Source organism: Furipterus horrens, unplaced genomic scaffold, assembly GCF_987537825.1.
Source record: "Furipterus horrens unplaced genomic scaffold, mFurHor1.1.pri manual_scaffold_18, whole genome shotgun sequence".
Lineage (NCBI taxonomy): Eukaryota > Metazoa > Chordata > Mammalia > Chiroptera > Furipteridae > Furipterus > Furipterus horrens.
The window spans coordinates 1013293-1083915 of NW_028327188.1; the positions used below are offsets into that span (position 1 = coordinate 1013293).

Sequence of the window (70623 nt, forward strand, 5' to 3'; positions counted from 1 at the left end):
CATTCTGTTTTCTTGAGGCTTGGATCCAGCCACTCCCACCATCTGGCTTTGCACTGCTTTGCCGATTTCCTAGGCAGCAATGAAGCAACCCTAGACCACTGATTTTTCCCATATTTCATAACAGCTGCTTTCAGAATTTCATCCTCGGTATTCCTCCACATGCCCCCCTTAGTCACAATTCGAGGCATTTTGGCGGCGCGGTGTCTCGGCAAGTGGCCGAGAGGAGCTTCAGAAAAATAGCAACGGCGCTCGCTCCGCCTGCAGGACCGAGAGCCGCCACTTCCTCCGGGCACGACGTTCTGCTATAGCAGCTTTGTTCTAAGCTCACCTTCTCTCGGTAGCTAAGCCTGGGCACCTGGGAGTGGTGTGTGTCACCTTGTGGCTTCTCGGGTTTGATTGACATCAAGCTTGAGGCTTACCCTGCCCACGCTCACCCCACCCACGCTTTTAAGATCCCAGCTGCTCCCCGGAGAGTCTCATTTGCACTGAAGTGAGAGCACAAGTTAAGGAGGCTTCATGACTTCATTACCTTGGAGTCAAGTTCTCTTCATCCTACTCAAGCATCCTTGGGCCCCTCTCAAGCGATTCTTTTCAGTACTCCTCCATCCTTCCCTTCCCTACCCACCTCCTGCCTCCAGACCCTCGGTGCGTACGGTGTAGGCGCACAGGTGCGGTATCCTGGCGCAGCCTCCGCTTGTACTCCATCCAGGGCTTCAGCAGGTTGCTGGGTTTTCAGCCAGCTCATTGCTGCTACCTGCTGGGTGTTCCTGGTGAGCACCCGCATCTTCCCTGTCCATCTCCCGGTGATGGGCACCTGACTCTCCTCCTGCAACTGTGCCCCCTAAAAGAGAGCTTCGAGCTGCTTGTGCTGCCCCTCGGAATGTGAGATGTAAGAAGAGAGGGGGTGGTCGGTGTAGACAAGCCAGCCCTCAGCTCAAACCCTGAAGGACACGTAGGGCCGAGAGGGCCCCAGAATGGCTTGCCAGGGCTTGGGCTGATAGAGAAGGCCGCCTCCCACACCAGGGCTCCAGGCGGCCGGGGTATGCCGTGCCCGGTGGCAATGGGGGCACGGGCCCCTCTGCAGGTTCCCTCATAATCTGCCTCCTCAAAAGGAAGGAGGTCTCAGCCCTGGCTGCTGTGGCTCAGTGGATTGAGCATCAGCCTGGAGACCTAACTGTCGCTGGTTTGATTCCCAGCCAGAGCACGTTACTAGGTTGCACATCAGGTCCCCGGTTGGGGGCGCGTGAGACGCAACCACACAGTGATGTTTCTCTCCCTTTCTCCTTTCCCCTCTCTCTAAAAATAAATACATACATACATACATACATACATACATACATACAAACAATTGTAAAAAAAAAACAGTGCTATCTTCAAAAAAAAAGAAAAAAAGAAAAGAGGCAGCAGCTTTTATGGCGGAGGTGCCACACACACCCTAGGCTCAGTTGGAAGTTGCTCTGTCCAGCAGAGGCTTCGCGACCATGGCGGAAGAAACTTTTTACCCAGGACACTTTGTTATGTCTAGGAGAAAGAAGGTGACTGCCTCTCTAGTGCAGACCAGCCCCTAAACCTTCATCCCTTGTGCCTTTTCTTGAGGAGGATGCATACGAGAGATACAAGGCTAAAACTCATAAATCGTCAATAGCCATTAGGCATTTGACAGGAACAGATTACGCATACCAGTACAGGGGCCACAGTGACCAGTCTGTGTCAGGGTCCATAAAACATCTTGGCGCCACACTGGAACTAAGGGCGAGGTTTCATACACTCCTTGCTAGAGACTATTTATGTTCCATTAATGATAAAGAAAGCAAAGCAAGCTCTAAAACATGAGTACAATACGCATTCTTTAATCCAATTCCCATGACAACCCTCTGAGTGGCTGTCAGTCATGTTCCACACACAGCCTTATGTTGAGACTTAGAGACAAGCACGGCCGGGACGCCGGTGGCTCGTCATGCTCAGACAGCGGCTACAGTTCCTTAAACCACGAGGAGAGGTTGCCCACAAGCTTTGTTTTTTTTTTTTTTTTTTTTCAATTTTATCTTTCGTTTTTATTCAAGAGTATACTCACAGGCAGCACTTTCAAATTACGCTTTAAAAATAAAGGCCAAAACCAAAAAGAATCTGCAAATATGACAGTGCTTAAAGAATGATTGTCATCATAATTTACACTCTAAAATGTCCTGTGGAGTTAAATACTTTATACATAGATTGTGTAAGAGCGATGTCATTTAAAATAAACAACAAAAGAACCCACAGGTCACGGGTGAATTTGTCGTTGAGGATAAACATCAGTTTCAGCCTTCCAGAGTATGAAAACCAGCAACTAATTCATCCTGTGACAGAATACAAACTGTGCTTCACATTTTGGACTTTAAAGTTTCTTTCTGCAGCAGCAAATCAGCATATCTTTGCTGAAGTCCCTTTTCTCTTTCCTGTTGTCGCTGAACATCTTCTTTAAGACACCCCAGCCTCCAGAGAATAGCAGAATCCTCATGTTTCCTGAGTTCTTCAAACGTGTGTACCTCTAAGTAAGCCTGCTCAATTTGATCCCATAAGTCATTCACCTGTTTCATGAGCCCCATAGCATGGGACTGGTAACCCCCGAGCAAAATTTCTATCTTCTTTTCCATCTTTGCAGCTCTCTTGGCTTCTGTCATCATGTGACCTCTGTTAATCTCGAGCCTCTTTTCCAGTGACTCGATTCTGTCCTTTTTGCCTGCTAGGTTGGCCCGTGTGTAGCGGCTCTGTCCAGGGAGATACAAAACTTGACTATAGCATTCTTCCCACACCTGGTTATAAGCTTCGCTTGAGAGTTCTCCATGACTCATACCTTGTTTTACCACTTCCATCTCCCGTACCAGAACATCCTGGGCCTTTTTCATCTCTTCTTTAGAGAACTTTTCGTAAGGGCTGTGTTCCAGATAGGAAACGTGCTCTGAATTATTGGTAGCAAACCCTACCGTTTTTCCTTTTTTATTTCCAGATGGTTCATAAGGGTGATGTAGAAGGTCATAATGAAGCAATGCGATCGTTTCTTTTTTGATTAGTTCTTCGCTTTTCTGTAAATCTGTTAAAGGCGGTTCTACATTTAAGGCTCTTAGAATAGTTTCGTTTACTTCTGATGGTCTTGGAAGATCTTTCTGGCCAGCTTTGTGCGTTCGTTTCATTTGCTTCACACGCTTTGCGTCTCGCATGGCCTGCTTTCGTGCAGCCACATCAGCAGCATCTTCAATGTATGTGCCATCTATTTCTCGGTCTTCCAACTCTTTCTCAGCATTTTCTGGTAGAACAATTTCAAAGTCATTCTTGGAGGCAGGAAGGCCCATCAACCCTATACGGAGGTGTTCACGAGACTCTCTTTCCATCTGCCTCACATAAGAGGGATCACGGTAGTCTGCCATTCCATCCTCAGGATCAGTGTTCAACTTGTCTCGAAGAGGAGTTCTGCCTGGGGTGGAGTTAACTGGTTTGGGAGTTGCCCCACTCCAGGGAGTCAGCCCTTCAGATCCATGAGAAGGAGTCCCGAGTGGGATAGAAAGAACTGTGTTTGGAGTCTGTACAGCCTGCCACTGTGGAGTCACACCCGAGAAGTCACTCTCATGCAAGGGTGTGTTAAGTCCACCTTTTAATGGCGTATCCACAGTGGTCAGGGCCACGAGGTTCTGGCCTTCCTGGAGCATTCCGTCCTGGGAAGCTGGTGTTCGTGGCGTTCTAAGAGCGATGCTGTTGTTGGTGACATTGTACTCAGACAGAAGAGTACTGGAAGCAGAATTGGTTATGCCCGACTCCTCAGCAGTCTGACGTGCAATTTCACTCGCTTTGCCTACCTTCACAACTTCCTGCAGTTCTGCATCTGAAATCTGAGGGGCAGGAAGTACTAGTTTACTTCTCTTTTTAGTAAATTTAGAAACACCACTAGTTTGAAGAATAGCTGATGGTAAACCCGATCTTTCTTTCCTTTTCAAACGCTGCTTGTCTTTTTTCCGATCTCGTCCTTCTTTCTCAGACCTTAGCTCGCCATCAAGATCCTGTCGTCTTAACTTCCTGGAATCTGCATCAAGAGCCTGGTAGTTCTCCTCAGACGTATCATAGAAACCAAGAGCAGGCTTTTTTTCAAATGGGATTTCAGCATTATAATCAACCCCTCTCTTCTTTCTTCTTTTCTTCTGAATTTCGATGCCAGCTGCCCAAAGTTCTCTTCTCTTTTGGAGGGCAGCAAGACGCCTTGCCTCCTCCAACTGTTTCTCTCTCGCTTTCCTCTTGGCCTTCTTTCCCTGAGTATTAGCCAGCCGGGCTCTAGCTTCAGAAAGCATCTCAAGTTCATCCTCATCCATATCCATTGGATCAGGACGTGCTGGCTTTGTTTCTGGATTGGAAGCTATTTCTCCAGGTTTAAGTTTCCGTGGATCGTCTGTTTCCTCTTCGTTGTCTCTTTGGGATGCTTTATCCAGAAGACATTCATAGTGTTCTAAGCACTGGGCAGCTGTCCTTCCAATGATTGGAGCAATGGTCCGCCACTGCGTTGACATTAACTTGGCCAAATGCAAGAGTTTTTCCTCTTCTTCTCTGGACCATTCTGTTTTCTTGAGGCTTGGATCCAGCCACTCCCACCATCTGGCTTTGCACTGCTTTGCCGATTTCCTAGGCAGCAATGAAGCAACCCTAGACCACTGATTTTTCCCATATTTCATAACAGCTGCTTTCAGAATTTCATCCTCGGTATTCCTCCACATGCCCCCCTTAGTCACAATTCGAGGCATTTTGGCGGCGCGGTGTCTCGGCAAGTGGCCGAGAGGAGCTTCAGAAAAATAGCAACGGCGCTCGCTCCGCCTGCAGGACCGAGAGCCGCCACTTCCTCCGGGCACGACGTTCTGCTATAGCAGCTTTGTTCTAAGCTCACCTTCTCTCGGTAGCTAAGCCTGGGCACCTGGGAGTGGTGTGTGTCACCTTGTGGCTTCTCGGGTTTGATTGACATCAAGCTTGAGGCTTACCCTGCCCACGCTCACCCCACCCACGCTTTTAAGATCCCAGCTGCTCCCCGGAGAGTCTCATTTGCACTGAAGTGAGAGCACAAGTTAAGGAGGCTTCATGACTTCATTACCTTGGAGTCAAGTTCTCTTCATCCTACTCAAGCATCCTTGGGCCCCTCTCAAGCGATTCTTTTCAGTACTCCTCCATCCTTCCCTTCCCTACCCACCTCCTGCCTCCAGACCCTCGGTGCGTACGGTGTAGGCGCACAGGTGCGGTATCCTGGCGCAGCCTCCGCTTGTACTCCATCCAGGGCTTCAGCAGGTTGCTGGGTTTTCAGCCAGCTCATTGCTGCTACCTGCTGGGTGTTCCTGGTGAGCACCCGCATCTTCCCTGTCCATCTCCCGGTGATGGGCACCTGACTCTCCTCCTGCAACTGTGCCCCCTAAAAGAGAGCTTCGAGCTGCTTGTGCTGCCCCTCGGAATGTGAGATGTAAGAAGAGAGGGGGTGGTCGGTGTAGACAAGCCAGCCCTCAGCTCAAACCCTGAAGGACACGTAGGGCCGAGAGGGCCCCAGAATGGCTTGCCAGGGCTTGGGCTGATAGAGAAGGCCGCCTCCCACACCAGGGCTCCAGGCGGCCGGGGTATGCCGTGCCCGGTGGCAATGGGGGCACGGGCCCCTCTGCAGGTTCCCTCATAATCTGCCTCCTCAAAAGGAAGGAGGTCTCAGCCCTGGCTGCTGTGGCTCAGTGGATTGAGCATCAGCCTGGAGACCTAACTGTCGCTGGTTTGATTCCCAGCCAGAGCACGTTACTAGGTTGCACATCAGGTCCCCGGTTGGGGGCGCGTGAGACGCAACCACACAGTGATGTTTCTCTCCCTTTCTCCTTTCCCCTCTCTCTAAAAATAAATACATACATACATACATACATACAAACAATTGTAAAAAAAAAACAGTGCTATCTTCAAAAAAAAAGAAAAAAAGAAAAGAGGCAGCAGCTTTTATGGCGGAGGTGCCACACACACCCTAGGCTCAGTTGGAAGTTGCTCTGTCCAGCAGAGGCTTCGCGACCATGGCGGAAGAAACTTTTTACCCAGGACACTTTGTTATGTCTAGGAGAAAGAAGGTGACTGCCTCTCTAGTGCAGACCAGCCCCTAAACCTTCATCCCTTGTGCCTTTTCTTGAGGAGGATGCATACGAGAGATACAAGGCTAAAACTCATAAATCGTCAATAGCCATTAGGCATTTGACAGGAACAGATTACGCATACCAGTACAGGGGCCACAGTGACCAGTCTGTGTCAGGGTCCATAAAACATCTTGGCGCCACACTGGAACTAAGGGCGAGGTTTCATACACTCCTTGCTAGAGACTATTTATGTTCCATTAATGATAAAGAAAGCAAAGCAAGCTCTAAAACATGAGTACAATACGCATTCTTTAATCCAATTGCCATGACAACCCTCTGAGTGGCTGTCAGTCATGTTCCACACACAGCCTTATGTTGAGACTTAGAGACAAGCACGGCCGGGACGCCGGTGGCTCGTCATGCTCAGACAGCGGCTACAGTTCCTTAAACCACGAGGAGAGGTTGCCCACAAGCTTTGTTTTTTTTTTTTTTTTTTCAATTTTATCTTTCGTTTTTATTCAAGAGTATACTCACAGGCAGCACTTTCAAATTACGCTTTAAAAATAAAGGCCAAAACCAAAAAGAATCTGCAAATATGACAGTGCTTAAAGAATGATTGTCATCATAATTTACACTCTAAAATGTCCTGTGGAGTTAAATACTTTATACATAGATTGTGTAAGAGCGATGTCATTTAAAATAAACAACAAAAGAACCCACAGGTCACGGGTGAATTTGTCGTTGAGGATAAACATCAGTTTCAGCCTTCCAGAGTATGAAAACCAGCAACTAATTCATCCTGTGACAGAATACAAACTGTGCTTCACATTTTGGACTTTAAAGTTTCTTTCTGCAGCAGCAAATCAGCATATCTTTGCTGAAGTCCCTTTTCTCTTTCCTGTTGTCGCTGAACATCTTCTTTAAGACACCCCAGCCTCCAGAGAATAGCAGAATCCTCATGTTTCCTGAGTTCTTCAAACGTGTGTACCTCTAAGTAAGCCTGCTCAATTTGATCCCATAAGTCATTCACCTGTTTCATGAGCCCCATAGCATGGGACTGGTAACCCCCGAGCAAAATTTCTATCTTCTTTTCCATCTTTGCAGCTCTCTTGGCTTCTGTCATCATGTGACCTCTGTTAATCTCGAGCCTCTTTTCCAGTGACTCGATTCTGTCCTTTTTGCCTGCTAGGTTGGCCCGTGTGTAGCGGCTCTGTCCAGGGAGATACAAAACTTGACTATAGCATTCTTCCCACACCTGGTTATAAGCTTCGCTTGAGAGTTCTCCATGACTCATACCTTGTTTTACCACTTCCATCTCCCGTACCAGAACATCCTGGGCCTTTTTCATCTCTTCTTTAGAGAACTTTTCGTAAGGGCTGTGTTCCAGATAGGAAACGTGCTCTGAATTATTGGTAGCAAACCCTACCGTTTTTCCTTTTTTATTTCCAGATGGTTCATAAGGGTGATGTAGAAGGTCATAATGAAGCAATGCGATCGTTTCTTTTTTGATTAGTTCTTCGCTTTTCTGTAAATCTGTTAAAGGCGGTTCTACATTTAAGGCTCTTAGAATAGTTTCGTTTACTTCTGATGGTCTTGGAAGATCTTTCTGGCCAGCTTTGTGCGTTCGTTTCATTTGCTTCACACGCTTTGCGTCTCGCATGGCCTGCTTTCGTGCAGCCACATCAGCAGCATCTTCAATGTATGTGCCATCTATTTCTCGGTCTTCCAACTCTTTCTCAGCATTTTCTGGTAGAACAATTTCAAAGTCATTCTTGGAGGCAGGAAGGCCCATCAACCCTATACGGAGGTGTTCACGAGACTCTCTTTCCATCTGCCTCACATAAGAGGGATCACGGTAGTCTGCCATTCCATCCTCAGGATCAGTGTTCAACTTGTCTCGAAGAGGAGTTCTGCCTGGGGTGGAGTTAACTGGTTTGGGAGTTGCCCCACTCCAGGGAGTCAGCCCTTCAGATCCATGAGAAGGAGTCCCGAGTGGGATAGAAAGAACTGTGTTTGGAGTCTGTACAGCCTGCCACTGTGGAGTCACACCCGAGAAGTCACTCTCATGCAAGGGTGTGTTAAGTCCACCTTTTAATGGCGTATCCACAGTGGTCAGGGCCACGAGGTTCTGGCCTTCCTGGAGCATTCCGTCCTGGGAAGCTGGTGTTCGTGGCGTTCTAAGAGCGATGCTGTTGTTGGTGACATTGTACTCAGACAGAAGAGTACTGGAAGCAGAATTGGTTATGCCCGACTCCTCAGCAGTCTGACGTGCAATTTCACTCGCTTTGCCTACCTTCACAACTTCCTGCAGTTCTGCATCTGAAATCTGAGGGGCAGGAAGTACTAGTTTACTTCTCTTTTTAGTAAATTTAGAAACACCACTAGTTTGAAGAATAGCTGATGGTAAACCCGATCTTTCTTTCCTTTTCAAACGCTGCTTGTCTTTTTTCCGATCTCGTCCTTCTTTCTCAGACCTTAGCTCGCCATCAAGATCCTGTCGTCTTAACTTCCTGGAATCTGCATCAAGAGCCTGGTAGTTCTCCTCAGACGTATCATAGAAACCAAGAGCAGGCTTTTTTTCAAATGGGATTTCAGCATTATAATCAACCCCTCTCTTCTTTCTTCTTTTCTTCTGAATTTCGATGCCAGCTGCCCAAAGTTCTCTTCTCTTTTGGAGGGCAGCAAGACGCCTTGCCTCCTCCAACTGTTTCTCTCTCGCTTTCCTCTTGGCCTTCTTTCCCTGAGTATTAGCCAGCCGGGCTCTAGCTTCAGAAAGCATCTCAAGTTCATCCTCATCCATATCCATTGGATCAGGACGTGCTGGCTTTGTTTCTGGATTGGAAGCTATTTCTCCAGGTTTAAGTTTCCGTGGATCGTCTGTTTCCTCTTCGTTGTCTCTTTGGGATGCTTTATCCAGAAGACATTCATAGTGTTCTAAGCACTGGGCAGCTGTCCTTCCAATGATTGGAGCAATGGTCCGCCACTGCGTTGACATTAACTTGGCCAAATGCAAGAGTTTTTCCTCTTCTTCTCTGGACCATTCTGTTTTCTTGAGGCTTGGATCCAGCCACTCCCACCATCTGGCTTTGCACTGCTTTGCCGATTTCCTAGGCAGCAATGAAGCAACCCTAGACCACTGATTTTTCCCATATTTCATAACAGCTGCTTTCAGAATTTCATCCTCGGTATTCCTCCACATGCCCCCCTTAGTCACAATTCGAGGCATTTTGGCGGCGCGGTGTCTCGGCAAGTGGCCGAGAGGAGCTTCAGAAAAATAGCAACGGCGCTCGCTCCGCCTGCAGGACCGAGAGCCGCCACTTCCTCCGGGCACGACGTTCTGCTATAGCAGCTTTGTTCTAAGCTCACCTTCTCTCGGTAGCTAAGCCTGGGCACCTGGGAGTGGTGTGTGTCACCTTGTGGCTTCTCGGGTTTGATTGACATCAAGCTTGAGGCTTACCCTGCCCACGCTCACCCCACCCACGCTTTTAAGATCCCAGCTGCTCCCCGGAGAGTCTCATTTGCACTGAAGTGAGAGCACAAGTTAAGGAGGCTTCATGACTTCATTACCTTGGAGTCAAGTTCTCTTCATCCTACTCAAGCATCCTTGGGCCCCTCTCAAGCGATTCTTTTCAGTACTCCTCCATCCTTCCCTTCCCTACCCACCTCCTGCCTCCAGACCCTCGGTGCGTACGGTGTAGGCGCACAGGTGCGGTATCCTGGCGCAGCCTCCGCTTGTACTCCATCCAGGGCTTCAGCAGGTTGCTGGGTTTTCAGCCAGCTCATTGCTGCTACCTGCTGGGTGTTCCTGGTGAGCACCCGCATCTTCCCTGTCCATCTCCCGGTGATGGGCACCTGACTCTCCTCCTGCAACTGTGCCCCCTAAAAGAGAGCTTCGAGCTGCTTGTGCTGCCCCTCGGAATGTGAGATGTAAGAAGAGAGGGGGTGGTCGGTGTAGACAAGCCAGCCCTCAGCTCAAACCCTGAAGGACACGTAGGGCCGAGAGGGCCCCAGAATGGCTTGCCAGGGCTTGGGCTGATAGAGAAGGCCGCCTCCCACACCAGGGCTCCAGGCGGCCGGGGTATGCCGTGCCCGGTGGCAATGGGGGCACGGGCCCCTCTGCAGGTTCCCTCATAATCTGCCTCCTCAAAAGGAAGGAGGTCTCAGCCCTGGCTGCTGTGGCTCAGTGGATTGAGCATCAGCCTGGAGACCTAACTGTCGCTGGTTTGATTCCCAGCCAGAGCACGTTACTAGGTTGCACATCAGGTCCCCGGTTGGGGGCGCGTGAGACGCAACCACACAGTGATGTTTCTCTCCCTTTCTCCTTTCCCCTCTCTCTAAAAATAAATACATACATACATACATACATACATACATACATACAAACAATTGTAAAAAAAAAACAGTGCTATCTTCAAAAAAAAAGAAAAAAAGAAAAGAGGCAGCAGCTTTTATGGCGGAGGTGCCACACACACCCTAGGCTCAGTTGGAAGTTGCTCTGTCCAGCAGAGGCTTCGCGACCATGGCGGAAGAAACTTTTTACCCAGGACACTTTGTTATGTCTAGGAGAAAGAAGGTGACTGCCTCTCTAGTGCAGACCAGCCCCTAAACCTTCATCCCTTGTGCCTTTTCTTGAGGAGGATGCATACGAGAGATACAAGGCTAAAACTCATAAATCGTCAATAGCCATTAGGCATTTGACAGGAACAGATTACGCATACCAGTACAGGGGCCACAGTGACCAGTCTGTGTCAGGGTCCATAAAACATCTTGGCGCCACACTGGAACTAAGGGCGAGGTTTCATACACTCCTTGCTAGAGACTATTTATGTTCCATTAATGATAAAGAAAGCAAAGCAAGCTCTAAAACATGAGTACAATACGCATTCTTTAATCCAATTGCCATGACAACCCTCTGAGTGGCTGTCAGTCATGTTCCACACACAGCCTTATGTTGAGACTTAGAGACAAGCACGGCCGGGACGCCGGTGGCTCGTCATGCTCAGACAGCGGCTACAGTTCCTTAAACCACGAGGAGAGGTTGCCCACAAGCTTTGTTTTTTTTTTTTTTTTTTCAATTTTATCTTTCGTTTTTATTCAAGAGTATACTCACAGGCAGCACTTTCAAATTACGCTTTAAAAATAAAGGCCAAAACCAAAAAGAATCTGCAAATATGACAGTGCTTAAAGAATGATTGTCATCATAATTTACACTCTAAAATGTCCTGTGGAGTTAAATACTTTATACATAGATTGTGTAAGAGCGATGTCATTTAAAATAAACAACAAAAGAACCCACAGGTCACGGGTGAATTTGTCGTTGAGGATAAACATCAGTTTCAGCCTTCCAGAGTATGAAAACCAGCAACTAATTCATCCTGTGACAGAATACAAACTGTGCTTCACATTTTGGACTTTAAAGTTTCTTTCTGCAGCAGCAAATCAGCATATCTTTGCTGAAGTCCCTTTTCTCTTTCCTGTTGTCGCTGAACATCTTCTTTAAGACACCCCAGCCTCCAGAGAATAGCAGAATCCTCATGTTTCCTGAGTTCTTCAAACGTGTGTACCTCTAAGTAAGCCTGCTCAATTTGATCCCATAAGTCATTCACCTGTTTCATGAGCCCCATAGCATGGGACTGGTAACCCCCGAGCAAAATTTCTATCTTCTTTTCCATCTTTGCAGCTCTCTTGGCTTCTGTCATCATGTGACCTCTGTTAATCTCGAGCCTCTTTTCCAGTGACTCGATTCTGTCCTTTTTGCCTGCTAGGTTGGCCCGTGTGTAGCGGCTCTGTCCAGGGAGATACAAAACTTGACTATAGCATTCTTCCCACACCTGGTTATAAGCTTCGCTTGAGAGTTCTCCATGACTCATACCTTGTTTTACCACTTCCATCTCCCGTACCAGAACATCCTGGGCCTTTTTCATCTCTTCTTTAGAGAACTTTTCGTAAGGGCTGTGTTCCAGATAGGAAACGTGCTCTGAATTATTGGTAGCAAACCCTACCGTTTTTCCTTTTTTATTTCCAGATGGTTCATAAGGGTGATGTAGAAGGTCATAATGAAGCAATGCGATCGTTTCTTTTTTGATTAGTTCTTCGCTTTTCTGTAAATCTGTTAAAGGCGGTTCTACATTTAAGGCTCTTAGAATAGTTTCGTTTACTTCTGATGGTCTTGGAAGATCTTTCTGGCCAGCTTTGTGCGTTCGTTTCATTTGCTTCACACGCTTTGCGTCTCGCATGGCCTGCTTTCGTGCAGCCACATCAGCAGCATCTTCAATGTATGTGCCATCTATTTCTCGGTCTTCCAACTCTTTCTCAGCATTTTCTGGTAGAACAATTTCAAAGTCATTCTTGGAGGCAGGAAGGCCCATCAACCCTATACGGAGGTGTTCACGAGACTCTCTTTCCATCTGCCTCACATAAGAGGGATCACGGTAGTCTGCCATTCCATCCTCAGGATCAGTGTTCAACTTGTCTCGAAGAGGAGTTCTGCCTGGGGTGGAGTTAACTGGTTTGGGAGTTGCCCCACTCCAGGGAGTCAGCCCTTCAGATCCATGAGAAGGAGTCCCGAGTGGGATAGAAAGAACTGTGTTTGGAGTCTGTACAGCCTGCCACTGTGGAGTCACACCCGAGAAGTCACTCTCATGCAAGGGTGTGTTAAGTCCACCTTTTAATGGCGTATCCACAGTGGTCAGGGCCACGAGGTTCTGGCCTTCCTGGAGCATTCCGTCCTGGGAAGCTGGTGTTCGTGGCGTTCTAAGAGCGATGCTGTTGTTGGTGACATTGTACTCAGACAGAAGAGTACTGGAAGCAGAATTGGTTATGCCCGACTCCTCAGCAGTCTGACGTGCAATTTCACTCGCTTTGCCTACCTTCACAACTTCCTGCAGTTCTGCATCTGAAATCTGAGGGGCAGGAAGTACTAGTTTACTTCTCTTTTTAGTAAATTTAGAAACACCACTAGTTTGAAGAATAGCTGATGGTAAACCCGATCTTTCTTTCCTTTTCAAACGCTGCTTGTCTTTTTTCCGATCTCGTCCTTCTTTCTCAGACCTTAGCTCGCCATCAAGATCCTGTCGTCTTAACTTCCTGGAATCTGCATCAAGAGCCTGGTAGTTCTCCTCAGACGTATCATAGAAACCAAGAGCAGGCTTTTTTTCAAATGGGATTTCAGCATTATAATCAACCCCTCTCTTCTTTCTTCTTTTCTTCTGAATTTCGATGCCAGCTGCCCAAAGTTCTCTTCTCTTTTGGAGGGCAGCAAGACGCCTTGCCTCCTCCAACTGTTTCTCTCTCGCTTTCCTCTTGGCCTTCTTTCCCTGAGTATTAGCCAGCCGGGCTCTAGCTTCAGAAAGCATCTCAAGTTCATCCTCATCCATATCCATTGGATCAGGACGTGCTGGCTTTGTTTCTGGATTGGAAGCTATTTCTCCAGGTTTAAGTTTCCGTGGATCGTCTGTTTCCTCTTCGTTGTCTCTTTGGGATGCTTTATCCAGAAGACATTCATAGTGTTCTAAGCACTGGGCAGCTGTCCTTCCAATGATTGGAGCAATGGTCCGCCACTGCGTTGACATTAACTTGGCCAAATGCAAGAGTTTTTCCTCTTCTTCTCTGGACCATTCTGTTTTCTTGAGGCTTGGATCCAGCCACTCCCACCATCTGGCTTTGCACTGCTTTGCCGATTTCCTAGGCAGCAATGAAGCAACCCTAGACCACTGATTTTTCCCATATTTCATAACAGCTGCTTTCAGAATTTCATCCTCGGTATTCCTCCACATGCCCCCCTTAGTCACAATTCGAGGCATTTTGGCGGCGCGGTGTCTCGGCAAGTGGCCGAGAGGAGCTTCAGAAAAATAGCAACGGCGCTCGCTCCGCCTGCAGGACCGAGAGCCGCCACTTCCTCCGGGCACGACGTTCTGCTATAGCAGCTTTGTTCTAAGCTCACCTTCTCTCGGTAGCTAAGCCTGGGCACCTGGGAGTGGTGTGTGTCACCTTGTGGCTTCTCGGGTTTGATTGACATCAAGCTTGAGGCTTACCCTGCCCACGCTCACCCCACCCACGCTTTTAAGATCCCAGCTGCTCCCCGGAGAGTCTCATTTGCACTGAAGTGAGAGCACAAGTTAAGGAGGCTTCATGACTTCATTACCTTGGAGTCAAGTTCTCTTCATCCTACTCAAGCATCCTTGGGCCCCTCTCAAGCGATTCTTTTCAGTACTCCTCCATCCTTCCCTTCCCTACCCACCTCCTGCCTCCAGACCCTCGGTGCGTACGGTGTAGGCGCACAGGTGCGGTATCCTGGCGCAGCCTCCGCTTGTACTCCATCCAGGGCTTCAGCAGGTTGCTGGGTTTTCAGCCAGCTCATTGCTGCTACCTGCTGGGTGTTCCTGGTGAGCACCCGCATCTTCCCTGTCCATCTCCCGGTGATGGGCACCTGACTCTCCTCCTGCAACTGTGCCCCCTAAAAGAGAGCTTCGAGCTGCTTGTGCTGCCCCTCGGAATGTGAGATGTAAGAAGAGAGGGGGTGGTCGGTGTAGACAAGCCAGCCCTCAGCTCAAACCCTGAAGGACACGTAGGGCCGAGAGGGCCCCAGAATGGCTTGCCAGGGCTTGGGCTGATAGAGAAGGCCGCCTCCCACACCAGGGCTCCAGGCGGCCGGGGTATGCCGTGCCCGGTGGCAATGGGGGCACGGGCCCCTCTGCAGGTTCCCTCATAATCTGCCTCCTCAAAAGGAAGGAGGTCTCAGCCCTGGCTGCTGTGGCTCAGTGGATTGAGCATCAGCCTGGAGACCTAACTGTCGCTGGTTTGATTCCCAGCCAGAGCACGTTACTAGGTTGCACATCAGGTCCCCGGTTGGGGGCGCGTGAGAGGCAACCACACAGTGATGTTTCTCTCCCTTTCTCCTTTCCCCTCTCTCTAAAAATAAATACATACATACATACATACATACAAACAATTGTAAAAAAAAACAGTGCTATCTTCAAAAAAAAAGAAAAAAAGAAAAGAGGCAGCAGCTTTTATGGCGGAGGTGCCACACACACCCTAGGCTCAGTTGGAAGTTGCTCTGTCCAGCAGAGGCTTCGCGACCATGGCGGAAGAAACTTTTTACCCAGGACACTTTGTTATGTCTAGGAGAAAGAAGGTGACTGCCTCTCTAGTGCAGACCAGCCCCTAAACCTTCATCCCTTGTGCCTTTTCTTGAGGAGGATGCATACGAGAGATACAAGGCTAAAACTCATAAATCGTCAATAGCCATTAGGCATTTGACAGGAACAGATTACGCATACCAGTACAGGGGCCACAGTGACCAGTCTGTGTCAGGGTCCATAAAACATCTTGGCGCCACACTGGAACTAAGGGCGAGGTTTCATACACTCCTTGCTAGAGACTATTTATGTTCCATTAATGATAAAGAAAGCAAAGCAAGCTCTAAAACATGAGTACAATACGCATTCTTTAATCCAATTCCCATGACAACCCTCTGAGTGGCTGTCAGTCATGTTCCACACACAGCCTTATGTTGAGACTTAGAGACAAGCACGGCCGGGACGCCGGTGGCTCGTCATGCTCAGACAGCGGCTACAGTTCCTTAAACCACGAGGAGAGGTTGCCCACAAGCTTTGTTTTTTTTTTTTTTTTTTCAATTTTATCTTTCGTTTTTATTCAAGAGTATACTCACAGGCAGCACTTTCAAATTACGCTTTAAAAATAAAGGCCAAAACCAAAAAGAATCTGCAAATATGACAGTGCTTAAAGAATGATTGTCATCATAATTTACACTCTAAAATGTCCTGTGGAGTTAAATACTTTATACATAGATTGTGTAAGAGCGATGTCATTTAAAATAAACAACAAAAGAACCCACAGGTCACGGGTGAATTTGTCGTTGAGGATAAACATCAGTTTCAGCCTTCCAGAGTATGAAAACCAGCAACTAATTCATCCTGTGACAGAATACAAACTGTGCTTCACATTTTGGACTTTAAAGTTTCTTTCTGCAGCAGCAAATCAGCATATCTTTGCTGAAGTCCCTTTTCTCTTTCCTGTTGTCGCTGAACATCTTCTTTAAGACACCCCAGCCTCCAGAGAATAGCAGAATCCTCATGTTTCCTGAGTTCTTCAAACGTGTGTACCTCTAAGTAAGCCTGCTCAATTTGATCCCATAAGTCATTCACCTGTTTCATGAGCCCCATAGCATGGGACTGGTAACCCCCGAGCAAAATTTCTATCTTCTTTTCCATCTTTGCAGCTCTCTTGGCTTCTGTCATCATGTGACCTCTGTTAATCTCGAGCCTCTTTTCCAGTGACTCGATTCTGTCCTTTTTGCCTGCTAGGTTGGCCCGTGTGTAGCGGCTCTGTCCAGGGAGATACAAAACTTGACTATAGCATTCTTCCCACACCTGGTTATAAGCTTCGCTTGAGAGTTCTCCATGACTCATACCTTGTTTTACCACTTCCATCTCCCGTACCAGAACATCCTGGGCCTTTTTCATCTCTTCTTTAGAGAACTTTTCGTAAGGGCTGTGTTCCAGATAGGAAACGTGCTCTGAATTATTGGTAGCAAACCCTACCGTTTTTCCTTTTTTATTTCCAGATGGTTCATAAGGGTGATGTAGAAGGTCATAATGAAGCAATGCGATCGTTTCTTTTTTGATTAGTTCTTCGCTTTTCTGTAAATCTGTTAAAGGCGGTTCTACATTTAAGGCTCTTAGAATAGTTTCGTTTACTTCTGATGGTCTTGGAAGATCTTTCTGGCCAGCTTTGTGCGTTCGTTTCATTTGCTTCACACGCTTTGCGTCTCGCATGGCCTGCTTTCGTGCAGCCACATCAGCAGCATCTTCAATGTATGTGCCATCTATTTCTCGGTCTTCCAACTCTTTCTCAGCATTTTCTGGTAGAACAATTTCAAAGTCATTCTTGGAGGCAGGAAGGCCCATCAACCCTATACGGAGGTGTTCACGAGACTCTCTTTCCATCTGCCTCACATAAGAGGGATCACGGTAGTCTGCCATTCCATCCTCAGGATCAGTGTTCAACTTGTCTCGAAGAGGAGTTCTGCCTGGGGTGGAGTTAACTGGTTTGGGAGTTGCCCCACTCCAGGGAGTCAGCCCTTCAGATCCATGAGAAGGAGTCCCGAGTGGGATAGAAAGAACTGTGTTTGGAGTCTGTACAGCCTGCCACTGTGGAGTCACACCCGAGAAGTCACTCTCATGCAAGGGTGTGTTAAGTCCACCTTTTAATGGCGTATCCACAGTGGTCAGGGCCACGAGGTTCTGGCCTTCCTGGAGCATTCCGTCCTGGGAAGCTGGTGTTCGTGGCGTTCTAAGAGCGATGCTGTTGTTGGTGACATTGTACTCAGACAGAAGAGTACTGGAAGCAGAATTGGTTATGCCCGACTCCTCAGCAGTCTGACGTGCAATTTCACTCGCTTTGCCTACCTTCACAACTTCCTGCAGTTCTGCATCTGAAATCTGAGGGGCAGGAAGTACTAGTTTACTTCTCTTTTTAGTAAATTTAGAAACACCACTAGTTTGAAGAATAGCTGATGGTAAACCCGATCTTTCTTTCCTTTTCAAACGCTGCTTGTCTTTTTTCCGATCTCGTCCTTCTTTCTCAGACCTTAGCTCGCCATCAAGATCCTGTCGTCTTAACTTCCTGGAATCTGCATCAAGAGCCTGGTAGTTCTCCTCAGACGTATCATAGAAACCAAGAGCAGGCTTTTTTTCAAATGGGATTTCAGCATTATAATCAACCCCTCTCTTCTTTCTTCTTTTCTTCTGAATTTCGATGCCAGCTGCCCAAAGTTCTCTTCTCTTTTGGAGGGCAGCAAGACGCCTTGCCTCCTCCAACTGTTTCTCTCTCGCTTTCCTCTTGGCCTTCTTTCCCTGAGTATTAGCCAGCCGGGCTCTAGCTTCAGAAAGCATCTCAAGTTCATCCTCATCCATATCCATTGGATCAGGACGTGCTGGCTTTGTTTCTGGATTGGAAGCTATTTCTCCAGGTTTAAGTTTCCGTGGATCGTCTGTTTCCTCTTCGTTGTCTCTTTGGGATGCTTTATCCAGAAGACATTCATAGTGTTCTAAGCACTGGGCAGCTGTCCTTCCAATGATTGGAGCAATGGTCCGCCACTGCGTTGACATTAACTTGGCCAAATGCAAGAGTTTTTCCTCTTCTTCTCTGGACCATTCTGTTTTCTTGAGGCTTGGATCCAGCCACTCCCACCATCTGGCTTTGCACTGCTTTGCCGATTTCCTAGGCAGCAATGAAGCAACCCTAGACCACTGATTTTTCCCATATTTCATAACAGCTGCTTTCAGAATTTCATCCTCGGTATTCCTCCACATGCCCCCCTTAGTCACAATTCGAGGCATTTTGGCGGCGCGGTGTCTCGGCAAGTGGCCGAGAGGAGCTTCAGAAAAATAGCAACGGCGCTCGCTCCGCCTGCAGGACCGAGAGCCGCCACTTCCTCCGGGCACGACGTTCTGCTATAGCAGCTTTGTTCTAAGCTCACCTTCTCTCGGTAGCTAAGCCTGGGCACCTGGGAGTGGTGTGTGTCACCTTGTGGCTTCTCGGGTTTGATTGACATCAAGCTTGAGGCTTACCCTGCCCACGCTCACCCCACCCACGCTTTTAAGATCCCAGCTGCTCCCCGGAGAGTCTCATTTGCACTGAAGTGAGAGCACAAGTTAAGGAGGCTTCATGACTTCATTACCTTGGAGTCAAGTTCTCTTCATCCTACTCAAGCATCCTTGGGCCCCTCTCAAGCGATTCTTTTCAGTACTCCTCCATCCTTCCCTTCCCTACCCACCTCCTGCCTCCAGACCCTCGGTGCGTACGGTGTAGGCGCACAGGTGCGGTATCCTGGCGCAGCCTCCGCTTGTACTCCATCCAGGGCTTCAGCAGGTTGCTGGGTTTTCAGCCAGCTCATTGCTGCTACCTGCTGGGTGTTCCTGGTGAGCACCCGCATCTTCCCTGTCCATCTCCCGGTGATGGGCACCTGACTCTCCTCCTGCAACTGTGCCCCCTAAAAGAGAGCTTCGAGCTGCTTGTGCTGCCCCTCGGAATGTGAGATGTAAGAAGAGAGGGGGTGGTCGGTGTAGACAAGCCAGCCCTCAGCTCAAACCCTGAAGGACACGTAGGGCCGAGAGGGCCCCAGAATGGCTTGCCAGGGCTTGGGCTGATAGAGAAGGCCGCCTCCCACACCAGGGCTCCAGGCGGCCGGGGTATGCCGTGCCCGGTGGCAATGGGGGCACGGGCCCCTCTGCAGGTTCCCTCATAATCTGCCTCCTCAAAAGGAAGGAGGTCTCAGCCCTGGCTGCTGTGGCTCAGTGGATTGAGCATCAGCCTGGAGACCTAACTGTCGCTGGTTTGATTCCCAGCCAGAGCACGTTACTAGGTTGCACATCAGGTCCCCGGTTGGGGGCGCGTGAGAGGCAACCACACAGTGATGTTTCTCTCCCTTTCTCCTTTCCCCTCTCTCTAAAAATAAATACATACATACATACATACATACATACATACATACATACAAACAATTGTAAAAAAAAACAGTGCTATCTTCAAAAAAAAAGAAAAAAAGAAAAGAGGCAGCAGCTTTTATGGCGGAGGTGCCACACACACCCTAGGCTCAGTTGGAAGTTGCTCTGTCCAGCAGAGGCTTCGCGACCATGGCGGAAGAAACTTTTTACCCAGGACACTTTGTTATGTCTAGGAGAAAGAAGGTGACTGCCTCTCTAGTGCAGACCAGCCCCTAAACCTTCATCCCTTGTGCCTTTTCTTGAGGAGGATGCATACGAGAGATACAAGGCTAAAACTCATAAATCGTCAATAGCCATTAGGCATTTGACAGGAACAGATTACGCATACCAGTACAGGGGCCACAGTGACCAGTCTGTGTCAGGGTCCATAAAACATCTTGGCGCCACACTGGAACTAAGGGCGAGGTTTCATACACTCCTTGCTAGAGACTATTTATGTTCCATTAATGATAAAGAAAGCAAAGCAAGCTCTAAAACATGAGTACAATACGCATTCTTTAATCCAATTCCCATGACAACCCTCTGAGTGGCTGTCAGTCATGTTCCACACACAGCCTTATGTTGAGACTTAGAGACAAGCACGGCCGGGACGCCGGTGGCTCGTCATGCTCAGACAGCGGCTACAGTTCCTTAAACCACGAGGAGAGGTTGCCCACAAGCTTTGTTTTTTTTTTTTTTTTTTTCAATTTTATCTTTCGTTTTTATTCAAGAGTATACTCACAGGCAGCACTTTCAAATTACGCTTTAAAAATAAAGGCCAAAACCAAAAAGAATCTGCAAATATGACAGTGCTTAAAGAATGATTGTCATCATAATTTACACTCTAAAATGTCCTGTGGAGTTAAATACTTTATACATAGATTGTGTAAGAGCGATGTCATTTAAAATAAACAACAAAAGAACCCACAGGTCACGGGTGAATTTGTCGTTGAGGATAAACATCAGTTTCAGCCTTCCAGAGTATGAAAACCAGCAACTAATTCATCCTGTGACAGAATACAAACTGTGCTTCACATTTTGGACTTTAAAGTTTCTTTCTGCAGCAGCAAATCAGCATATCTTTGCTGAAGTCCCTTTTCTCTTTCCTGTTGTCGCTGAACATCTTCTTTAAGACACCCCAGCCTCCAGAGAATAGCAGAATCCTCATGTTTCCTGAGTTCTTCAAACGTGTGTACCTCTAAGTAAGCCTGCTCAATTTGATCCCATAAGTCATTCACCTGTTTCATGAGCCCCATAGCATGGGACTGGTAACCCCCGAGCAAAATTTCTATCTTCTTTTCCATCTTTGCAGCTCTCTTGGCTTCTGTCATCATGTGACCTCTGTTAATCTCGAGCCTCTTTTCCAGTGACTCGATTCTGTCCTTTTTGCCTGCTAGGTTGGCCCGTGTGTAGCGGCTCTGTCCAGGGAGATACAAAACTTGACTATAGCATTCTTCCCACACCTGGTTATAAGCTTCGCTTGAGAGTTCTCCATGACTCATACCTTGTTTTACCACTTCCATCTCCCGTACCAGAACATCCTGGGCCTTTTTCATCTCTTCTTTAGAGAACTTTTCGTAAGGGCTGTGTTCCAGATAGGAAACGTGCTCTGAATTATTGGTAGCAAACCCTACCGTTTTTCCTTTTTTATTTCCAGATGGTTCATAAGGGTGATGTAGAAGGTCATAATGAAGCAATGCGATCGTTTCTTTTTTGATTAGTTCTTCGCTTTTCTGTAAATCTGTTAAAGGCGGTTCTACATTTAAGGCTCTTAGAATAGTTTCGTTTACTTCTGATGGTCTTGGAAGATCTTTCTGGCCAGCTTTGTGCGTTCGTTTCATTTGCTTCACACGCTTTGCGTCTCGCATGGCCTGCTTTCGTGCAGCCACATCAGCAGCATCTTCAATGTATGTGCCATCTATTTCTCGGTCTTCCAACTCTTTCTCAGCATTTTCTGGTAGAACAATTTCAAAGTCATTCTTGGAGGCAGGAAGGCCCATCAACCCTATACGGAGGTGTTCACGAGACTCTCTTTCCATCTGCCTCACATAAGAGGGATCACGGTAGTCTGCCATTCCATCCTCAGGATCAGTGTTCAACTTGTCTCGAAGAGGAGTTCTGCCTGGGGTGGAGTTAACTGGTTTGGGAGTTGCCCCACTCCAGGGAGTCAGCCCTTCAGATCCATGAGAAGGAGTCCCGAGTGGGATAGAAAGAACTGTGTTTGGAGTCTGTACAGCCTGCCACTGTGGAGTCACACCCGAGAAGTCACTCTCATGCAAGGGTGTGTTAAGTCCACCTTTTAATGGCGTATCCACAGTGGTCAGGGCCACGAGGTTCTGGCCTTCCTGGAGCATTCCGTCCTGGGAAGCTGGTGTTCGTGGCGTTCTAAGAGCGATGCTGTTGTTGGTGACATTGTACTCAGACAGAAGAGTACTGGAAGCAGAATTGGTTATGCCCGACTCCTCAGCAGTCTGACGTGCAATTTCACTCGCTTTGCCTACCTTCACAACTTCCTGCAGTTCTGCATCTGAAATCTGAGGGGCAGGAAGTACTAGTTTACTTCTCTTTTTAGTAAATTTAGAAACACCACTAGTTTGAAGAATAGCTGATGGTAAACCCGATCTTTCTTTCCTTTTCAAACGCTGCTTGTCTTTTTTCCGATCTCGTCCTTCTTTCTCAGACCTTAGCTCGCCATCAAGATCCTGTCGTCTTAACTTCCTGGAATCTGCATCAAGAGCCTGGTAGTTCTCCTCAGACGTATCATAGAAACCAAGAGCAGGCTTTTTTTCAAATGGGATTTCAGCATTATAATCAACCCCTCTCTTCTTTCTTCTTTTCTTCTGAATTTCGATGCCAGCTGCCCAAAGTTCTCTTCTCTTTTGGAGGGCAGCAAGACGCCTTGCCTCCTCCAACTGTTTCTCTCTCGCTTTCCTCTTGGCCTTCTTTCCCTGAGTATTAGCCAGCCGGGCTCTAGCTTCAGAAAGCATCTCAAGTTCATCCTCATCCATATCCATTGGATCAGGACGTGCTGGCTTTGTTTCTGGATTGGAAGCTATTTCTCCAGGTTTAAGTTTCCGTGGATCGTCTGTTTCCTCTTCGTTGTCTCTTTGGGATGCTTTATCCAGAAGACATTCATAGTGTTCTAAGCACTGGGCAGCTGTCCTTCCAATGATTGGAGCAATGGTCCGCCACTGCGTTGACATTAACTTGGCCAAATGCAAGAGTTTTTCCTCTTCTTCTCTGGACCATTCTGTTTTCTTGAGGCTTGGATCCAGCCACTCCCACCATCTGGCTTTGCACTGCTTTGCCGATTTCCTAGGCAGCAATGAAGCAACCCTAGACCACTGATTTTTCCCATATTTCATAACAGCTGCTTTCAGAATTTCATCCTCGGTATTCCTCCACATGCCCCCCTTAGTCACAATTCGAGGCATTTTGGCGGCGCGGTGTCTCGGCAAGTGGCCGAGAGGAGCTTCAGAAAAATAGCAACGGCGCTCGCTCCGCCTGCAGGACCGAGAGCCGCCACTTCCTCCGGGCACGACGTTCTGCTATAGCAGCTTTGTTCTAAGCTCACCTTCTCTCGGTAGCTAAGCCTGGGCACCTGGGAGTGGTGTGTGTCACCTTGTGGCTTCTCGGGTTTGATTGACATCAAGCTTGAGGCTTACCCTGCCCACGCTCACCCCACCCACGCTTTTAAGATCCCAGCTGCTCCCCGGAGAGTCTCATTTGCACTGAAGTGAGAGCACAAGTTAAGGAGGCTTCATGACTTCATTACCTTGGAGTCAAGTTCTCTTCATCCTACTCAAGCATCCTTGGGCCCCTCTCAAGCGATTCTTTTCAGTACTCCTCCATCCTTCCCTTCCCTACCCACCTCCTGCCTCCAGACCCTCGGTGCGTACGGTGTAGGCGCACAGGTGCGGTATCCTGGCGCAGCCTCCGCTTGTACTCCATCCAGGGCTTCAGCAGGTTGCTGGGTTTTCAGCCAGCTCATTGCTGCTACCTGCTGGGTGTTCCTGGTGAGCACCCGCATCTTCCCTGTCCATCTCCCGGTGATGGGCACCTGACTCTCCTCCTGCAACTGTGCCCCCTAAAAGAGAGCTTCGAGCTGCTTGTGCTGCCCCTCGGAATGTGAGATGTAAGAAGAGAGGGGGTGGTCGGTGTAGACAAGCCAGCCCTCAGCTCAAACCCTGAAGGACACGTAGGGCCGAGAGGGCCCCAGAATGGCTTGCCAGGGCTTGGGCTGATAGAGAAGGCCGCCTCCCACACCAGGGCTCCAGGCGGCCGGGGTATGCCGTGCCCGGTGGCAATGGGGGCACGGGCCCCTCTGCAGGTTCCCTCATAATCTGCCTCCTCAAAAGGAAGGAGGTCTCAGCCCTGGCTGCTGTGGCTCAGTGGATTGAGCATCAGCCTGGAGACCTAACTGTCGCTGGTTTGATTCCCAGCCAGAGCACGTTACTAGGTTGCACATCAGGTCCCCGGTTGGGGGCGCGTGAGAGGCAACCACACAGTGATGTTTCTCTCCCTTTCTCCTTTCCCCTCTCTCTAAAAATAAATACATACATACATACATACATACATACATACATACATACAAACAATTGTAAAAAAAAACAGTGCTATCTTCAAAAAAAAAGAAAAAAAGAAAAGAGGCAGCAGCTTTTATGGCGGAGGTGCCACACACACCCTAGGCTCAGTTGGAAGTTGCTCTGTCCAGCAGAGGCTTCGCGACCATGGCGGAAGAAACTTTTTACCCAGGACACTTTGTTATGTCTAGGAGAAAGAAGGTGACTGCCTCTCTAGTGCAGACCAGCCCCTAAACCTTCATCCCTTGTGCCTTTTCTTGAGGAGGATGCATACGAGAGATACAAGGCTAAAACTCATAAATCGTCAATAGCCATTAGGCATTTGACAGGAACAGATTACGCATACCAGTACAGGGGCCACAGTGACCAGTCTGTGTCAGGGTCCATAAAACATCTTGGCGCCACACTGGAACTAAGGGCGAGGTTTCATACACTCCTTGCTAGAGACTATTTATGTTCCATTAATGATAAAGAAAGCAAAGCAAGCTCTAAAACATGAGTACAATACGCATTCTTTAATCCAATTCCCATGACAACCCTCTGAGTGGCTGTCAGTCATGTTCCACACACAGCCTTATGTTGAGACTTAGAGACAAGCACGGCCGGGACGCCGGTGGCTCGTCATGCTCAGACAGCGGCTACAGTTCCTTAAACCACGAGGAGAGGTTGCCCACAAGCTTTGTTTTTTTTTTTTTTTTTTTCAATTTTATCTTTCGTTTTTATTCAAGAGTATACTCACAGGCAGCACTTTCAAATTACGCTTTAAAAATAAAGGCCAAAACCAAAAAGAATCTGCAAATATGACAGTGCTTAAAGAATGATTGTCATCATAATTTACACTCTAAAATGTCCTGTGGAGTTAAATACTTTATACATAGATTGTGTAAGAGCGATGTCATTTAAAATAAACAACAAAAGAACCCACAGGTCACGGGTGAATTTGTCGTTGAGGATAAACATCAGTTTCAGCCTTCCAGAGTATGAAAACCAGCAACTAATTCATCCTGTGACAGAATACAAACTGTGCTTCACATTTTGGACTTTAAAGTTTCTTTCTGCAGCAGCAAATCAGCATATCTTTGCTGAAGTCCCTTTTCTCTTTCCTGTTGTCGCTGAACATCTTCTTTAAGACACCCCAGCCTCCAGAGAATAGCAGAATCCTCATGTTTCCTGAGTTCTTCAAACGTGTGTACCTCTAAGTAAGCCTGCTCAATTTGATCCCATAAGTCATTCACCTGTTTCATGAGCCCCATAGCATGGGACTGGTAACCCCCGAGCAAAATTTCTATCTTCTTTTCCATCTTTGCAGCTCTCTTGGCTTCTGTCATCATGTGACCTCTGTTAATCTCGAGCCTCTTTTCCAGTGACTCGATTCTGTCTTTTTTGCCTGCTAGGTTGGCCCGTGTGTAGCGGCTCTGTCCAGGGAGATACAAAACTTGACTATAGCATTCTTCCCACACCTGGTTATAAGCTTCGCTTGAGAGTTCTCCATGACTCATACCTTGTTTTACCACTTCCATCTCCCGTACCAGAACATCCTGGGCCTTTTTCATCTCTTCTTTAGAGAACTTTTCGTAAGGGCTGTGTTCCAGATAGGAAACGTGCTCTGAATTATTGGTAGCAAACCCTACCGTTTTTCCTTTTTTATTTCCAGATGGTTCATAAGGGTGATGTAGAAGGTCATAATGAAGCAATGCGATCGTTTCTTTTTTGATTAGTTCTTCGCTTTTCTGTAAATCTGTTAAAGGCGGTTCTACATTTAAGGCTCTTAGAATAGTTTCGTTTACTTCTGATGGTCTTGGAAGATCTTTCTGGCCAGCTTTGTGCGTTCGTTTCATTTGCTTCACACGCTTTGCGTCTCGCATGGCCTGCTTTCGTGCAGCCACATCAGCAGCATCTTCAATGTATGTGCCATCTATTTCTCGGTCTTCCAACTCTTTCTCAGCATTTTCTGGTAGAACAATTTCAAAGTCATTCTTGGAGGCAGGAAGGCCCATCAACCCTATACGGAGGTGTTCACGAGACTCTCTTTCCATCTGCCTCACATAAGAGGGATCACGGTAGTCTGCCATTCCATCCTCAGGATCAGTGTTCAACTTGTCTCGAAGAGGAGTTCTGCCTGGGGTGGAGTTAACTGGTTTGGGAGTTGCCCCACTCCAGGGAGTCAGCCCTTCAGATCCATGAGAAGGAGTCCCGAGTGGGATAGAAAGAACTGTGTTTGGAGTCTGTACAGCCTGCCACTGTGGAGTCACACCCGAGAAGTCACTCTCATGCAAGGGTGTGTTAAGTCCACCTTTTAATGGCGTATCCACAGTGGTCAGGGCCACGAGGTTCTGGCCTTCCTGGAGCATTCTGTCCTGGGAAGCTGGTGTTCGTGGCGTTCTAAGAGCGATGCTGTTGTTGGTGACATTGTACTCAGACAGAAGAGTACTGGAAGCAGAATTGGTTATGCCCGACTCCTCAGCAGTCTGACGTGCAATTTCACTCGCTTTGCCTACCTTCACAACTTCCTGCAGTTCTGCATCTGAAATCTGAGGGGCAGGAAGTACTAGTTTACTTCTCTTTTTAGTAAATTTAGAAACACCACTAGTTTGAAGAATAGCTGATGGTAAACCCGATCTTTCTTTCCTTTTCAAACGCTGCTTGTCTTTTTTCCGATCTCGTCCTTCTTTCTCAGACCTTAGCTCGCCATCAAGATCCTGTCGTCTTAACTTCCTGGAATCTGCATCAAGAGCCTGGTAGTTCTCCTCAGACGTATCATAGAAACCAAGAGCAGGCTTTTTTTCAAATGGGATTTCAGCATTATAATCAACCCCTCTCTTCTTTCTTCTTTTCTTCTGAATTTCGATGCCAGCTGCCCAAAGTTCTCTTCTCTTTTGGAGGGCAGCAAGACGCCTTGCCTCCTCCAACTGTTTCTCTCTCGCTTTCCTCTTGGCCTTCTTTCCCTGAGTATTAGCCAGCCGGGCTCTAGCTTCAGAAAGCATCTCAAGTTCATCCTCATCCATATCCATTGGATCAGGACGTGCTGGCTTTGTTTCTGGATTGGAAGCTATTTCTCCAGGTTTAAGTTTCCGTGGATCGTCTGTTTCCTCTTCGTTGTCTCTTTGGGATGCTTTATCCAGAAGACATTCATAGTGTTCTAAGCACTGGGCAGCTGTCCTTCCAATGATTGGAGCAATGGTCCGCCACTGCGTTGACATTAACTTGGCCAAATGCAAGAGTTTTTCCTCTTCTTCTCTGGACCATTCTGTTTTCTTGAGGCTTGGATCCAGCCACTCCCACCATCTGGCTTTGCACTGCTTTGCCGATTTCCTAGGCAGCAATGAAGCAACCCTAGACCACTGATTTTTCCCATATTTCATAACAGCTGCTTTCAGAATTTCATCCTCGGTATTCCTCCACATGCCCCCCTTAGTCACAATTCGAGGCATTTTGGCGGCGCGGTGTCTCGGCAAGTGGCCGAGAGGAGCTTCAGAAAAATAGCAACGGCGCTCGCTCCGCCTGCAGGACCGAGAGCCGCCACTTCCTCCGGGCACGACGTTCTGCTATAGCAGCTTTGTTCTAAGCTCACCTTCTCTCGGTAGCTAAGCCTGGGCACCTGGGAGTGGTGTGTGTCACCTTGTGGCTTCTCGGGTTTGATTGACATCAAGCTTGAGGCTTACCCTGCCCACGCTCACCCCACCCACGCTTTTAAGATCCCAGCTGCTCCCCGGAGAGTCTCATTTGCACTGAAGTGAGAGCACAAGTTAAGGAGGCTTCATGACTTCATTACCTTGGAGTCAAGTTCTCTTCATCCTACTCAAGCATCCTTGGGCCCCTCTCAAGCGATTCTTTTCAGTACTCCTCCATCCTTCCCTTCCCTACCCACCTCCTGCCTCCAGACCCTCGGTGCGTACGGTGTAGGCGCACAGGTGCGGTATCCTGGCGCAGCCTCCGCTTGTACTCCATCCAGGGCTTCAGCAGGTTGCTGGGTTTTCAGCCAGCTCATTGCTGCTACCTGCTGGGTGTTCCTGGTGAGCACCCGCATCTTCCCTGTCCATCTCCCGGTGATGGGCACCTGACTCTCCTCCTGCAACTGTGCCCCCTAAAAGAGAGCTTCGAGCTGCTTGTGCTGCCCCTCGGAATGTGAGATGTAAGAAGAGAGGGGGTGGTCGGTGTAGACAAGCCAGCCCTCAGCTCAAACCCTGAAGGACACGTAGGGCCGAGAGGGCCCCAGAATGGCTTGCCAGGGCTTGGGCTGATAGAGAAGGCCGCCTCCCACACCAGGGCTCCAGGCGGCCGGGGTATGCCGTGCCCGGTGGCAATGGGGGCACGGGCCCCTCTGCAGGTTCCCTCATAATCTGCCTCCTCAAAAGGAAGGAGGTCTCAGCCCTGGCTGCTGTGGCTCAGTGGATTGAGCATCAGCCTGGAGACCTAACTGTCGCTGGTTTGATTCCCAGCCAGAGCACGTTACTAGGTTGCACATCAGGTCCCCGGTTGGGGGCGCGTGAGAGGCAACCACACAGTGATGTTTCTCTCCCTTTCTCCTTTCCCCTCTCTCTAAAAATAAATACATACATACATACATACATACATACATACATACATACAAACAATTGTAAAAAAAAACAGTGCTATCTTCAAAAAAAAAGAAAAAAAGAAAAGAGGCAGCAGCTTTTATGGCGGAGGTGCCACACACACCCTAGGCTCAGTTGGAAGTTGCTCTGTCCAGCAGAGGCTTCGCGACCATGGCGGAAGAAACTTTTTACCCAGGACACTTTGTTATGTCTAGGAGAAAGAAGGTGACTGCCTCTCTAGTGCAGACCAGCCCCTAAACCTTCATCCCTTGTGCCTTTTCTTGAGGAGGATGCATACGAGAGATACAAGGCTAAAACTCATAAATCGTCAATAGCCATTAGGCATTTGACAGGAACAGATTACGCATACCAGTACAGGGGCCACAGTGACCAGTCTGTGTCAGGGTCCATAAAACATCTTGGCGCCACACTGGAACTAAGGGCGAGGTTTCATACACTCCTTGCTAGAGACTATTTATGTTCCATTAATGATAAAGAAAGCAAAGCAAGCTCTAAAACATGAGTACAATACGCATTCTTTAATCCAATTCCCATGACAACCCTCTGAGTGGCTGTCAGTCATGTTCCACACACAGCCTTATGTTGAGACTTAGAGACAAGCACGGCCGGGACGCCGGTGGCTCGTCATGCTCAGACAGCGGCTACAGTTCCTTAAACCACGAGGAGAGGTTGCCCACAAGCTTTGTTTTTTTTTTTTTTTTTTTCAATTTTATCTTTCGTTTTTATTCAAGAGTATACTCACAGGCAGCACTTTCAAATTACGCTTTAAAAATAAAGGCCAAAACCAAAAAGAATCTGCAAATATGACAGTGCTTAAAGAATGATTGTCATCATAATTTACACTCTAAAATGTCCTGTGGAGTTAAATACTTTATACATAGATTGTGTAAGAGCGATGTCATTTAAAATAAACAACAAAAGAACCCACAGGTCACGGGTGAATTTGTCGTTGAGGATAAACATCAGTTTCAGCCTTCCAGAGTATGAAAACCAGCAACTAATTCATCCTGTGACAGAATACAAACTGTGCTTCACATTTTGGACTTTAAAGTTTCTTTCTGCAGCAGCAAATCAGCATATCTTTGCTGAAGTCCCTTTTCTCTTTCCTGTTGTCGCTGAACATCTTCTTTAAGACACCCCAGCCTCCAGAGAATAGCAGAATCCTCATGTTTCCTGAGTTCTTCAAACGTGTGTACCTCTAAGTAAGCCTGCTCAATTTGATCCCATAAGTCATTCACCTGTTTCATGAGCCCCATAGCATGGGACTGGTAACCCCCGAGCAAAATTTCTATCTTCTTTTCCATCTTTGCAGCTCTCTTGGCTTCTGTCATCATGTGACCTCTGTTAATCTCGAGCCTCTTTTCCAGTGACTCGATTCTGTCTTTTTTGCCTGCTAGGTTGGCCCGTGTGTAGCGGCTCTGTCCAGGGAGATACAAAACTTGACTATAGCATTCTTCCCACACCTGGTTATAAGCTTCGCTTGAGAGTTCTCCATGACTCATACCTTGTTTTACCACTTCCATCTCCCGTACCAGAACATCCTGGGCCTTTTTCATCTCTTCTTTAGAGAACTTTTCGTAAGGGCTGTGTTCCAGATAGGAAACGTGCTCTGAATTATTGGTAGCAAACCCTACCGTTTTTCCTTTTTTATTTCCAGATGGTTCATAAGGGTGATGTAGAAGGTCATAATGAAGCAATGCGATCGTTTCTTTTTTGATTAGTTCTTCGCTTTTCTGTAAATCTGTTAAAGGCGGTTCTACATTTAAGGCTCTTAGAATAGTTTCGTTTACTTCTGATGGTCTTGGAAGATCTTTCTGGCCAGCTTTGTGCGTTCGTTTCATTTGCTTCACACGCTTTGCGTCTCGCATGGCCTGCTTTCGTGCAGCCACATCAGCAGCATCTTCAATGTATGTGCCATCTATTTCTCGGTCTTCCAACTCTTTCTCAGCATTTTCTGGTAGAACAATTTCAAAGTCATTCTTGGAGGCAGGAAGGCCCATCAACCCTATACGGAGGTGTTCACGAGACTCTCTTTCCATCTGCCTCACATAAGAGGGATCACGGTAGTCTGCCATTCCATCCTCAGGATCAGTGTTCAACTTGTCTCGAAGAGGAGTTCTGCCTGGGGTGGAGTTAACTGGTTTGGGAGTTGCCCCACTCCAGGGAGTCAGCCCTTCAGATCCATGAGAAGGAGTCCCGAGTGGGATAGAAAGAACTGTGTTTGGAGTCTGTACAGCCTGCCACTGTGGAGTCACACCCGAGAAGTCACTCTCATGCAAGGGTGTGTTAAGTCCACCTTTTAATGGCGTATCCACAGTGGTCAGGGCCACGAGGTTCTGGCCTTCCTGGAGCATTCTGTCCTGGGAAGCTGGTGTTCGTGGCGTTCTAAGAGCGATGCTGTTGTTGGTGACATTGTACTCAGACAGAAGAGTACTGGAAGCAGAATTGGTTATGCCCGACTCCTCAGCAGTCTGACGTGCAATTTCACTCGCTTTGCCTACCTTCACAACTTCCTGCAGTTCTGCATCTGAAATCTGAGGGGCAGGAAGTACTAGTTTACTTCTCTTTTTAGTAAATTTAGAAACACCACTAGTTTGAAGAATAGCTGATGGTAAACCCGATCTTTCTTTCCTTTTCAAACGCTGCTTGTCTTTTTTCCGATCTCGTCCTTCTTTCTCAGACCTTAGCTCGCCATCAAGATCCTGTCGTCTTAACTTCCTGGAATCTGCATCAAGAGCCTGGTAGTTCTCCTCAGACGTATCATAGAAACCAAGAGCAGGCTTTTTTTCAAATGGGATTTCAGCATTATAATCAACCCCTCTCTTCTTTCTTCTTTTCTTCTGAATTTCGATGCCAGCTGCCCAAAGTTCTCTTCTCTTTTGGAGGGCAGCAAGACGCCTTGCCTCCTCCAACTGTTTCTCTCTCGCTTTCCTCTTGGCCTTCTTTCCCTGAGTATTAGCCAGCCGGGCTCTAGCTTCAGAAAGCATCTCAAGTTCATCCTCATCCATATCCATTGGATCAGGACGTGCTGGCTTTGTTTCTGGATTGGAAGCTATTTCTCCAGGTTTAAGTTTCCGTGGATCGTCTGTTTCCTCTTCGTTGTCTCTTTGGGATGCTTTATCCAGAAGACATTCATAGTGTTCTAAGCACTGGGCAGCTGTCCTTCCAATGATTGGAGCAATGGTCCGCCACTGCGTTGACATTAACTTGGCCAAATGCAAGAGTTTTTCCTCTTCTTCTCTGGACCATTCTGTTTTCTTGAGGCTTGGATCCAGCCACTCCCACCATCTGGCTTTGCACTGCTTTGCCGATTTCCTAGGCAGCAATGAAGCAACCCTAGACCACTGATTTTTCCCATATTTCATAACAGCTGCTTTCAGAATTTCATCCTCGGTATTCCTCCACATGCCCCCCTTAGTCACAATTCGAGGCATTTTGGCGGCGCGGTGTCTCGGCAAGTGGCCGAGAGGAGCTTCAGAAAAATAGCAACGGCGCTCGCTCCGCCTGCAGGACCGAGAGCCGCCACTTCCTCCGGGCACGACGTTCTGCTATAGCAGCTTTGTTCTAAGCTCACCTTCTCTCGGTAGCTAAGCCTGGGCACCTGGGAGTGGTGTGTGTCACCTTGTGGCTTCTCGGGTTTGATTGACATCAAGCTTGAGGCTTACCCTGCCCACGCTCACCCCACCCACGCTTTTAAGATCCCAGCTGCTCCCCGGAGAGTCTCATTTGCACTGAAGTGAGAGCACAAGTTAAGGAGGCTTCATGACTTCATTACCTTGGAGTCAAGTTCTCTTCATCCTACTCAAGCATCCTTGGGCCCCTCTCAAGCGATTCTTTTCAGTACTCCTCCATCCTTCCCTTCCCTACCCACCTCCTGCCTCCAGACCCTCGGTGCGTACGGTGTAGGCGCACAGGTGCGGTATCCTGGCGCAGCCTCCGCTTGTACTCCATCCAGGGCTTCAGCAGGTTGCTGGGTTTTCAGCCAGCTCATTGCTGCTACCTGCTGGGTGTTCCTGGTGAGCACCCGCATCTTCCCTGTCCATCTCCCGGTGATGGGCACCTGACTCTCCTCCTGCAACTGTGCCCCCTAAAAGAGAGCTTCGAGCTGCTTGTGCTGCCCCTCGGAATGTGAGATGTAAGAAGAGAGGGGGTGGTCGGTGTAGACAAGCCAGCCCTCAGCTCAAACCCTGAAGGACACGTAGGGCCGAGAGGGCCCCAGAATGGCTTGCCAGGGCTTGGGCTGATAGAGAAGGCCGCCTCCCACACCAGGGCTCCAGGCGGCCGGGGTATGCCGTGCCCGGTGGCAATGGGGGCACGGGCCCCTCTGCAGGTTCCCTCATAATCTGCCTCCTCAAAAGGAAGGAGGTCTCAGCCCTGGCTGCTGTGGCTCAGTGGATTGAGCATCAGCCTGGAGACCTAACTGTCGCTGGTTTGATTCCCAGCCAGAGCACGTTACTAGGTTGCACATCAGGTCCCCGGTTGGGGGCGCGTGAGAGGCAACCACACAGTGATGTTTCTCTCCCTTTCTCCTTTCCCCTCTCTCTAAAAATAAATACATACATACATACATACATACATACATACATACATACAAACAATTGTAAAAAAAAACAGTGCTATCTTCAAAAAAAAAGAAAAAAAGAAAAGAGGCAGCAGCTTTTATGGCGGAGGTGCCACACACACCCTAGGCTCAGTTGGAAGTTGCTCTGTCCAGCAGAGGCTTCGCGACCATGGCGGAAGAAACTTTTTACCCAGGACACTTTGTTATGTCTAGGAGAAAGAAGGTGACTGCCTCTCTAGTGCAGACCAGCCCCTAAACCTTCATCCCTTGTGCCTTTTCTTGAGGAGGATGCATACGAGAGATACAAGGCTAAAACTCATAAATCGTCAATAGCCATTAGGCATTTGACAGGAACAGATTACGCATACCAGTACAGGGGCCACAGTGACCAGTCTGTGTCAGGGTCCATAAAACATCTTGGCGCCACACTGGAACTAAGGGCGAGGTTTCATACACTCCTTGCTAGAGACTATTTATGTTCCATTAATGATAAAGAAAGCAAAGCAAGCTCTAAAACATGAGTACAATACGCATTCTTTAATCCAATTGCCATGACAACCCTCTGAGTGGCTGTCAGTCATGTTCCACACACAGCCTTATGTTGAGACTTAGAGACAAGCACGGCCGGGACGCCGGTGGCTCGTCATGCTCAGACAGCGGCTACAGTTCCTTAAACCACGAGGAGAGGTTGCCCACAAGCTTTGTTTTTTTTTTTTTTTTTTCAATTTTATCTTTCGTTTTTATTCAAGAGTATACTCACAGGCAGCACTTTCAAATTACGCTTTAAAAATAAAGGCCAAAACCAAAAAGAATCTGCAAATATGACAGTGCTTAAAGAATGATTGTCATCATAATTTACACTCTAAAATGTCCTGTGGAGTTAAATACTTTATACATAGATTGTGTAAGAGCGATGTCATTTAAAATAAACAACAAAAGAACCCACAGGTCACGGGTGAATTTGTCGTTGAGGATAAACATCAGTTTCAGCCTTCCAGAGTATGAAAACCAGCAACTAATTCATCCTGTGACAGAATACAAACTGTGCTTCACATTTTGGACTTTAAAGTTTCTTTCTGCAGCAGCAAATCAGCATATCTTTGCTGAAGTCCCTTTTCTCTTTCCTGTTGTCGCTGAACATCTTCTTTAAGACACCCCAGCCTCCAGAGAATAGCAGAATCCTCATGTTTCCTGAGTTCTTCAAACGTGTGTACCTCTAAGTAAGCCTGCTCAATTTGATCCCATAAGTCATTCACCTGTTTCATGAGCCCCATAGCATGGGACTGGTAACCCCCGAGCAAAATTTCTATCTTCTTTTCCATCTTTGCAGCTCTCTTGGCTTCTGTCATCATGTGACCTCTGTTAATCTCGAGCCTCTTTTCCAGTGACTCGATTCTGTCCTTTTTGCCTGCTAGGTTGGCCCGTGTGTAGCGGCTCTGTCCAGGGAGATACAAAACTTGACTATAGCATTCTTCCCACACCTGGTTATAAGCTTCGCTTGAGAGTTCTCCATGACTCATACCTTGTTTTACCACTTCCATCTCCCGTACCAGAACATCCTGGGCCTTTTTCATCTCTTCTTTAGAGAACTTTTCGTAAGGGCTGTGTTCCAGATAGGAAACGTGCTCTGAATTATTGGTAGCAAACCCTACCGTTTTTCCTTTTTTATTTCCAGATGGTTCATAAGGGTGATGTAGAAGGTCATAATGAAGCAATGCGATCGTTTCTTTTTTGATTAGTTCTTCGCTTTTCTGTAAATCTGTTAAAGGCGGTTCTACATTTAAGGCTCTTAGAATAGTTTCGTTTACTTCTGATGGTCTTGGAAGATCTTTCTGGCCAGCTTTGTGCGTTCGTTTCATTTGCTTCACACGCTTTGCGTCTCGCATGGCCTGCTTTCGTGCAGCCACATCAGCAGCATCTTCAATGTATGTGCCATCTATTTCTCGGTCTTCCAACTCTTTCTCAGCATTTTCTGGTAGAACAATTTCAAAGTCATTCTTGGAGGCAGGAAGGCCCATCAACCCTATACGGAGGTGTTCACGAGACTCTCTTTCCATCTGCCTCACATAAGAGGGATCACGGTAGTCTGCCATTCCATCCTCAGGATCAGTGTTCAACTTGTCTCGAAGAGGAGTTCTGCCTGGGGTGGAGTTAACTGGTTTGGGAGTTGCCCCACTCCAGGGAGTCAGCCCTTCAGATCCATGAGAAGGAGTCCCGAGTGGGATAGAAAGAACTGTGTTTGGAGTCTGTACAGCCTGCCACTGTGGAGTCACACCCGAGAAGTCACTCTCATGCAAGGGTGTGTTAAGTCCACCTTTTAATGGCGTATCCACAGTGGTCAGGGCCACGAGGTTCTGGCCTTCCTGGAGCATTCCGTCCTGGGAAGCTGGTGTTCGTGGCGTTCTAAGAGCGATGCTGTTGTTGGTGACATTGTACTCAGACAGAAGAGTACTGGAAGCAGAATTGGTTATGCCCGACTCCTCAGCAGTCTGACGTGCAATTTCACTCGCTTTGCCTACCTTCACAACTTCCTGCAGTTCTGCATCTGAAATCTGAGGGGCAGGAAGTACTAGTTTACTTCTCTTTTTAGTAAATTTAGAAACACCACTAGTTTGAAGAATAGCTGATGGTAAACCCGATCTTTCTTTCCTTTTCAAACGCTGCTTGTCTTTTTTCCGATCTCGTCCTTCTTTCTCAGACCTTAGCTCGCCATCAAGATCCTGTCGTCTTAACTTCCTGGAATCTGCATCAAGAGCCTGGTAGTTCTCCTCAGACGTATCATAGAAACCAAGAGCAGGCTTTTTTTCAAATGGGATTTCAGCATTATAATCAACCCCTCTCTTCTTTCTTCTTTTCTTCTGAATTTCGATGCCAGCTGCCCAAAGTTCTCTTCTCTTTTGGAGGGCAGCAAGACGCCTTGCCTCCTCCAACTGTTTCTCTCTCGCTTTCCTCTTGGCCTTCTTTCCCTGAGTATTAGCCAGCCGGGCTCTAGCTTCAGAAAGCATCTCAAGTTCATCCTCATCCATATCCATTGGATCAGGACGTGCTGGCTTTGTTTCTGGATTGGAAGCTATTTCTCCAGGTTTAAGTTTCCGTGGATCGTCTGTTTCCTCTTCGTTGTCTCTTTGGGATGCTTTATCCAGAAGACATTCATAGTGTTCTAAGCACTGGGCAGCTGTCCTTCCAATGATTGGAGCAATGGTCCGCCACTGCGTTGACATTAACTTGGCCAAATGCAAGAGTTTTTCCTCTTCTTCTCTGGACCATTCTGTTTTCTTGAGGCTTGGATCCAGCCACTCCCACCATCTGGCTTTGCACTGCTTTGCCGATTTCCTAGGCAGCAATGAAGCAACCCTAGACCACTGATTTTTCCCATATTTCATAACAGCTGCTTTCAGAATTTCATCCTCGGTATTCCTCCACATGCCCCCCTTAGTCACAATTCGAGGCATTTTGGCGGCGCGGTGTCTCGGCAAGTGGCCGAGAGGAGCTTCAGAAAAATAGCAACGGCGCTCGCTCCGCCTGCAGGACCGAGAGCCGCCACTTCCTCCGGGCACGACGTTCTGCTATAGCAGCTTTGTTCTAAGCTCACCTTCTCTCGGTAGCTAAGCCTGGGCACCTGGGAGTGGTGTGTGTCACCTTGTGGCTTCTCGGGTTTGATTGACATCAAGCTTGAGGCTTACCCTGCCCACGCTCACCCCACCCACGCTTTTAAGATCCCAGCTGCTCCCCGGAGAGTCTCATTTGCACTGAAGTGAGAGCACAAGTTAAGGAGGCTTCATGACTTCATTACCTTGGAGTCAAGTTCTCTTCATCCTACTCAAGCATCCTTGGGCCCCTCTCAAGCGATTCTTTTCAGTACTCCTCCATCCTTCCCTTCCCTACCCACCTCCTGCCTCCAGACCCTCGGTGCGTACGGTGTAGGCGCACAGGTGCGGTATCCTGGCGCAGCCTCCGCTTGTACTCCATCCAGGGCTTCAGCAGGTTGCTGGGTTTTCAGCCAGCTCATTGCTGCTACCTGCTGGGTGTTCCTGGTGAGCACCCGCATCTTCCCTGTCCATCTCCCGGTGATGGGCACCTGACTCTCCTCCTGCAACTGTGCCCCCTAAAAGAGAGCTTCGAGCTGCTTGTGCTGCCCCTCGGAATGTGAGATGTAAGAAGAGAGGGGGTGGTCGGTGTAGACAAGCCAGCCCTCAGCTCAAACCCTGAAGGACACGTAGGGCCGAGAGGGCCCCAGAATGGCTTGCCAGGGCTTGGGCTGATAGAGAAGGCCGCCTCCCACACCAGGGCTCCAGGCGGCCGGGGTATGCCGTGCCCGGTGGCAATGGGGGCACGGGCCCCTCTGCAGGTTCCCTCATAATCTGCCTCCTCAAAAGGAAGGAGGTCTCAGCCCTGGCTGCTGTGGCTCAGTGGATTGAGCATCAGCCTGGAGACCTAACTGTCGCTGGTTTGATTCCCAGCCAGAGCACGTTACTAGGTTGCACATCAGGTCCCCGGTTGGGGGCGCGTGAGAGGCAACCACACAGTGATGTTTCTCTCCCTTTCTCCTTTCCCCTCTCTCTAAAAATAAATACATACATACATACATACATACATACATACATACATACAAACAATTGTAAAAAAAAACAGTGCTATCTTCAAAAAAAAAGAAAAAAAGAAAAGAGGCAGCAGCTTTTATGGCGGAGGTGCCACACACACCCTAGGCTCAGTTGGAAGTTGCTCTGTCCAGCAGAGGCTTCGCGACCATGGCGGAAGAAACTTTTTACCCAGGACACTTTGTTATGTCTAGGAGAAAGAAGGTGACTGCCTCTCTAGTGCAGACCAGCCCCTAAACCTTCATCCCTTGTGCCTTTTCTTGAGGAGGATGCATACGAGAGATACAAGGCTAAAACTCATAAATCGTCAATAGCCATTAGGCATTTGACAGGAACAGATTACGCATACCAGTACAGGGGCCACAGTGACCAGTCTGTGTCAGGGTCCATAAAACATCTTGGCGCCACACTGGAACTAAGGGCGAGGTTTCATACACTCCTTGCTAGAGACTATTTATGTTCCATTAATGATAAAGAAAGCAAAGCAAGCTCTAAAACATGAGTACAATACGCATTCTTTAATCCAATTCCCATGACAACCCTCTGAGTGGCTGTCAGTCATGTTCCACACACAGCCTTATGTTGAGACTTAGAGACAAGCACGGCCGGGACGCCGGTGGCTCGTCATGCTCAGACAGCGGCTACAGTTCCTTAAACCACGAGGAGAGGTTGCCCACAAGCTTTGTTTTTTTTTTTTTTTTTCAATTTTATCTTTCGTTTTTATTCAAGAGTATACTCACAGGCAGCACTTTCAAATTACGCTTTAAAAATAAAGGCCAAAACCAAAAAGAATCTGCAAATATGACAGTGCTTAAAGAATGATTGTCATCATAATTTACACTCTAAAATGTCCTGTGGAGTTAAATACTTTATACATAGATTGTGTAAGAGCGATGTCATTTAAAATAAACAACAAAAGAACCCACAGGTCACGGGTGAATTTGTCGTTGAGGATAAACATCAGTTTCAGCCTTCCAGAGTATGAAAACCAGCAACTAATTCATCCTGTGACAGAATACAAACTGTGCTTCACATTTTGGACTTTAAAGTTTCTTTCTGCAGCAGCAAATCAGCATATCTTTGCTGAAGTCCCTTTTCTCTTTCCTGTTGTCGCTGAACATCTTCTTTAAGACACCCCAGCCTCCAGAGAATAGCAGAATCCTCATGTTTCCTGAGTTCTTCAAACGTGTGTACCTCTAAGTAAGCCTGCTCAATTTGATCCCATAAGTCATTCACCTGTTTCATGAGCCCCATAGCATGGGACTGGTAACCCCCGAGCAAAATTTCTATCTTCTTTTCCATCTTTGCAGCTCTCTTGGCTTCTGTCATCATGTGACCTCTGTTAATCTCGAGCCTCTTTTCCAGTGACTCGATTCTGTCCTTTTTGCCTGCTAGGTTGGCCCGTGTGTAGCGGCTCTGTCCAGGGAGATACAAAACTTGACTATAGCATTCTTCCCACACCTGGTTATAAGCTTCGCTTGAGAGTTCTCCATGACTCATACCTTGTTTTACCACTTCCATCTCCCGTACCAGAACATCCTGGGCCTTTTTCATCTCTTCTTTAGAGAACTTTTCGTAAGGGCTGTGTTCCAGATAGGAAACGTGCTCTGAATTATTGGTAGCAAACCCTACCGTTTTTCCTTTTTTATTTCCAGATGGTTCATAAGGGTGATGTAGAAGGTCATAATGAAGCAATGCGATCGTTTCTTTTTTGATTAGTTCTTCGCTTTTCTGTAAATCTGTTAAAGGCGGTTCTACATTTAAGGCTCTTAGAATAGTTTCGTTTACTTCTGATGGTCTTGGAAGATCTTTCTGGCCAGCTTTGTGCGTTCGTTTCATTTGCTTCACACGCTTTGCGTCTCGCATGGCCTGCTTTCGTGCAGCCACATCAGCAGCATCTTCAATGTATGTGCCATCTATTTCTCGGTCTTCCAACTCTTTCTCAGCATTTTCTGGTAGAACAATTTCAAAGTCATTCTTGGAGGCAGGAAGGCCCATCAACCCTATACGGAGGTGTTCACGAGACTCTCTTTCCATCTGCCTCACATAAGAGGGATCACGGTAGTCTGCCATTCCATCCTCAGGATCAGTGTTCAACTTGTCTCGAAGAGGAGTTCTGCCTGGGGTGGAGTTAACTGGTTTGGGAGTTGCCCCACTCCAGGGAGTCAGCCCTTCAGATCCATGAGAAGGAGTCCCGAGTGGGATAGAAAGAACTGTGTTTGGAGTCTGTACAGCCTGCCACTGTGGAGTCACACCCGAGAAGTCACTCTCATGCAAGGGTGTGTTAAGTCCACCTTTTAATGGCGTATCCACAGTGGTCAGGGCCACGAGGTTCTGGCCTTCCTGGAGCATTCCGTCCTGGGAAGCTGGTGTTCGTGGCGTTCTAAGAGCGATGCTGTTGTTGGTGACATTGTACTCAGACAGAAGAGTACTGGAAGCAGAATTGGTTATGCCCGACTCCTCAGCAGTCTGACGTGCAATTTCACTCGCTTTGCCTACCTTCACAACTTCCTGCAGTTCTGCATCTGAAATCTGAGGGGCAGGAAGTACTAGTTTACTTCTCTTTTTAGTAAATTTAGAAACACCACTAGTTTGAAGAATAGCTGATGGTAAACCCGATCTTTCTTTCCTTTTCAAACGCTGCTTGTCTTTTTTCCGATCTCGTCCTTCTTTCTCAGACCTTAGCTCGCCATCAAGATCCTGTCGTCTTAACTTCCTGGAATCTGCATCAAGAGCCTGGTAGTTCTCCTCAGACGTATCATAGAAACCAAGAGCAGGCTTTTTTTCAAATGGGATTTCAGCATTATAATCAACCCCTCTCTTCTTTCTTCTTTTCTTCTGAATTTCGATGCCAGCTGCCCAAAGTTCTCTTCTCTTTTGGAGGGCAGCAAGACGCCTTGCCTCCTCCAACTGTTTCTCTCTCGCTTTCCTCTTGGCCTTCTTTCCCTGAGTATTAGCCAGCCGGGCTCTAGCTTCAGAAAGCATCTCAAGTTCATCCTCATCCATATCCATTGGATCAGGACGTGCTGGCTTTGTTTCTGGATTGGAAGCTATTTCTCCAGGTTTAAGTTTCCGTGGATCGTCTGTTTCCTCTTCGTTGTCTCTTTGGGATGCTTTATCCAGAAGACATTCATAGTGTTCTAAGCACTGGGCAGCTGTCCTTCCAATGATTGGAGCAATGGTCCGCCACTGCGTTGACATTAACTTGGCCAAATGCAAGAGTTTTTCCTCTTCTTCTCTGGACCATTCTGTTTTCTTGAGGCTTGGATCCAGCCACTCCCACCATCTGGCTTTGCACTGCTTTGCCGATTTCCTAGGCAGCAATGAAGCAACCCTAGACCACTGATTTTTCCCATATTTCATAACAGCTGCTTTCAGAATTTCATCCTCGGTATTCCTCCACATGCCCCCCTTAGTCACAATTCGAGGCATTTTGGCGGCGCGGTGTCTCGGCAAGTGGCCGAGAGGAGCTTCAGAAAAATAGCAACGGCGCTCGCTCCGCCTGCAGGACCGAGAGCCGCCACTTCCTCCGGGCACGACGTTCTGCTATAGCAGCTTTGTTCTAAGCTCACCTTCTCTCGGTAGCTAAGCCTGGGCACCTGGGAGTGGTGTGTGTCACCTTGTGGCTTCTCGGGTTTGATTGACATCAAGCTTGAGGCTTACCCTGCCCACGCTCACCCCACCCACGCTTTTAAGATCCCAGCTGCTCCCCAGAGAGTCTCATTTGCACTGAAGTGAGAGCACAAGTTAAGGAGGCTTCATGACTTCATTACCTTGGAGTCAAGTTCTCTTCATCCTACTCAAGCATCCTTGGGCCCCTCTCAAGCGATTCTTTTCAGTACTCCTCCATCCTTCCCTTCCCTACCCACCTCCTGCCTCCAGACCCTCGGTGCGTACGGTGTAGGCGCACAGGTGCGGTATCCTGGCGCAGCCTCCGCTTGTACTCCATCCAGGGCTTCAGCAGGTTGCTGGGTTTTCAGCCAGCTCATTGCTGCTACCTGCTGGGTGTTCCTGGTGAGCACCCGCATCTTCCCTGTCCATCTCCCGGTGATGGGCACCTGACTCTCCTCCTGCAACTGTGCCCCCTAAAAGAGAGCTTCGAGCTGCTTGTGCTGCCCCTCGGAATGTGAGATGTAAGAAGAGAGGGGGTGGTCGGTGTAGACAAGCCAGCCCTCAGCTCAAACCCTGAAGGACACGTAGGGCCGAGAGGGCCCCAGAATGGCTTGCCAGGGCTTGGGCTGATAGAGAAGGCCGCCTCCCACACCAGGGCTCCAGGCGGCCGGGGTATGCCGTGCCCGGTGGCAATGGGGGCACGGGCCCCTCTGCAGGTTCCCTCATAATCTGCCTCCTCAAAAGGAAGGAGGTCTCAGCCCTGGCTGCTGTGGCTCAGTGGATTGAGCATCAGCCTGGAGACCTAACTGTCGCTGGTTTGATTCCCAGCCAGAGCACGTTACTAGGTTGCACATCAGGTCCCCGGTTGGGGGCGCGTGAGAGGCAACCACACAGTGATGTTTCTCTCCCTTTCTCCTTTCCCCTCTCTCTAAAAATAAATACATACATACATACATACATACATACATACATACATACAAACAATTGTAAAAAAAAACAGTGCTATCTTCAAAAAAAAAGAAAAAAAGAAAAGAGGCAGCAGCTTTTATGGCGGAGGTGCCACACACACCCTAGGCTCAGTTGGAAGTTGCTCTGTCCAGCAGAGGCTTCGCGACCATGGCGGAAGAAACTTTTTACCCAGGACACTTTGTTATGTCTAGGAGAAAGAAGGTGACTGCCTCTCTAGTGCAGACCAGCCCCTAAACCTTCATCCCTTGTGCCTTTTCTTGAGGAGGATGCATACGAGAGATACAAGGCTAAAACTCATAAATTGTCAATAGCCATTAGGCATTTGACAGGAACAGATTACGCATACCAGTACAGGGGCCACAGTGACCAGTCTGTGTCAGGGTCCATAAAACATCTTGGCGCCACACTGGAACTAAGGGCGAGGTTTCATACACTCCTTGCTAGAGACTATTTATGTTCCATTAATGATAAAGAAACCAAAGCAAGCTCTAAAACATGAGTACAATACGCATTCTTTAATCCAATTGCCATGACAACCCTCTGAGTGGCTGTCAGTCATGTTCCACACACAGCCTTATGTTGAGACTTAGAGACAAGCACGGCCGGGACGCCGGTGGCTCGTCATGCTCAGACAGCGGCTACAGTTCCTTAAACCACGAGGAGAGGTTGCCCACAAGCTTTGTTTTTTTTTTTTTTTTTTCAATTTTATCTTTCGTTTTTATTCAAGAGTATACTCACAGGCAGCACTTTCAAATTACGCTTTAAAAATAAAGGCCAAAACCAAAAAGAATCTGCAAATATGACAGTGCTTAAAGAATGATTGTCATCATAATTTACACTCTAAAATGTCCTGTGGAGTTAAATACTTTATACATAGATTGTGTAAGAGCGATGTCATTTAAAATAAACAACAAAAGAACCCACAGGTCACGGGTGAATTTGTCGTTGAGGATAAACATCAGTTTCAGCCTTCCAGAGTATGAAAACCAGCAACTAATTCATCCTGTGACAGAATACAAACTGTGCTTCACATTTTGGACTTTAAAGTTTCTTTCTGCAGCAGCAAATCAGCATATCTTTGCTGAAGTCCCTTTTCTCTTTCCTGTTGTCGCTGAACATCTTCTTTAAGACACCCCAGCCTCCAGAGAATAGCAGAATCCTCATGTTTCCTGAGTTCTTCAAACGTGTGTACCTCTAAGTAAGCCTGCTCAATTTGATCCCATAAGTCATTCACCTGTTTCATGAGCCCCATAGCATGGGACTGGTAACCCCCGAGCAAAATTTCTATCTTCTTTTCCATCTTTGCAGCTCTCTTGGCTTCTGTCATCATGTGACCTCTGTTAATCTCGAGCCTCTTTTCCAGTGACTCGATTCTGTCCTTTTTGCCTGCTAGGTTGGCCCGTGTGTAGCGGCTCTGTCCAGGGAGATACAAAACTTGACTATAGCATTCTTCCCACACCTGGTTATAAGCTTCGCTTGAGAGTTCTCCATGACTCATACCTTGTTTTACCACTTCCATCTCCCGTACCAGAACATCCTGGGCCTTTTTCATCTCTTCTTTAGAGAACTTTTCGTAAGGGCTGTGTTCCAGATAGGAAACGTGCTCTGAATTATTGGTAGCAAACCCTACCGTTTTTCCTTTTTTATTTCCAGATGGTTCATAAGGGTGATGTAGAAGGTCATAATGAAGCAATGCGATCGTTTCTTTTTTGATTAGTTCTTCGCTTTTCTGTAAATCTGTTAAAGGCGGTTCTACATTTAAGGCTCTTAGAATAGTTTCGTTTACTTCTGATGGTCTTGGAAGATCTTTCTGGCCAGCTTTGTGCGTTCGTTTCATTTGCTTCACACGCTTTGCGTCTCGCATGGCCTGCTTTCGTGCAGCCACATCAGCAGCATCTTCAATGTATGTGCCATCTATTTCTCGGTCTTCCAACTCTTTCTCAGCATTTTCTGGTAGAACAATTTCAAAGTCATTCTTGGAGGCAGGAAGGCCCATCAACCCTATACGGAGGTGTTCACGAGACTCTCTTTCCATCTGCCTCACATAAGAGGGATCACGGTAGTCTGCCATTCCATCCTCAGGATCAGTGTTCAACTTGTCTCGAAGAGGAGTTCTGCCTGGGGTGGAGTTAACTGGTTTGGGAGTTGCCCCACTCCAGGGAGTCAGCCCTTCAGATCCATGAGAAGGAGTCCCGAGTGGGATAGAAAGAACTGTGTTTGGAGTCTGTACAGCCTGCCACTGTGGAGTCACACCCGAGAAGTCACTCTCATGCAAGGGTGTGTTAAGTCCACCTTTTAATGGCGTATCCACAGTGGTCAGGGCCACGAGGTTCTGGCCTTCCTGGAGCATTCCGTCCTGGGAAGCTGGTGTTCGTGGCGTTCTAAGAGCGATGCTGTTGTTGGTGACATTGTACTCAGACAGAAGAGTACTGGAAGCAGAATTGGTTATGCCCGACTCCTCAGCAGTCTGACGTGCAATTTCACTCGCTTTGCCTACCTTCACAACTTCCTGCAGTTCTGCATCTGAAATCTGAGGGGCAGGAAGTACTAGTTTACTTCTCTTTTTAGTAAATTTAGAAACACCACTAGTTTGAAGAATAGCTGATGGTAAACCCGATCTTTCTTTCCTTTTCAAACGCTGCTTGTCTTTTTTCCGATCTCGTCCTTCTTTCTCAGACCTTAGCTCGCCATCAAGATCCTGTCGTCTTAACTTCCTGGAATCTGCATCAAGAGCCTGGTAGTTCTCCTCAGACGTATCATAGAAACCAAGAGCAGGCTTTTTTTCAAATGGGATTTCAGCATTATAATCAACCCCTCTCTTCTTTCTTCTTTTCTTCTGAATTTCGATGCCAGCTGCCCAAAGTTCTCTTCTCTTTTGGAGGGCAGCAAGACGCCTTGCCTCCTCCAACTGTTTCTCTCTCGCTTTCCTCTTGGCCTTCTTTCCCTGAGTATTAGCCAGCCGGGCTCTAGCTTCAGAAAGCATCTCAAGTTCATCCTCATCCATATCCATTGGATCAGGACGTGCTGGCTTTGTTTCTGGATTGGAAGCTATTTCTCCAGGTTTAAGTTTCCGTGGATCGTCTGTTTCCTCTTCGTTGTCTCTTTGGGATGCTTTATCCAGAAGACATTCATAGTGTTCTAAGCACTGGGCAGCTGTCCTTCCAATGATTGGAGCAATGGTCCGCCACTGCGTTGACATTAACTTGGCCAAATGCAAGAGTTTTTCCTCTTCTTCTCTGGACCATTCTGTTTTCTTGAGGCTTGGATCCAGCCACTCCCACCATCTGGCTTTGCACTGCTTTGCCGATTTCCTAGGCAGCAATGAAGCAACCCTAGACCACTGATTTTTCCCATATTTCATAACAGCTGCTTTCAGAATTTCATCCTCGGTATTCCTCCACATGCCCCCCTTAGTCACAATTCGAGGCATTTTGGCGGCGCGGTGTCTCGGCAAGTGGCCGAGAGGAGCTTCAGAAAAATAGCAACGGCGCTCGCTCCGCCTGCAGGACCGAGAGCCGCCACTTCCTCCGGGCACGACGTTCTGCTATAGCAGCTTTGTTCTAAGCTCACCTTCTCTCGGTAGCTAAGCCTGGGCACCTGGGAGTGGTGTGTGTCACCTTGTGGCTTCTCGGGTTTGATTGACATCAAGCTTGAGGCTTACCCTGCCCACGCTCACCCCACCCACGCTTTTAAGATCCCAGCTGCTCCCCGGAGAGTCTCATTTGCACTGAAGTGAGAGCACAAGTTAAGGAGGCTTCATGACTTCATTACCTTGGAGTCAAGTTCTCTTCATCCTACTCAAGCATCCTTGGGCCCCTCTCAAGCGATTCTTTTCAGTACTCCTCCATCCTTCCCTTCCCTACCCACCTCCTGCCTCCAGACCCTCGGTGCGTACGGTGTAGGCGCACAGGTGCGGTATCCTGGCGCAGCCTCCGCTTGTACTCCATCCAGGGCTTCAGCAGGTTGCTGGGTTTTCAGCCAGCTCATTGCTGCTACCTGCTGGGTGTTCCTGGTGAGCACCCGCATCTTCCCTGTCCATCTCCCGGTGATGGGCACCTGACTCTCCTCCTGCAACTGTGCCCCCTAAAAGAGAGCTTCGAGCTGCTTGTGCTGCCCCTCGGAATGTGAGATGTAAGAAGAGAGGGGGTGGTCGGTGTAGACAAGCCAGCCCTCAGCTCAAACCCTGAAGGACACGTAGGGCCGAGAGGGCCCCAGAATGGCTTGCCAGGGCTTGGGCTGATAGAGAAGGCCGCCTCCCACACCAGGGCTCCAGGCGGCCGGGGTATGCCGTGCCCGGTGGCAATGGGGGCACGGGCCCCTCTGCAGGTTCCCTCATAATCTGCCTCCTCAAAAGGAAGGAGGTCTCAGCCCTGGCTGCTGTGGCTCAGTGGATTGAGCATCAGCCTGGAGACCTAACTGTCGCTGGTTTGATTCCCAGCCAGAGCACGTTACTAGGTTGCACATCAGGTCCCCGGTTGGGGGCGCGTGAGACCCAACCACACAGTGATGTTTCTCTCCCTTTCTCCTTTCCCCTCTCTCTAAAAATAAATACATACATACATACATACATACATACATACATACATACAAACAATTGTAAAAAAAAACAGTGCTATCTTCAAAAAAAAAGAAAAAAAGAAAAGAGGCAGCAGCTTTTATGGCGGAGGTGCCACACACACCCTAGGCTCAGTTGGAAGTTGCTCTGTCCAGCAGAGGCTTCGCGACCATGGCGGAAGAAACTTTTTACCCAGGACACTTTGTTATGTCTAGGAGAAAGAAGGTGACTGCCTCTCTAGTGCAGACCAGCCCCTAAACCTTCATCCCTTGTGCCTTTTCTTGAGGAGGATGCATACGAGAGATACAAGGCTAAAACTCATAAATCGTCAATAGCCATTAGGCATTTGACAGGAACAGATTACGCATACCAGTACAGGGGCCACAGTGACCAGTCTGTGTCAGGGTCCATAAAACATCTTGGCGCCACACTGGAACTAAGGGCGAGGTTTCATACACTCCTTGCTAGAGACTATTTATGTTCCATTAATGATAAAGAAAGCAAAGCAAGCTCTAAAACATGAGTACAATACGCATTCTTTAATCCAATTCCCATGACAACCCTCTGAGTGGCTGTCAGTCATGTTCCACACACAGCCTTATGTTGAGACTTAGAGACAAGCACGGCCGGGACGCCGGTGGCTCGTCATGCTCAGACAGCGGCTACAGTTCCTTAAACCACGAGGAGAGGTTGCCCACAAGCTTTGTTTTTTTTTTTTTTTTTTTCAATTTTATCTTTCGTTTTTATTCAAGAGTATACTCACAGGCAGCACTTTCAAATTACGCTTTAAAAATAAAGGCCAAAACCAAAAAGAATCTGCAAATATGACAGTGCTTAAAGAATGATTGTCATCATAATTTACACTCTAAAATGTCCTGTGGAGTTAAATACTTTATACATAGATTGTGTAAGAGCGATGTCATTTAAAATAAACAACAAAAGAACCCACAGGTCACGGGTGAATTTGTCGTTGAGGATAAACATCAGTTTCAGCCTTCCAGAGTATGAAAACCAGCAACTAATTCATCCTGTGACAGAATACAAACTGTGCTTCACATTTTGGACTTTAAAGTTTCTTTCTGCAGCAGCAAATCAGCATATCTTTGCTGAAGTCCCTTTTCTCTTTCCTGTTGTCGCTGAACATCTTCTTTAAGACACCCCAGCCTCCAGAGAATAGCAGAATCCTCATGTTTCCTGAGTTCTTCAAACGTGTGTACCTCTAAGTAAGCCTGCTCAATTTGATCCCATAAGTCATTCACCTGTTTCATGAGCCCCATAGCATGGGACTGGTAACCCCCGAGCAAAATTTCTATCTTCTTTTCCATCTTTGCAGCTCTCTTGGCTTCTGTCATCATGTGACCTCTGTTAATCTCGAGCCTCTTTTCCAGTGACTCGATTCTGTCCTTTTTGCCTGCTAGGTTGGCCCGTGTGTAGCGGCTCTGTCCAGGGAGATACAAAACTTGACTATAGCATTCTTCCCACACCTGGTTATAAGCTTCGCTTGAGAGTTCTCCATGACTCATACCTTGTTTTACCACTTCCATCTCCCGTACCAGAACATCCTGGGCCTTTTTCATCTCTTCTTTAGAGAACTTTTCGTAAGGGCTGTGTTCCAGATAGGAAACGTGCTCTGAATTATTGGTAGCAAACCCTACCGTTTTTCCTTTTTTATTTCCAGATGGTTCATAAGGGTGATGTAGAAGGTCATAATGAAGCAATGCGATCGTTTCTTTTTTGATTAGTTCTTCGCTTTTCTGTAAATCTGTTAAAGGCGGTTCTACATTTAAGGCTCTTAGAATAGTTTCGTTTACTTCTGATGGTCTTGGAAGATCTTTCTGGCCAGCTTTGTGCGTTCGTTTCATTTGCTTCACACGCTTTGCGTCTCGCATGGCCTGCTTTCGTGCAGCCACATCAGCAGCATCTTCAATGTATGTGCCATCTATTTCTCGGTCTTCCAACTCTTTCTCAGCATTTTCTGGTAGAACAATTTCAAAGTCATTCTTGGAGGCAGGAAGGCCCATCAACCCTATACGGAGGTGTTCACGAGACTCTCTTTCCATCTGCCTCACATAAGAGGGATCACGGTAGTCTGCCATTCCATCCTCAGGATCAGTGTTCAACTTGTCTCGAAGAGGAGTTCTGCCTGCGGTGGAGTTAACTGGTTTGGGAGTTGCCCCACTCCAGGGAGTCAGCCCTTCAGATCCATGAGAAGGAGTCCCGAGTGGGATAGAAAGAACTGTGTTTGGAGTCTGTACAGCCTGCCACTGTGGAGTCACACCCGAGAAGTCACTCTCATGCAAGGGTGTGTTAAGTCCACCTTTTAATGGCGTATCCACAGTGGTCAGGGCCACGAGGTTCTGGCCTTCCTGGAGCATTCCGTCCTGGGAAGCTGGTGTTCGTGGCGTTCTAAGAGCGATGCTGTTGTTGGTGACATTGTACTCAGACAGAAGAGTACTGGAAGCAGAATTGGTTATGCCCGACTCCTCAGCAGTCTGACGTGCAATTTCACTCGCTTTGCCTACCTTCACAACTTCCTGCAGTTCTGCATCTGAAATCTGAGGGGCAGGAAGTACTAGTTTACTTCTCTTTTTAGTAAATTTAGAAACACCACTAGTTTGAAGAATAGCTGATGGTAAACCCGATCTTTCTTTCCTTTTCAAACGCTGCTTGTCTTTTTTCCGATCTCGTCCTTCTTTCTCAGACCTTAGCTCGCCATCAAGATCCTGTCGTCTTAACTTCCTGGAATCTGCATCAAGAGCCTGGTAGTTCTCCTCAGACGTATCATAGAAACCAAGAGCAGGCTTTTTTTCAAATGGGATTTCAGCATTATAATCAACCCCTCTCTTCTTTCTTCTTTTCTTCTGAATTTCGATGCCAGCTGCCCAAAGTTCTCTTCTCTTTTGGAGGGCAGCAAGACGCCTTGCCTCCTCCAACTGTTTCTCTCTCGCTTTCCTCTTGGCCTTCTTTCCCTGAGTATTAGCTAGCCGGGCTCTAGCTTCAGAAAGCATCTCAAGTTCATCCTCATCCATATCCATTGGATCAGGACGTGCTGGCTTTGTTTCTGGATTGGAAGCTATTTCTCCAGGTTTAAGTTTCCGTGGATCGTCTGTTTCCTCTTCGTTGTCTCTTTGGGATGCTTTATCCAGAAGACATTCATAGTGTTCTAAGCACTGGGCAGCTGTCCTTCCAATGATTGGAGCAATGGTCCGCCACTGCGTTGACATTAACTTGGCCAAATGCAAGAGTTTTTCCTCTTCTTCTCTGGACCATTCTGTTTTCTTGAGGCTTGGATCCAGCCACTCCCACCATCTGGCTTTGCACTGCTTTGCCGATTTCCTAGGCAGCAATGAAGCAACCCTAGACCACTGATTTTTCCCATATTTCATAACAGCTGCTTTCAGAATTTCATCCTCGGTATTCCTCCACATGCCCCCCTTAGTCACAATTCGAGGCATTTTGGCGGCGCGGTGTCTCGGCAAGTGGCCGAGAGGAGCTTCAGAAAAATAGCAACGGCGCTCGCTCCGCCTGCAGGACCGAGAGCCGCCACTTCCTCCGGGCACGACGTTCTGCTATAGCAGCTTTGTTCTAAGCTCACCTTCTCTCGGTAGCTAAGCCTGGGCACCTGGGAGTGGTGTGTGTCACCTTGTGGCTTCTCGGGTTTGATTGACATCAAGCTTGAGGCTTACCCTGCCCACGCTCACCCCACCCACGCTTTTAAGATCCCAGCTGCTCCCCGGAGAGTCTCATTTGCACTGAAGTGAGAGCACAAGTTAAGGAGGCTTCATGACTTCATTACCTTGGAGTCAAGTTCTCTTCATCCTACTCAAGCATCCTTGGGCCCCTCTCAAGCGATTCTTTTCAGTACTCCTCCATCCTTCCCTTCCCTACCCACCTCCTGCCTCCAGACCCTCGGTGCGTACGGTGTAGGCGCACAGGTGCGGTATCCTGGCGCAGCCTCCGCTTGTACTCCATCCAGGGCTTCAGCAGGTTGCTGGGTTTTCAGCCAGCTCATTGCTGCTACCTGCTGGGTGTTCCTGGTGAGCACCCGCATCTTCCCTGTCCATCTCCCGGTGATGGGCACCTGACTCTCCTCCTGCAACTGTGCCCCCTAAAAGAGAGCTTCGAGCTGCTTGTGCTGCCCCTCGGAATGTGAGATGTAAGAAGAGAGGGGGTGGTCGGTGTAGACAAGCCAGCCCTCAGCTCAAACCCTGAAGGACACGTAGGGCCGAGAGGGCCCCAGAATGGCTTGCCAGGGCTTGGGCTGATAGAGAAGGCCGCCTCCCACACCAGGGCTCCAGGCGGCCGGGGTATGCCGTGCCCGGTGGCAATGGGGGCACGGGCCCCTCTGCAGGTTCCCTCATAATCTGCCTCCTCAAAAGGAAGGAGGTCTCAGCCCTGGCTGCTGTGGCTCAGTGGATTGAGCATCAGCCTGGAGACCTAACTGTCGCTGGTTTGATTCCCAGCCAGAGCACGTTACTAGGTTGCACATCAGGTCCCCGGTTGGGGGCGCGTGAGAGGCAACCACACAGTGATGTTTCTCTCCCTTTCTCCTTTCCCCTCTCTCTAAAAATAAATACATACATACATACATACATACATACATACATACATACAAACAATTGTAAAAAAAAACAGTGCTATCTTCAAAAAAAAAGAAAAAAAGAAAAGAGGCAGCAGCTTTTATGGCGGAGGTGCCACACACACCCTAGGCTCAGTTGGAAGTTGCTCTGTCCAGCAGAGGCTTCGCGACCATGGCGGAAGAAACTTTTTACCCAGGACACTTTGTTATGTCTAGGAGAAAGAAGGTGACTGCCTCTCTAGTGCAGACCAGCCCCTAAACCTTCATCCCTTGTGCCTTTTCTTGAGGAGGATGCATACGAGAGATACAAGGCTAAAACTCATAAATCGTCAATAGCCATTAGGCATTTGACAGGAACAGATTACGCATACCAGTACAGGGGCCACAGTGACCAGTCTGTGTCAGGGTCCATAAAACATCTTGGCGCCACACTGGAACTAAGGGCGAGGTTTCATACACTCCTTGCTAGAGACTATTTATGTTCCATTAATGATAAAGAAAGCAAAGCAAGCTCTAAAACATGAGTACAATACGCATTCTTTAATCCAATTCCCATGACAACCCTCTGAGTGGCTGTCAGTCATGTTCCACACACAGCCTTATGTTGAGACTTAGAGACAAGCACGGCCGGGACGCCGGTGGCTCGTCATGCTCAGACAGCGGCTACAGTTCCTTAAACCACGAGGAGAGGTTGCCCACAAGCTTTGTTTTTTTTTTTTTTTTTTCAATTTTATCTTTCGTTTTTATTCAAGAGTATACTCACAGGCAGCACTTTCAAATTACGCTTTAAAAATAAAGGCCAAAACCAAAAAGAATCTGCAAATATGACAGTGCTTAAAGAATGATTGTCATCATAATTTACACTCTAAAATGTCCTGTGGAGTTAAATACTTTATACATAGATTGTGTAAGAGCGATGTCATTTAAAATAAACAACAAAAGAACCCACAGGTCACGGGTGAATTTGTCGTTGAGGATAAACATCAGTTTCAGCCTTCCAGAGTATGAAAACCAGCAACTAATTCATCCTGTGACAGAATACAAACTGTGCTTCACATTTTGGACTTTAAAGTTTCTTTCTGCAGCAGCAAATCAGCATATCTTTGCTGAAGTCCCTTTTCTCTTTCCTGTTGTCGCTGAACATCTTCTTTAAGACACCCCAGCCTCCAGAGAATAGCAGAATCCTCATGTTTCCTGAGTTCTTCAAACGTGTGTACCTCTAAGTAAGCCTGCTCAATTTGATCCCATAAGTCATTCACCTGTTTCATGAGCCCCATAGCATGGGACTGGTAACCCCCGAGCAAAATTTCTATCTTCTTTTCCATCTTTGCAGCTCTCTTGGCTTCTGTCATCATGTGACCTCTGTTAATCTCGAGCCTCTTTTCCAGTGACTCGATTCTGTCCTTTTTGCCTGCTAGGTTGGCCCGTGTGTAGCGGCTCTGTCCAGGGAGATACAAAACTTGACTATAGCATTCTTCCCACACCTGGTTATAAGCTTCGCTTGAGAGTTCTCCATGACTCATACCTTGTTTTACCACTTCCATCTCCCGTACCAGAACATCCTGGGCCTTTTTCATCTCTTCTTTAGAGAACTTTTCGTAAGGGCTGTGTTCCAGATAGGAAACGTGCTCTGAATTATTGGTAGCAAACCCTACCGTTTTTCCTTTTTTATTTCCAGATGGTTCATAAGGGTGATGTAGAAGGTCATAATGAAGCAATGCGATCGTTTCTTTTTTGATTAGTTCTTCGCTTTTCTGTAAATCTGTTAAAGGCGGTTCTACATTTAAGGCTCTTAGAATAGTTTCGTTTACTTCTGATGGTCTTGGAAGATCTTTCTGGCCAGCTTTGTGCGTTCGTTTCATTTGCTTCACACGCTTTGCGTCTCGCATGGCCTGCTTTCGTGCAGCCACATCAGCAGCATCTTCAATGTATGTGCCATCTATTTCTCGGTCTTCCAACTCTTTCTCAGCATTTTCTGGTAGAACAATTTCAAAGTCATTCTTGGAGGCAGGAAGGCCCATCAACCCTATACGGAGGTGTTCACGAGACTCTCTTTCCATCTGCCTCACATAAGAGGGATCACGGTAGTCTGCCATTCCATCCTCAGGATCAGTGTTCAACTTGTCTCGAAGAGGAGTTCTGCCTGGGGTGGAGTTAACTGGTTTGGGAGTTGCCCCACTCCAGGGAGTCAGCCCTTCAGATCCATGAGAAGGAGTCCCGAGTGGGATAGAAAGAACTGTGTTTGGAGTCTGTACAGCCTGCCACTGTGGAGTCACACCCGAGAAGTCACTCTCATGCGAGGGTGTGTTAAGTCCACCTTTTAATGGCGTATCCACAGTGGTCAGGGCCACGAGGTTCTGGCCTTCCTGGAGCATTCCGTCCTGGGAAGCTGGTGTTCGTGGCGTTCTAAGAGCGATGCTGTTGTTGGTGACATTGTACTCAGACAGAAGAGTACTGGAAGCAGAATTGGTTATGCCCGACTCCTCAGCAGTCTGACGTGCAATTTCACTCGCTTTGCCTACCTTCACAACTTCCTGCAGTTCTGCATCTGAAATCTGAGGGGCAGGAAGTACTAGTTTACTTCTCTTTTTAGTAAATTTAGAAACACCACTAGTTTGAAGAATAGCTGATGGTAAACCCGATCTTTCTTTCCTTTTCAAACGCTGCTTGTCTTTTTTCCGATCTCGTCCTTCTTTCTCAGACCTTAGCTCGCCATCAAGATCCTGTCGTCTTAACTTCCTGGAATCTGCATCAAGAGCCTGGTAGTTCTCCTCAGACGTATCATAGAAACCAAGAGCAGGCTTTTTTTCAAATGGGATTTCAGCATTATAATCAACCCCTCTCTTCTTTCTTCTTTTCTTCTGAATTTCGATGCCAGCTGCCCAAAGTTCTCTTCTCTTTTGGAGGGCAGCAAGACGCCTTGCCTCCTCCAACTGTTTCTCTCTCGCTTTCCTCTTGGCCTTCTTTCCCTGAGTATTAGCCAGCCGGGCTCTAGCTTCAGAAAGCATCTCAAGTTCATCCTCATCCATATCCATTGGATCAGGACGTGCTGGCTTTGTTTCTGGATTGGAAGCTATTTCTCCAGGTTTAAGTTTCCGTGGATCGTCTGTTTCCTCTTCGTTGTCTCTTTGGGATGCTTTATCCAGAAGACATTCATAGTGTTCTAAGCACTGGGCAGCTGTCCTTCCAATGATTGGAGCAATGGTCCGCCACTGCGTTGACATTAACTTGGCCAAATGCAAGAGTTTTTCCTCTTCTTCTCTGGACCATTCTGTTTTCTTGAGGCTTGGATCCAGCCACTCCCACCATCTGGCTTTGCACTGCTTTGCCGATTTCCTAGGCAGCAATGAAGCAACCCTAGACCACTGATTTTTCCCATATTTCATAACAGCTGCTTTCAGAATTTCATCCTCGGTATTCCTCCACATGCCCCCCTTAGTCACAATTCGAGGCATTTTGGCGGCGCGGTGTCTCGGCAAGTGGCCGAGAGGAGCTTCAGAAAAATAGCAACGGCGCTCGCTCCGCCTGCAGGACCGAGAGCCGCCACTTCCTCCGGGCACGACGTTCTGCTATAGCAGCTTTGTTCTAAGCTCACCTTCTCTCGGTAGCTAAGCCTGGGCACCTGGGAGTGGTGTGTGTCACCTTGTGGCTTCTCGGGTTTGATTGACATCAAGCTTGAGGCTTACCCCGCCCACGCTCACCCCACCCACGCTTTTAAGATCCCAGCTGCTCCCCGGAGAGTCTCATTTGCACTGAAGTGAGAGCACAAGTTAAGGAGGCTTCATGACTTCATTACCTTGGAGTCAAGTTCTCTTCATCCTACTCAAGCATCCTTGGGCCCCTCTCAAGCGATTCTTTTCAGTACTCCTCCATCCTTCCCTTCCCTACCCACCTCCTGCCTCCAGACCCTCGGTGCGTACGGTGTAGGCGCACAGGTGCGGTATCCTGGCGCAGCCTCCGCTTGTACTCCATCCAGGGCTTCAGCAGGTTGCTGGGTTTTCAGCCAGCTCATTGCTGCTACCTGCTGGGTGTTCCTGGTGAGCACCCGCATCTTCCCTGTCCATCTCCCGGTGATGGGCACCTGACTCTCCTCCTGCAACTGTGCCCCCTAAAAGAGAGCTTCGAGCTGCTTGTGCTGCCCCTCGGAATGTGAGATGTAAGAAGAGAGGGGGTGGTCGGTGTAGACAAGCCAGCCCTCAGCTCAAACCCTGAAGGACACGTAGGGCCGAGAGGGCCCCAGAATGGCTTGCCAGGGCTTGGGCTGATAGAGAAGGCCGCCTCCCACACCAGGGCTCCAGGCGGCCGGGGTATGCCGTGCCCGGTGGCAATGGGGGCACGGGCCCCTCTGCAGGTTCCCTCATAATCTGCCTCCTCAAAAGGAAGGAGGTCTCAGCCCTGGCTGCTGTGGCTCAGTGGATTGAGCATCAGCCTGGAGACCTAACTGTCGCTGGTTTGATTCCCAGCCAGAGCACGTTACCAGGTTGCACATCAGGTCCCCGGTTGGGGGCGCGTGAGACGCAACCACACAGTGATGTTTCTCTCCCTTTCTCCTTTCCCCTCTCTCTAAAAATAAATAAATACATACATACATACATACATACATACATACATACATACAAACAATTGTAAAAAAAAACAGTGCTATCTTCAAAAAAAAAGAAAAAAAGAAAAGAGGCAGCAGCTTTTATGGCGGAGGTGCCACACACACCCTAGGCTCAGTTGGAAGTTGCTCTGTCCAGCAGAGGCTTCGCGACCATGGCGGAAGAAACTTTTTACCCAGGACACTTTGTTATGTCTAGGAGAAAGAAGGTGACTGCCTCTCTAGTGCAGACCAGCCCCTAAACCTTCATCCCTTGTGCCTTTTCTTGAGGAGGATGCATACGAGAGATACAAGGCTAAAACTCATAAATCGTCAATAGCCATTAGGCATTTGACAGGAACAGATTACGCATACCAGTACAGGGGCCACAGTGACCAGTCTGTGTCAGGGTCCATAAAACATCTTGGCGCCACACTGGAACTAAGGGCGAGGTTTCATACACTCCTTGCTAGAGACTATTTATGTTCCATTAATGATAAAGAAAGCAAAGCAAGCTCTAAAACATGAGTACAATACGCATTCTTTAATCCAATTCCCATGACAACCCTCTGAGTGGCTGTCAGTCATGTTCCACACACAGCCTTATGTTGAGACTTAGAGACAAGCACGGCCGGGACGCCGGTGGCTCGTCATGCTCAGACAGCGGCTACAGTTCCTTAAACCACGAGGAGAGGTTGCCCACAAGCTTTGTTTTTTTTTTTTTTTTTTTCAATTTTATCTTTCGTTTTTATTCAAGAGTATACTCACAGGCAGCACTTTCAAATTACGCTTTAAAAATAAAGGCCAAAACCAAAAAGAATCTGCAAATATGACAGTGCTTAAAGAATGATTGTCATCATAATTTACACTCTAAAATGTCCTGTGGAGTTAAATACTTTATACATAGATTGTGTAAGAGCGATGTCATTTAAAATAAACAACAAAAGAACCCACAGGTCACGGGTGAATTTGTCGTTGAGGATAAACATCAGTTTCAGCCTTCCAGAGTATGAAAACCAGCAACTAATTCATCCTGTGACAGAATACAAACTGTGCTTCACATTTTGGACTTTAAAGTTTCTTTCTGCAGCAGCAAATCAGCATATCTTTGCTGAAGTCCCTTTTCTCTTTCCTGTTGTCGCTGAACATCTTCTTTAAGACACCCCAGCCTCCAGAGAATAGCAGAATCCTCATGTTTCCTGAGTTCTTCAAACGTGTGTACCTCTAAGTAAGCCTGCTCAATTTGATCCCATAAGTCATTCACCTGTTTCATGAGCCCCATAGCATGGGACTGGTAACCCCCGAGCAAAATTTCTATCTTCTTTTCCATCTTTGCAGCTCTCTTGGCTTCTGTCATCATGTGACCTCTGTTAATCTCGAGCCTCTTTTCCAGTGACTCGATTCTGTCCTTTTTGCCTGCTAGGTTGGCCCGTGTGTAGCGGCTCTGTCCAGGGAGATACAAAACTTGACTATAGCATTCTTCCCACACCTGGTTATAAGCTTCGCTTGAGAGTTCTCCATGACTCATACCTTGTTTTACCACTTCCATCTCCCGTACCAGAACATCCTGGGCCTTTTTCATCTCTTCTTTAGAGAACTTTTCGTAAGGGCTGTGTTCCAGATAGGAAACGTGCTCTGAATTATTGGTAGCAAACCCTACCGTTTTTCCTTTTTTATTTCCAGATGGTTCATAAGGGTGATGTAGAAGGTCATAATGAAGCAATGCGATCGTTTCTTTTTTGATTAGTTCTTCGCTTTTCTGTAAATCTGTTAAAGGCGGTTCTACATTTAAGGCTCTTAGAATAGTTTCGTTTACTTCTGATGGTCTTGGAAGATCTTTCTGGCCAGCTTTGTGCGTTCGTTTCATTTGCTTCACACGCTTTGCGTCTCGCATGGCCTGCTTTCGTGCAGCCACATCAGCAGCATCTTCAATGTATGTGCCATCTATTTCTCGGTCTTCCAACTCTTTCTCAGCATTTTCTGGTAGAACAATTTCAAAGTCATTCTTGGAGGCAGGAAGGCCCATCAACCCTATACGGAGGTGTTCACGAGACTCTCTTTCCATCTGCCTCACATAAGAGGGATCACGGTAGTCTGCCATTCCATCCTCAGGATCAGTGTTCAACTTGTCTCGAAGAGGAGTTCTGCCTGCGGTGGAGTTAACTGGTTTGGGAGTTGCCCCACTCCAGGGAGTCAGCCCTTCAGATCCATGAGAAGGAGTCCCGAGTGGGATAGAAAGAACTGTGTTTGGAGTCTGTACAGCCTGCCACTGTGGAGTCACACCCGAGAAGTCACTCTCATGCGAGGGTGTGTTAAGTCCACCTTTTAATGGCGTATCCACAGTGGTCAGGGCCACGAGGTTCTGGCCTTCCTGGAGCATTCCGTCCTGGGAAGCTGGTGTTCGTGGCGTTCTAAGAGCTATGCTGTTGTTGGTGACATTGTACTCAGACAGAAGAGTACTGGAAGCAGAATTGGTTATGCCCGACTCCTCAGCAGTCTGACGTGCAATTTCACTCGCTTTGCCTACCTTCACAACTTCCTGCAGTTCTGCATCTGAAATCTGAGGGGCAGGAAGTACTAGTTTACTTCTCTTTTTAGTAAATTTAGAAACACCACTAGTTTGAAGAATAGCTGATGGTAAACCCGATCTTTCTTTCCTTTTCAAACGCTGCTTGTCTTTTTTCCGATCTCGTCCTTCTTTCTCAGACCTTAGCTCGCCATCAAGATCCTGTCGTCTTAACTTCCTGGAATCTGCATCAAGAGCCTGGTAGTTCTCCTCAGACGTATCATAGAAACCAAGAGCAGGCTTTTTTTCAAATGGGATTTCAGCATTATAATCAACCCCTCTCTTCTTTCTTCTTTTCTTCTGAATTTCGATGCCAGCTGCCCAAAGTTCTCTTCTCTTTTGGAGGGCAGCAAGACGCCTTGCCTCCTCCAACTGTTTCTCTCTCGCTTTCCTCTTGGCCTTCTTTCCCTGAGTATTAGCCAGCCGGGCTCTAGCTTCAGAAAGCATCTCAAGTTCATCCTCATCCATATCCATTGGATCAGGACGTGCTGGCTTTGTTTCTGGATTGGAAGCTATTTCTCCAGGTTTAAGTTTCCGTGGATCGTCTGTTTCCTCTTCGTTGTCTCTTTGGGATGCTTTATCCAGAAGACATTCATAGTGTTCTAAGCACTGGGCAGCTGTCCTTCCAATGATTGGAGCAATGGTCCGCCACTGCGTTGACATTAACTTGGCCAAATGCAAGAGTTTTTCCTCTTCTTCTCTGGACCATTCTGTTTTCTTGAGGCTTGGATCCAGCCACTCCCACCATCTGGCTTTGCACTGCTTTGCCGATTTCCTAGGCAGCAATGAAGCAACCCTAGACCACTGATTTTTCCCATATTTCATAACAGCTGCTTTCAGAATTTCATCCTCGGTATTCCTCCACATGCCCCCCTTAGTCACAATTCGAGGCATTTTGGCGGCGCGGTGTCTCGGCAAGTGGCCGAGAGGAGCTTCAGAAAAATAGCAACGGCGCTCGCTCCGCCTGCAGGACCGAGAGCCGCCACTTCCTCCGGGCACGACGTTCTGCTATAGCAGCTTTGTTCTAAGCTCACCTTCTCTCGGTAGCTAAGCCTGGGCACCTGGGAGTGGTGTGTGTCACCTTGTGGCTTCTCGGGTTTGATTGACATCAAGCTTGAGGCTTACCCCGCCCACGCTCACCCCACCCACGCTTTTAAGATCCCAGCTGCTCCCCGGAGAGTCTCATTTGCACTGAAGTGAGAGCACAAGTTAAGGAGGCTTCATGACTTCATTACCTTGGAGTCAAGTTCTCTTCATCCTACTCAAGCATCCTTGGGCCCCTCTCAAGCGATTCTTTTCAGTACTCCTCCATCCTTCCCTTCCCTACCCACCTCCTGCCTCCAGACCCTCGGTGCGTACGGTGTAGGCGCACAGGTGCGGTATCCTGGCGCAGCCTCCGCTTGTACTCCATCCAGGGCTTCAGCAGGTTGCTGGGTTTTCAGCCAGCTCATTGCTGCTACCTGCTGGGTGTTCCTGGTGAGCACCCGCATCTTCCCTGTCCATCTCCCGGTGATGGGCACCTGACTCTCCTCCTGCAACTGTGCCCCCTAAAAGAGAGCTTCGAGCTGCTTGTGCTGCCCCTCGGAATGTGAGATGTAAGAAGAGAGGGGGTGGTCGGTGTAGACAAGCCAGCCCTCAGCTCAAACCCTGAAGGACACGTAGGGCCGAGAGGGCCCCAGAATGGCTTGCCAGGGCTTGGGCTGATAGAGAAGGCCGCCTCCCACACCAGGGCTCCAGGCGGCCGGGGTATGCCGTGCCCGGTGGCAATGGGGGCACGGGCCCCTCTGCAGGTTCCCTCATAATCTGCCTCCTCAAAAGGAAGGAGGTCTCAGCCCTGGCTGCTGTGGCTCAGTGGATTGAGCATCAGCCTGGAGACCTAACTGTCGCTGGTTTGATTCCCAGCCAGAGCACGTTACCAGGTTGCACATCAGGTCCCCGGTTGGGGGCGCGTGAGAGGCAACCACACAGTGATGTTTCTCTCCCTTTCTCCTTTCCCCTCTCTCTAAAAATAAATACATACATACATACATACATACAAACAATTGTAAAAAAAAACAGTGCTATCTTCAAAAAAAAAGAAAAAAAGAAAAGAGGCAGCAGCTTTTATGGCGGAGGTGCCACACACACCCTAGGCTCAGTTGGAAGTTGCTCTGTCCAGCAGAGGCTTCGCGACCATGGCGGAAGAAACTTTTTACCCAGGACACTTTGTTATGTCTAGGAGAAAGAAGGTGACTGCCTCTCTAGTGCAGACCAGCCCCTAAACCTTCATCCCTTGTGCCTTTTCTTGAGGAGGATGCATACGAGAGATACAAGGCTAAAACTCATAAATCGTCAATAGCCATTAGGCATTTGACAGGAACAGATTACGCATACCAGTACAGGGGCCACAGTGACCAGTCTGTGTCAGGGTCCATAAAACATCTTGGCGCCACACTGGAACTAAGGGCGAGGTTTCATACACTCCTTGCTAGAGACTATTTATGTTCCATTAATGATAAAGAAAGCAAAGCAAGCTCTAAAACATGAGTACAATACGCATTCTTTAATCCAATTCCCATGACAACCCTCTGAGTGGCTGTCAGTCATGTTCCACACACAGCCTTATGTTGAGACTTAGAGACAAGCACGGCCGGGACGCCGGTGGCTCGTCATGCTCAGACAGCGGCTACAGTTCCTTAAACCACGAGGAGAGGTTGCCCACAAGCTTTGTTTTTTTTTTTTTTTTTTTTCAATTTTATCTTTCGTTTTTATTCAAGAGTATACTCACAGGCAGCACTTTCAAATTACGCTTTAAAAATAAAGGCCAAAACCAAAAAGAATCTGCAAATATGACAGTGCTTAAAGAATGATTGTCATCATAATTTACACTCTAAAATGTCCTGTGGAGTTAAATACTTTATACATAGATTGTGTAAGAGCGATGTCATTTAAAATAAACAACAAAAGAACCCACAGGTCACGGGTGAATTTGTCGTTGAGGATAAACATCAGTTTCAGCCTTCCAGAGTATGAAAACCAGCAACTAATTCATCCTGTGACAGAATACAAACTGTGCTTCACATTTTGGACTTTAAAGTTTCTTTCTGCAGCAGCAAATCAGCATATCTTTGCTGAAGTCCCTTTTCTCTTTCCTGTTGTCGCTGAACATCTTCTTTAAGACACCCCAGCCTCCAGAGAATAGCAGAATCCTCATGTTTCCTGAGTTCTTCAAACGTGTGTACCTCTAAGTAAGCCTGCTCAATTTGATCCCATAAGTCATTCACCTGTTTCATGAGCCCCATAGCATGGGACTGGTAACCCCCGAGCAAAATTTCTATCTTCTTTTCCATCTTTGCAGCTCTCTTGGCTTCTGTCATCATGTGACCTCTGTTAATCTCGAGCCTCTTTTCCAGTGACTCGATTCTGTCCTTTTTGCCTGCTAGGTTGGCCCGTGTGTAGCGGCTCTGTCCAGGGAGATACAAAACTTGACTATAGCATTCTTCCCACACCTGGTTATAAGCTTCGCTTGAGAGTTCTCCATGACTCATACCTTGTTTTACCACTTCCATCTCCCGTACCAGAACATCCTGGGCCTTTTTCATCTCTTCTTTAGAGAACTTTTCGTAAGGGCTGTGTTCCAGATAGGAAACGTGCTCTGAATTATTGGTAGCAAACCCTACCGTTTTTCCTTTTTTATTTCCAGATGGTTCATAAGGGTGATGTAGAAGGTCATAATGAAGCAATGCGATCGTTTCTTTTTTGATTAGTTCTTCGCTTTTCTGTAAATCTGTTAAAGGCGGTTCTACATTTAAGGCTCTTAGAATAGTTTCGTTTACTTCTGATGGTCTTGGAAGATCTTTCTGGCCAGCTTTGTGCGTTCGTTTCATTTGCTTCACACGCTTTGCGTCTCGCATGGCCTGCTTTCGTGCAGCCACATCAGCAGCATCTTCAATGTATGTGCCATCTATTTCTCGGTCTTCCAACTCTTTCTCAGCATTTTCTGGTAGAACAATTTCAAAGTCATTCTTGGAGGCAGGAAGGCCCATCAACCCTATACGGAGGTGTTCACGAGACTCTCTTTCCATCTGCCTCACATAAGAGGGATCACGGTAGTCTGCCATTCCATCCTCAGGATCAGTGTTCAACTTGTCTCGAAGAGGAGTTCTGCCTGCGGTGGAGTTAACTGGTTTGGGAGTTGCCCCACTCCAGGGAGTCAGCCCTTCAGATCCATGAGAAGGAGTCCCGAGTGGGATAGAAAGAACTGTGTTTGGAGTCTGTACAGCCTGCCACTGTGGAGTCACACCCGAGAAGTCACTCTCATGCGAGGGTGTGTTAAGTCCACCTTTTAATGGCGTATCCACAGTGGTCAGGGCCACGAGGTTCTGGCCTTCCTGGAGCATTCCGTCCTGGGAAGCTGGTGTTCGTGGCGTTCTAAGAGCGATGCTGTTGTTGGTGACATTGTACTCAGACAGAAGAGTACTGGAAGCAGAATTGGTTATGCCCGACTCCTCAGCAGTCTGACGTGCAATTTCACTCGCTTTGCCTACCTTCACAACTTCCTGCAGTTCTGCATCTGAAATCTGAGGGGCAGGAAGTACTAGTTTACTTCTCTTTTTAGTAAATTTAGAAACACCACTAGTTTGAAGAATAGCTGATGGTAAACCCGATCTTTCTTTCCTTTTCAAACGCTGCTTGTCTTTTTTCCGATCTCGTCCTTCTTTCTCAGACCTTAGCTCGCCATCAAGATCCTGTCGTCTTAACTTCCTGGAATCTGCATCAAGAGCCTGGTAGTTCTCCTCAGACGTATCATAGAAACCAAGAGCAGGCTTTTTTTCAAATGGGATTTCAGCATTATAATCAACCCCTCTCTTCTTTCTTCTTTTCTTCTGAATTTCGATGCCAGCTGCCCAAAGTTCTCTTCTCTTTTGGAGGGCAGCAAGACGCCTTGCCTCCTCCAACTGTTTCTCTCTCGCTTTCCTCTTGGCCTTCTTTCCCTGAGTATTAGCCAGCCGGGCTCTAGCTTCAGAAAGCATCTCAAGTTCATCCTCATCCATATCCATTGGATCAGGACGTGCTGGCTTTGTTTCTGGATTGGAAGCTATTTCTCCAGGTTTAAGTTTCCGTGGATCGTCTGTTTCCTCTTCGTTGTCTCTTTGGGATGCTTTATCCAGAAGACATTCATAGTGTTCTAAGCACTGGGCAGCTGTCCTTCCAATGATTGGAGCAATGGTCCGCCACTGCGTTGACATTAACTTGGCCAAATGCAAGAGTTTTTCCTCTTCTTCTCTGGACCATTCTGTTTTCTTGAGGCTTGGATCCAGCCACTCCCACCATCTGGCTTTGCACTGCTTTGCCGATTTCCTAGGCAGCAATGAAGCAACCCTAGACCACTGATTTTTCCCATATTTCATAACAGCTGCTTTCAGAATTTCATCCTCGGTATTCCTCCACATGCCCCCCTTAGTCACAATTCGAGGCATTTTGGCGGCGCGGTGTCTCGGCAAGTGGCCGAGAGGAGCTTCAGAAAAATAGCAACGGCGCTCGCTCCGCCTGCAGGACCGAGAGCCGCCACTTCCTCCGGGCACGACGTTCTGCTATAGCAGCTTTGTTCTAAGCTCACCTTCTCTCGGTAGCTAAGCCTGGGCACCTGGGAGTGGTGTGTGTCACCTTGTGGCTTCTCGGGTTTGATTGACATCAAGCTTGAGGCTTACCCCGCCCACGCTCACCCCACCCACGCTTTTAAGATCCCAGCTGCTCCCCGGAGAGTCTCATTTGCACTGAAGTGAGAGCACAAGTTAAGGAGGCTTCATGACTTCATTACCTTGGAGTCAAGTTCTCTTCATCCTACTCAAGCATCCTTGGGCCCCTCTCAAGCGATTCTTTTCAGTACTCCTCCATCCTTCCCTTCCCTACCCACCTCCTGCCTCCAGACCCTCGGTGCGTACGGTGTAGGCGCACAGGTGCGGTATCCTGGCGCAGCCTCCGCTTGTACTCCATCCAGGGCTTCAGCAGGTTGCTGGGTTTTCAGCCAGCTCATTGCTGCTACCTGCTGGGTGTTCCTGGTGAGCACCCGCATCTTCCCTGTCCATCTCCCGGTGATGGGCACCTGACTCTCCTCCTGCAACTGTGCCCCCTAAAAGAGAGCTTCGAGCTGCTTGTGCTGCCCCTCGGAATGTGAGATGTAAGAAGAGAGGGGGTGGTCGGTGTAGACAAGCCAGCCCTCAGCTCAAACCCTGAAGGACACGTAGGGCCGAGAGGGCCCCAGAATGGCTTGCCAGGGCTTGGGCTGATAGAGAAGGCCGCCTCCCACACCAGGGCTCCAGGCGGCCGGGGTATGCCGTGCCCGGTGGCAATGGGGGCACGGGCCCCTCTGCAGGTTCCCTCATAATCTGCCTCCTCAAAAGGAAGGAGGTCTCAGCCCTGGCTGCTGTGGCTCAGTGGATTGAGCATCAGCCTGGAGACCTAACTGTCGCTGGTTTGATTCCCAGCCAGAGCACGTTACCAGGTTGCACATCAGGTCCCCGGTTGGGGGCGCGTGAGAGGCAACCACACAGTGATGTTTCTCTCCCTTTCTCCTTTCCCCTCTCTCTAAAAATAAATACATACATACATACATACATACAAACAATTGTAAAAAAAAACAGTGCTATCTTCAAAAAAAAAGAAAAAAAGAAAAGAGGCAGCAGCTTTTATGGCGGAGGTGCCACACACACCCTAGGCTCAGTTGGAAGTTGCTCTGTCCAGCAGAGGCTTCGCGACCATGGCGGAAGAAACTTTTTACCCAGGACACTTTGTTATGTCTAGGAGAAAGAAGGTGACTGCCTCTCTAGTGCAGACCAGCCCCTAAACCTTCATCCCTTGTGCCTTTTCTTGAGGAGGATGCATACGAGAGATACAAGGCTAAAACTCATAAATCGTCAATAGCCATTAGGCATTTGACAGGAACAGATTACGCATACCAGTACAGGGGCCACAGTGACCAGTCTGTGTCAGGGTCCATAAAACATCTTGGCGCCACACTGGAACTAAGGGCGAGGTTTCATACACTCCTTGCTAGAGACTATTTATGTTCCATTAATGATAAAGAAAGCAAAGCAAGCTCTAAAACATGAGTACAATACGCATTCTTTAATCCAATTCCCATGACAACCCTCTGAGTGGCTGTCAGTCATGTTCCACACACAGCCTTATGTTGAGACTTAGAGACAAGCACGGCCGGGACGCCGGTGGCTCGTCATGCTCAGACAGCGGCTACAGTTCCTTAAACCACGAGGAGAGGTTGCCCACAAGCTTTGTTTTTTTTTTTTTTTTTTTCAATTTTATCTTTCGTTTTTATTCAAGAGTATACTCACAGGCAGCACTTTCAAATTACGCTTTAAAAATAAAGGCCAAAACCAAAAAGAATCTGCAAATATGACAGTGCTTAAAGAATGATTGTCATCATAATTTACACTCTAAAATGTCCTGTGGAGTTAAATACTTTATACATAGATTGTGTAAGAGCGATGTCATTTAAAATAAACAACAAAAGAACCCACAGGTCACGGGTGAATTTGTCGTTGAGGATAAACATCAGTTTCAGCCTTCCAGAGTATGAAAACCAGCAACTAATTCATCCTGTGACAGAATACAAACTGTGCTTCACATTTTGGACTTTAAAGTTTCTTTCTGCAGCAGCAAATCAGCATATCTTTGCTGAAGTCCCTTTTCTCTTTCCTGTTGTCGCTGAACATCTTCTTTAAGACACCCCAGCCTCCAGAGAATAGCAGAATCCTCATGTTTCCTGAGTTCTTCAAACGTGTGTACCTCTAAGTAAGCCTGCTCAATTTGATCCCATAAGTCATTCACCTGTTTCATGAGCCCCATAGCATGGGACTGGTAACCCCCGAGCAAAATTTCTATCTTCTTTTCCATCTTTGCAGCTCTCTTGGCTTCTGTCATCATGTGACCTCTGTTAATCTCGAGCCTCTTTTCCAGTGACTCGATTCTGTCCTTTGTGCCTGCTAGGTTGGCCCGTGTGTAGCGGCTCTGTCCAGGGAGATACAAAACTTGACTATAGCATTCTTCCCACACCTGGTTATAAGCTTCGCTTGAGAGTTCTCCATGACTCATACCTTGTTTTACCACTTCCATCTCCCGTACCAGAACATCCTGGGCCTTTTTCATCTCTTCTTTAGAGAACTTTTCGTAAGGGCTGTGTTCCAGATAGGAAACGTGCTCTGAATTATTGGTAGCAAACCCTACCGTTTTTCCTTTTTTATTTCCAGATGGTTCATAAGGGTGATGTAGAAGGTCATAATGAAGCAATGCGATCGTTTCTTTTTTGATTAGTTCTTCGCTTTTCTGTAAATCTGTTAAAGGCGGTTCTACATTTAAGGCTCTTAGAATAGTTTCGTTTACTTCTGATGGTCTTGGAAGATCTTTCTGGCCAGCTTTGTGCGTTCGTTTCATTTGCTTCACACGCTTTGCGTCTCGCATGGCCTGCTTTCGTGCAGCCACATCAGCAGCATCTTCAATGTATGTGCCATCTATTTCTCGGTCTTCCAACTCTTTCTCAGCATTTTCTGGTAGAACAATTTCAAAGTCATTCTTGGAGGCAGGAAGGCCCATCAACCCTATACGGAGGTGTTCACGAGACTCTCTTTCCATCTGCCTCACATAAGAGGGATCACGGTAGTCTGCCATTCCATCCTCAGGATCAGTGTTCAACTTGTCTCGAAGAGGAGTTCTGCCTGCGGTGGAGTTAACTGGTTTGGGAGTTGCCCCACTCCAGGGAGTCAGCCCTTCAGATCCATGAGAAGGAGTCCCGAGTGGGATAGAAAGAACTGTGTTTGGAGTCTGTACAGCCTGCCACTGTGGAGTCACACCCGAGAAGTCACTCTCATGCGAGGGTGTGTTAAGTCCACCTTTTAATGGCGTATCCACAGTGGTCAGGGCCACGAGGTTCTGGCCTTCCTGGAGCATTCCGTCCTGGGAAGCTGGTGTTCGTGGCGTTCTAAGAGCGATGCTGTTGTTGGTGACATTGTACTCAGACAGAAGAGTACTGGAAGCAGAATTGGTTATGCCCGACTCCTCAGCAGTCTGACGTGCAATTTCACTCGCTTTGCCTACCTTCACAACTTCCTGCAGTTCTGCATCTGAAATCTGAGGGGCAGGAAGTACTAGTTTACTTCTCTTTTTAGTAAATTTAGAAACACCACTAGTTTGAAGAATAGCTGATGGTAAACCCGATCTTTCTTTCCTTTTCAAACGCTGCTTGTCTTTTTTCCGATCTCGTCCTTCTTTCTCAGACCTTAGCTCGCCATCAAGATCCTGTCGTCTTAACTTCCTGGAATCTGCATCAAGAGCCTGGTAGTTCTCCTCAGACGTATCATGGAAACCAAGAGCAGGCTTTTTTTCAAATGGGATTTCAGCATTATAATCAACCCCTCTCTTCTTTCTTCTTTTCTTCTGAATTTCGATGCCAGCTGCCCAAAGTTCTCTTCTCTTTTGGAGGGCAGCAAGACGCCTTGCCTCCTCCAACTGTTTCTCTCTCGCTTTCCTCTTGGCCTTCTTTCCCTGAGTATTAGCCAGCCGGGCTCTAGCTTCAGAAAGCATCTCAAGTTCATCCTCATCCATATCCATTGGATCAGGACGTGCTGGCTTTGTTTCTGGATTGGAAGCTATTTCTCCAGGTTTAAGTTTCCGTGGATCGTCTGTTTCCTCTTCGTTGTCTCTTTGGGATGCTTTATCCAGAAGACATTCATAGTGTTCTAAGCACTGGGCAGCTGTCCTTCCAATGATTGGAGCAATGGTCCGCCACTGCGTTGACATTAACTTGGCCAAATGCAAGAGTTTTTCCTCTTCTTCTCTGGACCATTCTGTTTTCTTGAGGCTTGGATCCAGCCACTCCCACCATCTGGCTTTGCACTGCTTTGCCGATTTCCTAGGCAGCAATGAAGCAACCCTAGACCACTGATTTTTCCCATATTTCATAACAGCTGCTTTCAGAATTTCATCCTCGGTATTCCTCCACATGCCCCCCTTAGTCACAATTCGAGGCATTTTGGCGGCGCGGTGTCTCGGCAAGTGGCCGAGAGGAGCTTCAGAAAAATAGCAACGGCGCTCGCTCCGCCTGCAGGACCGAGAGCCGCCACTTCCTCCGGGCACGACGTTCTGCTATAGCAGCTTTGTTCTAAGCTCACCTTCTCTCGGTAGCTAAGCCTGGGCACCTGGGAGTGGTGTGTGTCACCTTGTGGCTTCTCGGGTTTGATTGACATCAAGCTTGAGGCTTACCCCGCCCACGCTCACCCCACCCACGCTTTTAAGATCCCAGCTGCTCCCCGGAGAGTCTCATTTGCACTGAAGTGAGAGCACAAGTTAAGGAGGCTTCATGACTTCATTACCTTGGAGTCAAGTTCTCTTCATCCTACTCAAGCATCCTTGGGCCCCTCTCAAGCGATTCTTTTCAGTACTCCTCCATCCTTCCCTTCCCTACCCACCTCCTGCCTCCAGACCCTCGGTGCGTACGGTGTAGGCGCACAGGTGCGGTATCCTGGCGCAGCCTCCGCTTGTACTCCATCCAGGGCTTCAGCAGGTTGCTGGGTTTTCAGCCAGCTCATTGCTGCTACCTGCTGGGTGTTCCTGGTGAGCACCCGCATCTTCCCTGTCCATCTCCCGGTGATGGGCACCTGACTCTCCTCCTGCAACTGTGCCCCCTAAAAGAGAGCTTCGAGCTGCTTGTGCTGCCCCTCGGAATGTGAGATGTAAGAAGAGAGGGGGTGGTCGGTGTAGACAAGCCAGCCCTCAGCTCAAACCCTGAAGGACACGTAGGGCCGAGAGGGCCCCAGAATGGCTTGCCAGGGCTTGGGCTGATAGAGAAGGCCGCCTCCCACACCAGGGCTCCAGGCGGCCGGGGTATGCCGTGCCCGGTGGCAATGGGGGCACGGGCCCCTCTGCAGGTTCCCTCATAATCTGCCTCCTCAAAAGGAAGGAGGTCTCAGCCCTGGCTGCTGTGGCTCAGTGGATTGAGCATCAGCCTGGAGACCTAACTGTCGCTGGTTTGATTCCCAGCCAGAGCACGTTACTAGGTTGCACATCAGGTCCCCGGTTGGGGGCGCGTGAGACCCAACCACACAGTGATGTTTCTCTCCCTTTCTCCTTTCCCCTCTCTCTAAAAATAAATACATACATACATACATACATACATACATACAAACAATTGTAAAAAAAAACAGTGCTATCTTCAAAAAAAAAGAAAAAAAGAAAAGAGGCAGCAGCTTTTATGGCGGAGGTGCCACACACACCCTAGGCTCAGTTGGAAGTTGCTCTGTCCAGCAGAGGCTTCGCGACCATGGCGGAAGAAACTTTTTACCCAGGACACTTTGTTATGTCTAGGAGAAAGAAGGTGACTGCCTCTCTAGTGCAGACCAGCCCCTAAACCTTCATCCCTTGTGCCTTTTCTTGAGGAGGATGCATACGAGAGATACAAGGCTAAAACTCATAAATCGTCAATAGCCATTAGGCATTTGACAGGAACAGATTACGCATACCAGTACAGGGGCCACAGTGACCAGTCTGTGTCAGGGTCCATAAAACATCTTGGCGCCACACTGGAACTAAGGGCGAGGTTTCATACACTCCTTGCTAGAGACTATTTATGTTCCATTAATGATAAAGAAAGCAAAGCAAGCTCTAAAACATGAGTACAATACGCATTCTTTAATCCAATTCCCATGACAACCCTCTGAGTGGCTGTCAGTCATGTTCCACACACAGCCTTATGTTGAGACTTAGAGACAAGCACGGCCGGGACGCCGGTGGCTCGTCATGCTCAGACAGCGGCTACAGTTCCTTAAACCACGAGGAGAG

General features: G+C 47.9%; 9 pseudogenes; all 9 read right to left on the reverse strand.

The window, feature by feature from the left end:
* Positions 1-2363: 2363 nt before the first annotated feature.
* Positions 2364-4766, reverse strand: LOC149990305 (cell division cycle 5-like protein pseudogene; annotated as a pseudogene).
* Positions 4767-6927: 2161 nt separating this feature from the next.
* Positions 6928-9330, reverse strand: LOC149990306 (cell division cycle 5-like protein pseudogene; annotated as a pseudogene).
* A 2173-nt stretch (positions 9331-11503) lies between these two features.
* LOC149990307 (cell division cycle 5-like protein pseudogene) lies at positions 11504-13906 on the reverse strand (annotated as a pseudogene).
* A 2160-nt stretch (positions 13907-16066) lies between these two features.
* LOC149990308 (cell division cycle 5-like protein pseudogene) lies at positions 16067-18469 on the reverse strand (annotated as a pseudogene).
* A 2177-nt stretch (positions 18470-20646) lies between these two features.
* Positions 20647-23049, reverse strand: LOC149990309 (cell division cycle 5-like protein pseudogene; annotated as a pseudogene).
* A 2177-nt stretch (positions 23050-25226) lies between these two features.
* LOC149990310 (cell division cycle 5-like protein pseudogene) lies at positions 25227-27629 on the reverse strand (annotated as a pseudogene).
* Positions 27630-29806: 2177 nt separating this feature from the next.
* LOC149990311 (cell division cycle 5-like protein pseudogene) lies at positions 29807-32209 on the reverse strand (annotated as a pseudogene).
* Positions 32210-34385: 2176 nt separating this feature from the next.
* Positions 34386-36788, reverse strand: LOC149990312 (cell division cycle 5-like protein pseudogene; annotated as a pseudogene).
* Positions 36789-38963: 2175 nt separating this feature from the next.
* On the reverse strand, positions 38964-41366 carry LOC149990313 (cell division cycle 5-like protein pseudogene; annotated as a pseudogene).
* Between the last annotated feature and the right edge of the window lie 29257 nt (positions 41367-70623).